The sequence below is a fragment of the Carassius carassius genome, chromosome 3 (assembly GCF_963082965.1).
Source record: "Carassius carassius chromosome 3, fCarCar2.1, whole genome shotgun sequence".
In the NCBI taxonomy this organism is placed as follows: domain Eukaryota; kingdom Metazoa; phylum Chordata; class Actinopteri; order Cypriniformes; family Cyprinidae; genus Carassius; species Carassius carassius.
Genome location: NC_081757.1, coordinates 27,248,084 through 27,318,927, shown reverse-complemented (window position 1 = coordinate 27,318,927; position 70,844 = coordinate 27,248,084). Strand labels below are relative to the sequence as shown.

General features: G+C 37.5%; 6 protein-coding genes across 7 annotated transcripts in view; 5 read left to right on the top strand and 1 right to left on the bottom strand.

The window, feature by feature from the left end:
- got2b (glutamic-oxaloacetic transaminase 2b, mitochondrial) overlaps positions 1-1,206 on the top strand; it is a 5,676-nt gene extending 4,470 nt beyond the window's left edge. The window contains exons 8-10 of the mRNA XM_059535216.1: positions 264-429; positions 508-658; positions 766-1,206. Of these exons, the coding sequence (XP_059391199.1) occupies positions 264-429; positions 508-658; positions 766-888 (440 nt within the window). The 3' untranslated portion in view covers positions 889-1,206. The remainder of the gene's footprint in view (positions 1-263; positions 430-507; positions 659-765) is intronic.
- Positions 1,207-2,389: 1,183 nt separating this feature from the next.
- slc38a7 (solute carrier family 38 member 7) lies at positions 2,390-8,328 on the top strand. The gene is made up of 12 exons (XM_059535206.1): positions 2,390-2,560; positions 3,548-3,977; positions 4,106-4,159; positions 4,554-4,698; positions 4,776-4,920; positions 5,072-5,170; positions 5,261-5,318; positions 5,572-5,686; positions 5,795-5,942; positions 6,037-6,236; positions 6,335-6,386; positions 6,867-8,328. The coding sequence occupies exons 2-12, from the start codon at positions 3,714-3,716 to the stop codon at positions 6,982-6,984; spliced, it is 1,398 nt and encodes a 465-aa protein (XP_059391189.1). The 5' UTR covers positions 2,390-2,560; positions 3,548-3,713; the 3' UTR covers positions 6,985-8,328.
- Positions 8,329-10,012: 1,684 nt separating this feature from the next.
- LOC132114797 (lysosomal protective protein-like) lies at positions 10,013-13,195 on the top strand. Its single transcript, XM_059523129.1, has 11 exons — positions 10,013-10,285; positions 10,773-10,884; positions 11,100-11,237; positions 11,320-11,481; positions 11,629-11,720; positions 11,812-11,896; positions 11,982-12,122; positions 12,214-12,350; positions 12,443-12,605; positions 12,698-12,787; positions 12,988-13,195. The coding sequence occupies exons 1-11, from the start codon at positions 10,032-10,034 to the stop codon at positions 13,069-13,071; spliced, it is 1,458 nt and encodes a 485-aa protein (XP_059379112.1). The 5' UTR covers positions 10,013-10,031; the 3' UTR covers positions 13,072-13,195.
- Positions 13,196-19,226: 6,031 nt separating this feature from the next.
- Positions 19,227-21,885, top strand: LOC132124250 (transmembrane protein 208). Its single transcript, XM_059535194.1, has 6 exons — positions 19,227-19,436; positions 19,565-19,660; positions 19,744-19,803; positions 20,440-20,576; positions 20,679-20,763; positions 20,858-21,885. Exons 1-6 carry the CDS (start codon positions 19,431-19,433, stop codon positions 20,999-21,001), a joined length of 528 nt encoding a protein of 175 aa, XP_059391177.1. The 5' UTR covers positions 19,227-19,430; the 3' UTR covers positions 21,002-21,885.
- A 491-nt stretch (positions 21,886-22,376) lies between these two features.
- katnb1 (katanin p80 (WD repeat containing) subunit B 1) lies at positions 22,377-38,324 on the top strand. 2 transcript variants are annotated; one of them, XM_059535175.1, is made up of 20 exons: positions 22,377-22,562; positions 23,158-23,203; positions 23,892-24,006; positions 24,094-24,224; positions 24,298-24,415; positions 24,956-25,056; positions 25,191-25,232; positions 25,549-25,632; positions 25,720-25,835; positions 25,983-26,054; positions 26,137-26,287; positions 26,554-26,738; positions 27,317-27,468; positions 27,596-27,714; positions 27,792-28,010; positions 34,988-35,137; positions 35,339-35,415; positions 35,499-35,573; positions 37,511-37,627; positions 37,909-38,324. In XM_059535175.1, the coding sequence occupies exons 3-20, from the start codon at positions 23,967-23,969 to the stop codon at positions 38,042-38,044; spliced, it is 2,085 nt and encodes a 694-aa protein (XP_059391158.1). In that variant the 5' UTR covers positions 22,377-22,562; positions 23,158-23,203; positions 23,892-23,966; the 3' UTR covers positions 38,045-38,324. The 2 variants fall into 2 exon arrangements, with proteins under 2 accessions (XP_059391158.1, XP_059391166.1); XM_059535183.1 differs by lacking the exon at positions 23,158-23,203.
- Positions 38,325-39,329: 1,005 nt separating this feature from the next.
- On the bottom strand, positions 39,330-62,421 carry slco3a1b (solute carrier organic anion transporter family member 3A1b). Its single transcript, XM_059535162.1, has 10 exons — positions 61,958-62,421; positions 58,608-59,067; positions 51,617-51,715; positions 51,205-51,465; positions 49,856-50,020; positions 49,539-49,737; positions 49,175-49,310; positions 43,006-43,178; positions 42,826-42,890; positions 39,330-41,698 (listed from the first exon to the last, which is right to left on the bottom strand). The coding sequence occupies exons 1-10, from the start codon at positions 62,093-62,095 to the stop codon at positions 41,322-41,324; spliced, it is 2,073 nt and encodes a 690-aa protein (XP_059391145.1). The 5' UTR covers positions 62,096-62,421; the 3' UTR covers positions 39,330-41,321.
- Positions 62,422-70,844: the final 8,423 nt, after the last annotated feature.

Below are 70,844 nucleotides of genomic sequence, written 5' to 3'. Positions count from 1 at the left end.
AGATGTTTTGCAAGAAATCAGCAAATTTTTTGGCAATTTAAAACAACTTTTCTTTTGTATTGTATTTTAAAATAAATGTTATGTCTGTCAAAGAAAAAGTTTGCTTTGAATAGAAAGATATTTTGTAACATAGTAAATCACATTTGATCAGTGTAGTCCTCGCCAACTAATTGTAAAAAAGCAAAAAACATATTGACCTCAAACTCTTTGACTCTCTAATGGTTTCAGACACCACAATAGTCCTACGACTGTGTTTGTTGTAGGTGAGCGTGTTGGAGGGTTCACCGTGGTGTGTGCTGATGCTGAGGAGGCCAAGAGGGTGGAGTCTCAGCTGAAGATCCTGATTCGCCCCATTTACTCCAATCCACCCATGAATGGAGCACGCATCGCCTCCACGATCCTCAGCACACCAGAGCTGCGTGCTACATGGTGACACTTGCTTGAATTCTCCTTAATAAACTGCTTTTATAAGTTCATGCCTTTTTTGACATGCGTGTATTTCTGTAGGCTGGAGGAGGTGAAGGGAATGGCCGACCGTATCATTAAAATGAGAGAAATGCTGGTGACTAATCTGAAGAAGGAGGGCTCTACTCACAACTGGCAGCACGTGATTGACCAAATCGGCATGTTCTGCTTCACTGGACTCAAACCTGAGCAGGTACAACCTTCTGCTTACTCAAAAAATTTGAATATTTAAGCATATGTAGAATTAAATGTTGTAAATTGGTACAAGCTCTAATAGTAGGAGGTGCTGTTGTGTTTCAGGTGGAGCGTCTGACAAAGGAGTTTTCTGTTTACATGACTAAAGACGGCCGTATCAGCGTTGCCGGTGTGACCTCTGGAAATGTGGGATACCTTGCACATGCCATTCATCGGGTCACTAAGTAGATCAAACTTCTGTTGAGACGGGAGATTGGTCTGCTGGTCCTGTTTCTGTTAGTCCGCCCCACTGTTCCTCTTTGGACTCAGATCTCGGCTTCACTTCATTTGGCTGTTTTGCTAGGTCAACATGAATCCTGAACATGTTATCAGGGTGTCTAACGGTAACCTTAAGTCATTTCACAGGATATTGTGTGACTAAATCACTTCTGTGACTAATAAGCACATTTGAGAAATGTTTTCATCCTGTTAAAATTCTGTCTGAACTTTATTTATTGTGTGAGTGAAGTGAAATGAACAATAATAAAGGCTATTGTGTCCATTTACTGCCATTTTGTTATTGTCATTATAAAAAAAACACACACACTGAAAATGAATGTAGCTTTTGTACACTTGTACTAAAAGCTGTCAAAGTGTGTGATCAGATCAAGGATTATAACAGCAATATTTGTAGTCTGTTGTAATGTAGACACCTTTTTGTGTTTTATGTATAATAGCTGCTGGCTCTTTGATTTCAAACTAAATTAAGTTTTAAGAATTAATGTAAAAGATTCTGCATGGTTTAGGTTTCTAATCAAATTCATATTTTGCAAGCTAACTGATAAGACTGCATTTCCCCTAAATTAAATTAAGAAATGTATTTGATTTTCTTCTTCAATAATTTAGGTGACGGATGAATGGACAACATGTATTCAACACTACAATTTATGTGAATAAAAATAACCAAAGAGTATTTCCTTGTAGTTCAGCAGGGCTGTAGAACACTGTTGTGTCTTGGGTGTCAATTTAAAGTGGATGAAATTGGATTGCTTTATTACTTGTAGTAAATAAATTATTTATTTTACAACAAAAAAGGATCAATCTATTCAAATTAAATAGATTTTTGTATTTGCATTGTTAAAAACAATACAGAGCTGTTGTATATAGTCTGTTTCTAGGGGTATACACGGAACAATCATCTAATATATATTATAAGAATGCAAAAATATTATATACAGTTTGATACAAAGGAATAATGGGTATCCATTGAAACTTATAAAAGAAAACTTTACCTAGAAAATTAAATAAATCTATCTACGTGTATCATAAAATATTTTACTGTCCAAAAGAGAAGCACATACAAAGAAGTTTAGTGGGTTTTTGTTTTTGGTGGTCTGCAGTGCTAAATGCTCCAAATGAAGCGGCGATCAAACAGATCGATGTATGGATGAACATGAACTAAAGCTTAAAAATATATTTACTTCTTTAAGAGAGTTTATTTCTTTATCTCAAGAGAAAATAGCTGATTAAGAGAATTTAGATTTTCTCTCTCTCTCTCTCTCTCTCTCTCTCCTCTGGTCCACAGTACACTCCAATACAGTAGTGGCGATAATGCATTTTAACGTTGGTTCAACCCACCCACCATATAACAGAAGAAGAAAAAGAAAATCTGTGCATGGCATCAAAGTATCGCGAGAGCGAAGACGCCGGCCCCCTGTGCGCTCGCATCGCTCTCGCGGTACTTGGATGCCATGCACAGATCGAACACACCTATAGCTGCTGCTGCTGTGTAAGCGAAACATACCTCACAGATCTCAGCGGAGGCGGCAGCAGCCACGTCTTCTTTTCTGTTCCTCGCTGAAAAACATCACATCGATGCTCTTCAGTACAGTGCAAGATCAGTGAAGAACATACCCATGAGGTGAGACATCTGCTCGATCACATCTTGTTCGTACCGGGGGAGTTTATTAGCTAAACAAATGCAGTGTTGCTATGTGAGTCATGTGATTGCTCGGGTTTGTCATGGCATTTGTTTACCCTCCTAGAGCAGTGAATATTGAGCATATTATAGTTATGAATTAAGTCGGTGTTGCCTAATTGTGTTTGAACATGAATGTCAGTTGCCTATACTTGGCTTGATGTCTTGATTGAATCTTGAGTTATTCATTGTTAGGATAATCCCATTACATTGTGGAAATGTCACTGTTTTAATAGTGACATAAACCTCATCTTCTGCCACTATCTTCTGTGCGTCCTTGGACATTTACGATTGAGATTACAAGAACTCGAGCTGCTCTAAAAATAAGGTTCAGACAATGCTGCATTTTTATTTCTCCTGTGGACAGCATATTTCATTTCCTCATAACTTGTCTGAAATTTCTGCTTACTGATCAGCTGAGAAATATAAGCGTGTCCCGTGACTTACAGACGTGTCCGACAGTGCAAACCACTCTGGTTGTCTTTTTATGATGCTGATCAGGCGTTTTAGTCCATTCGTGAAAACATCGTTCACACAGTCGCAAATACACTGGTTATAATAGTTTCGAAAGAAATTAATACTTTTAATCAACAAGGATGAATTAAATCGAAAGTGACAGTAAAGACATTGTAGTTCAAATGAAAACTGTCCTTTTGAACTTAAAATAATATATAATGGTTTCCATAATAAATCACCAAATCAGCATATTAGAATAATTTCTGAAAGATCATGTGACTCTGAAGACTTGTAAAATATATTAAAATAGAAAGGAGTTATTTTAAATTGTATTAATATTTCTGTTTGATCAGCTGAGTAATGCAGTCATGCCTTGTGAATTCAAATGTATCCTATGTCACTTTATGATGCCGATGAAGTCTGTCAGTTTGTGAAAACTACCATGTGATATTTTCTCTTTCTCTTTTTTCACAGGTGATCACTAAACACCACTCTGTGGATGTGTGTTAGTCCAGGTGTGTGTTTGCACATTTGCCCCCTCATTGGTAGCATCTCTGACTGACAGAACAAGTGTGTTTGCCTCTGTTTTTGCTCTATGTTGTCCTTGTTTATCTGAGAGTGTTTCTGAAAAGCAAGCGTCATGTCGAGGGCAGACAGGGCGATTAACAGTGAATCGGGTGACTGGGGCTACAGTGAGGACGCTGGTGAAAGAGCATGGCTCCTGCAGAGCCCCAGTGTGGACTCCGTCCCACCACCCAATCAAACTGACAACAGAAGGGGAGGGACTTCATTACTTGGGGCTGTGTTTATTGTGGTGAATGCTGCTCTGGGAGCCGGACTTCTCAATTTTCCTGCTGCTTTCAACATGGCTGGAGGCGTCACAGCAGGAGTGACCCTGCAGATGGTGAGATGCACTAACAAACTATTGTAAACAAAACCATACAGTGTTCACTTGAAGAAGAGGTGTCTGTTCTTTGAAGTTAAATGTTGTGAAATTCCAAATGAGCCTTATGCAACTTTAACCTTTCACAGAGTATGATGGTCTTCATCATCACTGGGCTGGTGATCTTGGCTTATTGTTCTCAGGTAAGCCAATATCTGTGTCTGAGATCAAGAGAATGTTTTAACAGGATAATAATGAAAAAAAAAAACAGATATTTTATATAGTAATAATATTTCACAATATATATATATTTTTTTATTGTATTATTGATTGAATAAATGCAGCTTAGTAAGCATAGGAGACTTTGTTTTAAAAACGTAAAAAAAAACTGACCCCACATTTTTGAGCGGTAGTGTATTTCTGTTCTTTAAAGAGGGACAATGTATTAAATCTCTATTTACAGAAATCTTGAGATGAATCATCATGTAAGTTTCAGTTTTTGTATTGACCGCCCAAGCTGAATATCAACTTTGACACTAGTGGACCTCAGAATTATAAAGGCTGAAATCCACTGCTTTACACTCCACATTTTTTCAGGTGAGCAATGAAACAACGTATCAGGAGGTGATCCGTGCAGTGTGTGGAAAGGCTCTGGGTGTCGTGTGTGAGCTGGCCATTGCGGTTTACACCTTTGGCACCTGCATAGCCTTCCTTATTATTATTGGCGATCAGTTAGACAAGCGTAAGTATGTTCACACACATATATATGTCAAAATAGTCTAATGAGAGTAGTCTAATTTCCGGTCGTTCTTCCTACAGTGATTGGCGCTATAAATAATGAGTCAGAGAAAATGATTAGTTCACACTGGTACACTGATCGCAAGTTCACCATCACTTTGACCTCAGTGCTGATCATACTTCCTCTGTCTATACCCAAAGAGATTGGCTTCCAGAAGTATGCCAGGTAGAAACGTCTTGTTTTTTCCACATTGTTTAACAGTGCAGTTTTATGTCACCGTTGTGATTAGTGCAAGTGTTTTTGCTTAAATTGCACTTTTGATTATCCAAGATGTTTCTGAGTATTTGCTGGTTAAATCATACTGATTTATCTGTAGCACCCTGAGTGTTGTTGGCACCTGGTATGTGACAATCATAATCATCGTCAAATACATCTGGCCCGACAAAGACGTTTCTCCAGGAGTCATCCCAGTCAGGTCAGAAGTACATCTGAAATAGTTATTTGAGTTACACATTACAGAAGAAACTGTGATCACTACTGTAATGTGATATTTGTTATCTTTCAGCCCTGCATCCTGGACTGACGTGTTCAATGCCATGCCCACAATCTGCTTCGGTTTCCAGGTGTGTGAACTTTTAATTTTCAAAATCTTTGGATTGGTGAGTTTTTTTTTTTTTTTATGTTTTCAAAAAGTCTCTTATGCTCACCAAGGCTGCATTTATTTATTTGTCATTTGATTCATTTGATGCATCCTTGTTGTATGAAAGTATTCATAAAGGTAGCATATGTTTCTTAGCCAAGGACATGTCTGAATTCACTACTTTTGAAATCTAGCGAGATCTAACTCGATCATTCTCCTCACCTTCGTTTTCCCAGTGTCATGTCAGCAGCGTTCCTGTTTTCAACAGCATGAAGAAGCCAGAAATCCGGCCTTGGTGGGCAGTTGTTACAGTCAGCGTGATCATCTGCCTCTTTGTGTATACAGGCACAGGTGTGCATATTTTGAATTTGCCGAAATAGTCGAATGATAAAGCAGGCAGCAGCACTCATGCCAATATGAACTGGTTGTGTAATGTTTGGGCTTGTTGTTTCTCCACAGGTGTCTGTGGCTTCCTGTCTTTTGGCTCAAGCGTAAGCCAGGATGTGTTGATGTCATATCCATCTGATGACATTGCGGTGGCCATTGCTCGAGCCTTCATCATCATCTGTGTTGTTACCTCATATCCAATCCTGCACTTCTGTGGAAGGTAACAGGCTTTATGGTCTATAGGTGTGTGTCTATGAAAGATGCATATTTAGTGTAAAATCTAAAGAAAGTACATGTATTTGTTTGTGCTTTAGGGCAGTGCTGGAAGGTTTGTGGTTGCGTTTTAAAGGAGAGGAGGTGGAGACGGATGTGGCCAGGGAACGGAGACGGAGAATACTGCAGACACTCGTCTGGTTTTGTCTCACATTAATTCTCGCTCTCTTCATTCCTGATATCGGACGAGTGATTTCACTAATTGGTGGTTTGGCTGCATGCTTCATTTTTGTTTTTCCAGGTATTACAGTTAAATTGTTCTTAGATACATTATGCTTATATCACCTCATTGTTTTTACAAACAGTGACTGCATTTATTCTTCTCATGTTTGTCTGTAGGGTTGTGCTTGATTCAGGCAAAACTTTCAGAGCGTGATGTCAGATCAGCCAGGTAAACTCATTCATTACTTATTAATGGCAGAGTTCACCCAAAAATAATCATTAATGAATCACCCTCATGTCATTTTGAACCCATAAGATACATTTGTTCATGTCTAAAATGCAAAGGAAGAAACTGTAGAAAAAGGGAATCCACTTCTATAAAGCAACTCTTCTGAAGAGACACCATCTATTTTATGATAAACAGATTTAATTTAGGATTATAAACATCTACACGTTGAACATATACAAATATTGAACAATGTATATACATATAGCACATCAAAACCGAAGACCGAAATCTCTCAAAAATATCTTCATTTGTGTTTCGAAGATAACAGAAAGTCTTCTGGTTTTGGAATGATTTGAAAGTGATGTAAATGATGACTACATTCTCCTTTTTGGGTGAACTATCTTTACAAACAATATTCAGCAATGTGTAAAGAGTTGTGCATTCAAAGATAAAACTGATAACCTATTTATTTCTCTGTAGTTGGAAGGCAATGGTGGCCTATGGGGTTGTTATGGTTACGATTGGTGCGTTCATCTTTGGCCAGACGACCACTAATGCCATCTACCAAGATATCATGAATTATCCCAGCAGCCCGTAGACGAGTTGGTGTGACCTCATGAATATTGGGCTATGAACCAATAGAGACATTAAAAACAAGGGAATGAAGCCTGTCCAAATCACGTCTACCACTGACCTCTATCAAGTCTTCAGGAGACTGTTTGAAATCTTCTCGTCTTGTAAAGCGCACCTCTTGATGTAGTGGATCATCCACCTGCATGCAGCATCACGCTCTCTGCTCTGGCTGTTTGTGAATGGAGGACCCCTGTGAAGGACACTATACTTCACTATTTACTGAATGGATATGGACATTGTGTTAGATCTTCCAAATATAGCCGCTTTCTTTCGAAATCTAATTTTGGTTTTTGTCCATTCTCTTTTTTTAATTTTTATATATTTTTTTAAGAAACTGATTTTATGAAGGCCTTATATACTTGACATTGCAAATGTGGCCAGTGTTCATAATGTTTACCCTTAGAATCTTATTACAAACTTTTTTCTTGATGACTTGCACTGACAAACATGTAATTCTACAGTTCCATAAGATCTGAGAATACTAATGGTGTGTGTGTGTGCTGGTATATATGGTTTATGGGGACACAAATGTGTATAATGACATGGGTACTACAACATAATCATGGTTTATGAGGACATTTACTGTGTCCCCATAAAACATTAGGTTTAAAAAACATACAAAATGGTGTTTTATGATTTTTAAAATTGCTAGTTGTTTTCTATAATGGGTAGGTTTAAGTGTAGGGCGATAGAAAATACAGTTTGTACAATCCAAAAACCATTATGCCTCTGGAGAGTCCCTGTAAACCACAAATACAAGTGTGTGTGTGTGTTTACCACTTTAGATCAGAAGTTACACAAAGGGACAGTTATTTAAGTTGTATTTCAGACAATACTTGATGAATGGTTTTTATTTTGATGTAATGGATTGTTGTTTAAGCCACATCTTCTGAATGTGCTTTTATGAAATTGTTGCTTAAGCCAAGGGTGCAGTTATCTCTGATTTTGTTTCACTGGTACTCGAGGAAGTATAATTAAGACTAGATGGTTAACTGAAAGCTCAATGATATTTTTGTGTTTATTTTATTTTAAGGGAGAAATTCTGCTACTGAAGTTGGTGAATGAGAATTTCTAGGTTCCATGAAACCATTCTCCAAACAGTTTTATTGTGCAAGTCACAATTATGTTGTGCTGGTGACCCCTTTTGTACCACATGCTCCAATTCAAAATAATGCCTACACATGAAAATTCCTCATGGATTTAATCATTAACACTAGATGCATGTTTGCTTTTGCACAATCATGTATTATTGTATGTTTTGCTGTTTCAGTGCAATCACTAAAGGGATGTTCCATGAGAAATCAGCAAACTGCTTTTCTGCTTCATTGTGAACCTTTTTTGTTTTGCTACTGCAAGATGCAGTTCAACTCTCATGCATGCAACTTAAAAAGTACAAAAAATATTTAAATACACAGAAAAAGAACATGGATGGACACATAATGAAGGATAAGTTTAAAGTAGTAACATTTATTCCACCTAAAGACTCATGCATGCATGTTTCACTTTATTCACTTAACTGATGACTTTATTATGAACAGAATTCATCCAGCTACCATGCTGTAAACATTTCCAAGTCTGAAAGATTTTTTTTTGGTGTAAGTATCCTAACCAATCATGCTTGGTCAGTTTGGATGTCTGAATTATAAATATTGTTCATCTAGTAGTTTAAACATTGCTGTTAACAAAAATTGTACTGCACTTAATTAATATATATTATATTAATATATTAATTTATTATATATATTAATAAATATATATATTTATATTTAACATTTATTTACATTTATTCATTTAGCAGACGCTTTTATCCAAAGCGACTTACAGATGAAGACAGTGGAAGCAATCAAAAACAACAAAAAGAGCAATGATATATAAGCGCAATAACAAGTCTCAGTTAGGTTAACACAGTACACGTAGCATGGGATTTTAAATAATATAATAAATAAAAAGAAAACAGAATAAAAAAAGAAAAAAGAATAGAGCAAGCTAGTTAGAGGTCTTTGCACATACACACACACATACATATACAATTGCATAATGAATGAAAAGAAAATAGAATATAAAAAGATTAGAAAGGTAGTTAGATTTTTTTAAAGAATAGAATTAGTGTTAAAGTTAGAGGGTTAAATAAAGATGGAAGAGATGTGTTTTAAGCCGATTCTTGAAGATGGCTAAGGACTCAGCTGCTCGGATTGAGTTGGGGAGTTCATTCCACCAGATATATATATATATATATATATATATATATATATATATATATACCATATATATATATATACCATATGTGTGTGTGTGTGTATATATATATATATATATATATATATATGTGTGTGTGTGTGTGTATATATATATATATATATGTGTGTGTGTGTGTGTGTGTGTGTATATATATATATATATGTGTGTGTGTGTATATATATATATATATATACGTTATATATATATATATGACGACACACACACATTTATATATATATATATATATATATATATAACAATTCTGTGTTTTTCTGTCAATATGGGGTGCTGTGTGTACATAAATGAGGAAAAAAAATTAACTTAAATGATTTTAGCAAATGGCAGCAATATAACAAAGTGTGAAAAATTTGTGTGTGTCATTGTGTGTGTGTGTATATATATATATATATATATATATATTCAGGTTTTATTAAATTAAGCCATCATGTGTACTGATACCTGTCCTCTTCCTTTGCATGTTTTGGATAAATGCAGTAACATATATGCAGTTATTTTAAAAAACAATTATATATTATAGGCCTACATTTGCATAAAATTGCTCTTCTGTATTTTTCTACCTAGCTGATCCAGCACAGTCATTGGAATGAATGTCATTTGCTATGATATTTCTTAATCTGATTATAATTAATCATCTGATGCAACAGCAGAACAAGAAGGGGACAGTAATGTACTCACGGATACAGCCTGAGAGATGAGTCTGTTAAATGGGTGGAGTCTAGTTTGTCTGCATCACATCACGACTTTTAAAGTCATATGACAGAAAGGGAAACGCAAACCGCAGGCTTGCAGGAGTCTTCAAGCCTTGTGTACAGGTCCATGTCCATCAGGCTGTGTGAAATGTTTTCTCTCCGCGTCTTCTTCTGTTTTCTGTCCGTGTCTGTGTATGTCGCGAGCGGCGTGTATGATCCAGATGAGGTGCTGGATCTGCCGGGCATGTCTTTCAAACCCAATTACCGCCAGTGGTCCGGATATCTAAAGGCCAGTTCTGGCAAGTTTTTGCATTATTGGTGAGTTTTTTAGTCTTCTGTCACAACGTTATTAGCATGAGAATATGCAGCATGTTTTGTTTTTGAGGACGTTACTTTTAAGGCGAATAGCGTTTCCGCATTCATGACGACAGAAAAACTAACACGTTCGAAATGCAACATGCGATATTTAATCTTTGTTTAAAAGTTATTTACATATTTTTTTTTATTATGTTCTTTATTTTGGCGATGTAATAGTATTTGAGGTACTGTGATGACACTGTGGCGTATGTTACAATATTCATATACTCTTGTATGGTTCCTGTCTAGAAAAGCGTTGTATTACATTTTGTTCATGTATAATTGTTGAACTGTATACACTGTGTGTGTGTATTTTGTTTTTGGTTATTGTTAAATAGTCCTTCCTCTCAGTTGAATGAATGTACTATATTTTGAGTCTCTTCAGTAACACACTAGAATTGTTTTGTATATTCATTCATGCATTAAAGAGAGTGTGTATATGTTGCAGGTTTGTGACGTCTCAGAGGGACCCTCTCAAGGATCCGGTCGTGCTGTGGCTGAATGGAGGGCCAGGCTGCAGCTCTTTGGATGGGTTTCTATCAGAGAATGGCCCCTTTCATGTATGTTAAAAGTTGTCTTTAAAAAAACAAAACAAAGACTAACAAGTATTTACAATGCATTGCTGGTTTCATCTTAAAGAGCCAAAAGCAAAAGAGATTAGACCGTGAAAAACATCCATGTAATTTCAGTTACTGAAGTTCTAAATTGCTTTTCTGTACAACACAAAAACCATAAATATCTCAATAAACATTGGGTTTGATCTGTGTGTCCTTAGGTCAATGATAATGGAGCCACACTTTATGAGAACGAATTCAGCTGGAATAAAATCGCCAATGTTCTTTATCTTGAGTCTCCTGCTGGAGTGGGTTATTCCTATTCAGATGACCAAAAATATCAAACCGATGATGATGAGGTGGGTGTCTACACATTCATAGACCTTCATAGCCTATAAAACAGACTTTAGTTTTAAATCCCTAATGTGTATTTTTCTTTAGGTGGCAAATAACAACTACCTGGCATTGGAAAGTTTTTTCATCAAGTTCCCCAATTTCACCCAGAATGAGTTTTTCATTTTTGGTGAGAGTTATGGAGGCATCTACGCACCAACACTCAGTCTGAGAGTTGCCACTGGAGGTCAGCTGAAGGTGAACTTTAAGGTATAGGTTTATGCTTATTTAATTTTTTTAAATGTAGTGTATAAAATGTAACTTATGTTGTGTACTTGTTTTCTAATATTTGAAGATCTGTTATATCTATTATGTTTTTTTATTTTTATTGGATTGTTTCTTTGGTTTCTTTTGCAGGGCTTTGCTGTGGGAAATGGCATTAGTAGCTTTGCACTTAATGACCAATCACTAGTCTACTTTGGCAACTATCATGGCCTGTTTGGAGAACAGTAAGCTCATATTTATTGCAATACTGAGAATTAATATTTTGATAGGTTTTATTTATTTATTTATTTATTTTAAACACTGTTTTGTTTGTAGGCTGTGGAAGGATCTGAATGACAACTGCTGTCAAAATGGAGTCTGTAATTTCTACAACAATTCTAAAGAGTCCTGCTCTGATATGGTAACGTGAATGCATCCACACATGCTTGTAACATTATACAGCTTTGTTATTATTTAAGGTGACTTCAGTCTTCTGTCTATTGCAGGTATCGCATGCATTTCATATAGTCTATAACTCTGGGTTGAATACATATGCGCTGTATCTTGACTGTGCTGGTGGCGTCACATCTCAGAGAGCCATGATGCATCTTTTCAGAAACTTCAGGAAGCATTGGGAAGCTAATAAGGTGAGTCTTGTTCGATTTAATCATGCAGCCTTCCAATCCACTATGATCAACTTGATAGAACAAAGGGGAAAATATCGTTTCGTTTGTTCAGTCAGAAGGAAGTTCTCCAAATGTTCAGGGAGTGCCTCCATGCATCAACAGTACTGCTCAGATGAACTGGCTTAATCGAGGAGATGTGAGGAAGGCGCTGCACATTCCTGATGTACTACCACCATGGGACATCTGCAGGTAAGCAGACGCCTGTCCTCACTTACAGTTTCAGTGTGTGTGTGTGCATGAACACATGTGCAGCTCTTCCTGAGTTCTTCCTTTTTATGCAGCGATACTGTGGGAAGACAGTATCACATCATTTACGAAACTGTGAAGGATGTCTATGAGAAGCTGCTGGCTTTGGGACTGAGAGCTTTGGTCTATAATGGAGATACAGATATGGCTTGTAACTTCCTCGGGGACCAGTGGTTTGTTGAGCAGCTTGGACAGAAGGTAAAATATACTGCATGATCTGTGAGATGTGATGTTCTGCTGATTTTATAGCACCTTCTAAGTTTAATGTTGGGTTTTTCCTCTTCTTCAAGGCGAGCACACAGTACCAACCCTGGATTTATGATAAGCAGATTGCTGGATTCTACCAGCAATTTGGCAACATCACTTTCCTCACTGTCAAGGTAAGTTTTAGGCATCTTGCTCTTTTCCAAGGTGTAGTAATACTTTTTCTTAGTTACAGCTTCCATAAGATCTATTGATGTGCGGCTGCTGTTTGTGTCTAATAGAGATTCAGATGACTGGCTCTGATCAGTTACAAATTCAGGCTAAATGGTGAAAGCTTACATGTATTAAAGCATGACATGCAACTCTGCTCTTGCAGGGTGCAGGTCACATGGTTCCTCAGTGGGCACCTGGTCCATCTCTCCAGATGCTACAGAGTTTCCTATCCAATAAGCCTTATTGAACTTCCTCCAGTCTTAAATCACCAAATCTACATTTTTTAGAAGTTGTCTGGAATGGATTTGTGTGTGATTTTAGAGAAACTGTTGAAATGTGGACATGAAGTTGCAAATTAATTTTCTCAGGGACTTTTGGGTGTTTGCGTATGTATGTTTGTTTGTTTTTATGCTTTTTATTGTGTTCATTGTTTGAAACTTTTTTAAATATTTTTTTTTAACACTATGGGTTGTTTTCATAGTCATGTTGATTATAACAAAATCACATAATCCCAATTATAGATGCACTTTTTAAAACCGTATTAGTGGATATCACATGGTTTTGAAATGCTTGTGTCCTTAAATCATGGGTTACTGTTATATGATCTGTTAATTGAAAAAGAGGTGAGATTTATTATTATTATTATTTCTTTTTTTTATAAGTACTGAGGACAAATATTTATATTCTTCATTTTCTTCCTACCCTTGATACACTCAACACTGCAACAAAGTTATACTATTTTTAATTATCTTAATCTATGGTTATAAATGGTTTACAATCCTATCTGATTGTCAAATCTTTTATTAAGGACTATATGGATGAGAATGTAACACTCCATTTGATCTAAGATAGTCCCTTCAGGTATGTGGATATTCAACCCAAGAAAACTCAAACTTTAAAGTTATTCATATGGAATCAGTATAAAACAAGAAATAAAAGGCTGTTTTTAGAGTAATTTGTCTGTCTATATCTGCATTCAATAAACTTATGATTTGACCAACAGTATGGCCACTGTTTAAACCACAAGTATTGAAATGAGAACCGAAAATAAACAGTTTTTAGTCATTTCCCTGTTATGTGTAAACCCTAGATAAGGATAAGGACATGCATACAGTAACGTGTGGTGGGTTATTAATAAAGAGGAAACAGATTACAGATATAAAAGATGATGCGGGGGGACCCAATAGAGAACAGTTCAATGGCAGTAACATGTTATGAGTTTAAATGTACAGTAGGTGGCGGTATAAGGCACTTTGACGAGGTCGTGTCTACCAGAGGAAGAAGAAAAGGCGTAAAGTCAGAGTTCATTCGAGCCAACAGACACACGTGCATGACTGGTGAAGGAAGAGGATGATTATCAGGTGACGGAAACGTTATTGTCAGTTTTAGTCAAAGAGTCACTTTGCGGTGCATCTTTTTACTTCTCTCTACTGATTGTATCGAGTGTATAAAACTGTTATTTTAGTTATTGCGTCGAACTGCACCGTGTTTAAGTTTCCGTGTCTGTGTGACTCTGGGAGCTACGCTGCGGTGCAACAGTATCTCTCTTTCTCTATTGTTTGGGCTTTATCTTACTGCTGGTTCTGCCCTTGTGAAAAGAGAAACAAATTCTCGCCTGTTCTTAATATGAGCTTGATATATAAGCTTCTTTGTTATTCGATAATGTCACTCATGATGTTTCTTTGTTTAACAGCAGCTGGAAGAACACGTGCGTGTAAAAGAAGAGGAATCGTGCCCATGGATGTTTTGCATTGAAGAGATTGTTGCTCATTTATTGATATTTTTACAGTATTTCACGTGAATTCATACCCAGTACATTCAGTTCCTATGTAGTAAAAATATGCATACTCTGTTTTAATGCTGAGCTTTCTAGCAGTTTGCCATATTGTAAAATGTAATTGTATAAAAATGGTTTAAAAAAACTAAAAAAATATTACAACACTGTGATTACACAATAGTTTTGCTGAACAGTTGTATGTAAAATGCAATAAAACATAAATGTTGTGATCAAAGTTTCACCATGAACATGTAAGAGATTTGGGCTAGTTGGCACAAGAGCTACAGCATCCTACATTTCCTTGCAGTGATTTTGTAATTGATGTAGCTGTTGAGTAAATAAACAAAAAGAACTCGATGAGTTTAACATTTAGTACAGATTTATTTTTTTATAATTGTCTGCATGTTTTCACTTGTGCATTTTAGGTTGTCATTTTATACTAAATTTACTTGCATATTTAATAATTGTGCGTGTCATATTTGTTTCAATTTTGCTGAAGTTAGCAGATATCATTGTCATAATTTACCCTGCGTGATGTATAGTGTGAAAAACCACTATTGGAGCGTATTGTCACTGAAAGGTGACATATGTTCAGTAAACAGATTTACAAGTCTGCCCAGGTGTGTGTAGTTGTACAGTCAGATGGTAAGGTTTCACTGACTGTGTCCCACCATTTATATAAGTTTGAAGTCCGTTTTTCCTGCATCCTCCGGCCAGACCAGACGGAATCACCTCAGCACTGACCAGAATGAAGAAGAGCTCCATGTGAGCTAGATTTTCTCCTAAACACACACGAGACACTAGAAAAACAAAGTAAATGTACATTAAACAAACATACTGTTTTTATGTATTGTAGTCATACTTGTATACAGGGTTTCCGTGGGGTCTTAAAAAGTCTTACATGTACCAAATTTAAGGCCTTAAATTGTGCAATTAATTCTTGATTATAATTTCAAGAGGTCTCAAATTTTGGGACCGAAAGATCAGAATTGCGATATAGCTGAATGTGACGATTAAACTTAAAAAAGGGTATAGCGTTATGATTTAATTACACGAAAAAGCTGCACGTTCAAAGTCTGATGCTGCTACTTTGTGTTCTGCCTTTACTACTGAGGAAACTTTTTTTTTTTTTACCAAACGCTCCATCTGCTGACAGAGAATAAATGAACATTTTCAATAAAACTTGTTTTGTTTTAGAGTTCAGACCAATGCAGAAATCGACCCAAACACGCAGAGCTTTAAATCTGAACTGGTGGATCGATAACAAGACAACGCATTATACAAATTTAAACATAGTTGTGTCCAATATGTATGGTCTGCGATATTATAGAGTATATATATAGAGTGTCGTTTTTTTCTCCAAAAGTAAGCATGATTACAAATGTGATATTAATTTTATACAACAGTGAACAATAAACAAGTATTAAATATTAAGAGACTTACGTTTTAGACACAATATTTCATGTTTTTGCTCTATTTCTCCAACAAAAATCATTTTAAACACAGCCACAGCGCTGTTTTGCGACTCTGAGCAACATGACTCTGTTTTGTTCTTGAGTGAATCATTCATTTAAATGATTCGGTTCAGTCACAATAACTTACTTATTAACATTGACCTACTGCCGCCTACTGGCGGTTTTAATTTCACATTTAAAGGGTTAGTTCACCCAAAAATTAGATTATTTTAAAGATTGACTCAAAATAATCATCTGTTCACGAATCCGATCTTGTACTTTTATTAAAGAGCCAAAGATGATCTATTATTGAACATCTCGAATGAATAAAGACTTCAAGTTCATCTGTAAAGCACATAAAGCTATCGTTTGAGTTTATAGACTTCTATTTCATGCATGATTCGTATGGATCTGTTAACTGAATGCAAAGTGTGAGTTCTAGGAGAATGTTTGAGTCGTGATGAGCATGTATTGCTCACTAGGAGTTGTTAAATGAACAGCTGCTGCACGCAGGTTTTTTGTTTGTTTGTTTGTTTCAACGGAGGATCAGTTGCCCTATTGGTTAAAATCCCCAAACTGTTTACTTAAATATTAAATTAATAAATGACATCAAAACTTGGGCGGATGCTATGTGGTGGGCTGCTGTGGGCCAGAAAGTCCAGGGCCACTTTTTGGTCCAATTCCGCCCCTGCTCACCCTCAAGTCGTTCCAAACCCGTAAGACCTCCATTTATCTTGGAAACACAGTTTAAGATATTTTATATTTAGTCCGAGAGCTTTCTGTCCCTCCATTAAAGCTGTTTGAACGGTATACTGTCCATGTCCAGAAAGGTATGAAAAACATAATCAAAGTAGGTCATGTGACATCAGAGGGTCAATTAGAATTTGTTGAAGCATCGAAAATACATTTTGATCCAAAAATGACGACTTTATTAAGCATTGTCTTCTCTTCCGGGTCTGTTGTGAGTGCGTTCACGATGCTGCTGACCTATTTATAGGTCATTCTGAGGTCACTCAGCCCCCCCACATACTCCAAATTCACCCCAAATAGACTTGTTTATTTGTGCCTCATTTGTGCTGGTTTGTGTCTGTAAAAGATTTCTTTGTGCTGCTTTGGATTTTAAAATACTAGACATAGGTGATGACGTCACTCAGTCCCCCACATACTTCAAATTCACCCAAAACGGGTTCAATCGTTTGTGCTTCGTTTGTGCTGGTTTGTGCCGGTAAAAACATTTGTTTGTGCTGCTTAGGTTTTTAAGATATAAAATAATGTTTAGTGGTCATTTTCTGCTGTCACTCAGCACCCCACATGCTCCAAATTTACCCCAAATTGTCTTGCTTGTTTGTGCTTTGTTTGTGCAGGTTAAAGTTTCATCGCCTATAATTCAATGTCTAATATTTTAAAAACCGAAGCAGCACAAATTTTTACCAGCACAAACGTGGCAAAAACAAATGAGTCTATTTGGGGAATTTGGAGTATGTGGGGGGGCTGAGTGACCTCAGAATGACCTATACATATTATTTTGATATCTTAAAAACCAAAGCTGCACAAACAAATTCTTTTTTTCTAACTGACCCTCTGATGTCACATGGACTACTTTGATAATGTTTTTATTAACTTTCTGGACATGGACAGTATACCGTACACACATTTTCAATGGAGGGACAGAAAGCTCTCTAAATCTAAATCTAAAATATCTTAAACTGTGTTCCTAAGATGAACGGAGGTCTCACGGGTTTGGAACAACATGAGGGTGAGTTATTAATGACATAATTTTAATATTTGGGTGAACTAACCCTTTAAGGTACCTCTTAGTTTTTTTTTAATAATTTCAAACATTAGTTTTCAATGTTTTATGTTTAAAATATTAAAAAATTATTTATGCATTTGTAATTGCAGGTTAAAGTATTTAATGTCCCTAAGTCCCTACACCTACCCTGGTGTAATATGTGAATTTAAACAGCTCAGGGACTTCCACCACTGGCACTAAGATATATGAGAGCCGCGGTTTTATCATTTAAAGACCTCATCACACTGAAGAACATACCGGCAGAGAAAGGCATGAATGCATCAAGCTTCACAGATTCCCCCTTATCTTTAATGAACTTTTGAGGGTTGAATTCATTGGGGAACTTCCACTGACTTTCCTCTCTGAGAGCAGACACAGGATGATAATTGTCGCCTGTAAGAGCAAATGTTTTTAACAAAATTAACAATCCTCCCTTGCTGTTTAGGGGTTACAATAATAATTTGGTAATGGATTGATTAGTTAATATTATAGTTAAGAGGAGTAATGTCACTGACAAGCTGACCCTCATGAATCACTGCTTGAACATAAGGCATGGCATTTCTGTCATCAAATGTGACATGTTCACGATCATGAAGGACTTCATCAATCTCCCGCTGACATTGTTCTGAAAATGTATTTAAACAGACACAAGCACACATTGAAAGACTGAATGCTATGAGCAATTCACAAAACTAAAATATGAACAGTAAGCATTTCATTAATTATCCCATTCTAGAACCTAAACTGTATTTATCAAAGAATAATCCATGACCCCATAATTCATAATCCATAAAAAACCAAACACACGCAATTGACTTTCCTGGTAGGGATGTAGAGATAAAACAGAGGTTTTCTATTCTTGAATTAGATTTTTTTTCTAACATATTTTGTTAAGGTCATTAACATGTCTATATTTAAACATTGATATATGCAAACATCTAAGGAATTCTCGTTTGTTAATTATAAAAGTTTTAAAACACCTCAAAAGCCATCTTCTTTAGATCTCTGGTAAATGACCTCGATCGGAACAATTATGCAATATATAGTGATAATGACAAACAAGTGTTTGTGTGTTTTAGGAGAAACAATTTTTTTTCCACCCCGATGGGCCTTTAGTACTGTTGTACCCTAAAATAATTTTGGTATCTGTTAAGCTGTTTTAGAGGAAAACTAAAAATCCATTTAAAGTCTAACGTTAATTGTGTAAAATGCATAGACTCGGTTGATTTGAGATCTTGTTGCGTTTGTATTTTTGCTCTCAATAATCTAAACGTTGAATACTGTACAGGCAAGTTTATACAAAATTATTTTTTAATTGGTCGCTGTTCTCCGGTTCGTACATTAAATTAGCACGAGGTGGCGTCAAACCCATTTTTTTCTTTTGACATTAGTGACGCATTTTCCAAGCGCCGGAAACGTGCTCGCGAGCGCTGATGTGTGATTTTGCTTAGGCGTAATTTGCTATTTGTTTGATTTTGAAGATTATTGTTTAAAATATAATCAGATCGGTTAATTTTTTTGATGCCTAAAGAGAAAGGCGTTATCAGGTGAAATAGTCGCACGAAAAGGAGAACTCCGGGGAGATGGCGGTACGAGACAATATTGTTTAATAATAACTGTGTGTCTTTAAATGTATTCATGTGATAACTGTGTATTATATCTAGTGAGATTTCCTGCGTGTCAGTGCTGTCCTGTTAAGTAATATGTCTTTCTTTAGCCGAAAGGAAAAGTTGGAACCAAAGGCAAGAAACAAATCCACGACGAGAACCAGGATACTCTGAAGTTCTACAGCAGAATCATCCTGGGAGCAAACGTGAGGCATACATCTGAGATCCAGGGCGCCTTTATAAACGTGTTTCATTTTTTGAATTGATTTAATTGTTGTGTTCTTTTCAGGCTATTTATGTAGCAGTCAATTTCTTGCTCTTTTACAACTCGTCTACATTTTGGACATGGGTGAGTCAGTGTATGATGTAAATAAAAGCATCATAATTAAGCATTTGTATGTTTTGTGCTTTTGCATTCAGTGGTGTGTGTGAGCAAATCTTACAGATGTTGCATTCATATCTGCTCGTGGCAAATAGACCTGGGGTTTTCAATCTTTTAGATGTCATGGACCCCCATAATTATCTGTATGTGAGGGGCACCCGTTATAAAATGTAGAAGGCAGCTGTATTTTGTATTTATAAAGACCTAATTTATACTGCAAAAAAAAATGTATACTTAGTTTTTATTGTTACACTATACATTTTTTCCTACTCAATATAATAAAGTAATGCAATGTGTATAATTAATTTAAATGTGTTAATTTTCATCTTGATTTTGTATATTTATGCTGTTTTTGTTTATATATATATATATATATATATATATACATACACACTTTTAATGGCCCTTGTACCACTCCTTTCAAGAAATCACAGTTTGTAAAACCTTTAGAAGACATTAATGTCCATATGTCCACATCTAGGACTTTGCTTAATATTAATGTAGAACACTGTATATGGGTTTTTGGTAAAATATGAGATGATAAACTTTTTCCATTCTTTTGGTAAATATTATTCACCTCTCTCGTTGTCTCCTTTGTACCAGTTCTTTCTGCTGTTCGCAGTGGCGATCTACATTGGCAGCTACAGATCTATGTCAGCGATGGCCAAACCTGCGTTTGGTGAAGACGGTAACTTGCTGGATGGAGGAATTGACCTTAATATGGAACAGGGCCTGGCAGAGTGAGTTGGATGTTTAATCTGTACATTTTTATATGCTGTATATTTCCAGACAATGATTAATGCTCTTCGTGACCTAATGACTTTTCTTATATGAACATGCAGACACCTGAAGGATGTGATTCTTCTTACTGCTATTGTTCAGGTCCTCAGCACTCTTTCATCTTACTTCTGGTACTTCTGGCTCTTGGTGAGACTGCATAATTGCACTGATTGTGATATCTTTTAGGTTTCACAATTGTTCTTTCACTGAAACCGTATTATTTTCTTTCTCTTCACACCAGGCACCTGCAAGGGCTTTGCACTTATTGTGGGTGAACTTCCTGGGCCCATATTTTTCTGCTGAATCACAGGCAGCCCCTGAAGAGAACGAGAAGAATGACAAGAAACAGAGGCGACAGGAAAGACGACAGATGAAGAGATTCTAGACTTGTCTGTGCTTAATTTTTACATGTATTATACAATTACAAAGAACATGCAATCTAAATTATTCTGAGATATTTGACATGACAGGTTAGTCCAGACAGTAGATGGGCAGTGTAAAGTGTATTTGACTTTCTCTTATGTGTCATCAGCTGCTCCGTCCTTTTTAGCCCTTTGGTTCCTCTCTCTCACTTTGTCTATCTTAAAATCTCTAGCTCAGGTATGCCTCTGAGTGGGGCTCCCAAATATTTTTTTTTATTTTTGCATAAAGTGAGTTAAACTCACACAATATGCCTTTGCTTACTATGGTGAGCTTTCATATCATTAGTTTCAGTTGCTTATACATACTTTTCAACAGGTGCAGCTACATGACCCATTGACCTCAACCGTTTAGACCCGAGTCTGTATGAGCTTCACCAACCACATGACATTTCAAAGCACTTGAGTTCAGCTTTTAGATAAATTTCCTCTTCGGCCTTTCAGAAAATATTGCTGTGATTGTTCAGTATGGGGGAAATCATGTACTGATTCTGAATCAAAGATAAAAATCTTTGAGGTGTGGTATTACGGTGAACCTATAGATGCAGCCTTGATTGAACGCAAAGTAGAAAAAGATAAAAAAATAATTGACCTTGAGGGGCAATAAAGGACTGTCTGGTTACTTATTTCTAACTGTTCAAATGGAACTGTACTGCTTTATGAAAGTTGCATGGGTTAGTATCAAGAATAACTTGCATGACCTCACACTATTGACTGGCCCAAAATCAATTTAACATTTCAATGGATCTTGATCTTGGGTCTTGATATCCTAGTTAAAAAAAATAAATAAAAGTTGCTTCAGCTGAAATTTATGGAGACCCAGTGATTATAAATAAACTTGTTATGAAATTATGTATTGATACACATTTTCTTTTAAATTGATATAATAATTTCTCATTTCCTGGTTCATTCAGACCACCACAACCACAACAATACATGCTTTGGATGTCAAACACACCTCATTCAACTCACAAACTTTTTAGTAGTGTATTTAAAAACATTAGATATTATATCATACAAGAAATATATTAATTACTATTGAGAATTTGTCAATAAGATATTTTCTGTTATGATAGCCCCGGGTGCTGCACAATTTGGATGTTTTCCTTGTCTGACCTACAGATTGGATTCTCTGCTAAATTACTTAATAAATCGTGTTAAATGAAGGTTGCTGCTGCAAAACCAGGATCGAGAACCACTGTATTAATGTGGACACAGTTCCACTGCGCATGCGCACTCTGACCTTTTCTCGTCTTAAACTAATCTTTTTCTCATTAGTGCTGATCTGATCTGTCTCGGCAGACTGCAGCCACGAGAGTCATCAGCACAAGGAAGGTAAGGAGAACTTTTGCTAAGTACTGCTAGTTAGCAACCAATCAGAAACAACACAGCAGCTAAATTTAAGTGTGTAAAGTGGGTTGATGTTTGTCGGTTGAGTGTGTTATCGTCAACTTTCATCTAAGTTAATAAATACTCGCCAACGGTTTCTGGACTTTAGCAGTATCACAGAACAGATGAGACAATCAGGTAAATGCATGAAATTTGTTTGCAGTTCAGAGATGAGTTCGTTAGCCACGTTGCTAAGCTAACTTTAAGTTATAAAAAAAGTTCGAGTATCTAACCTGTTATTATATGTTCATTAGAATAGCTTGTTAGTAATGTTAAAAAGAGCTAATGATCGAAAGTAGATTGATCGCTCACAAATTGTTAATTTTCAAATACAACTGCTAACGTTACCTTAGCTGTGATACAGACTCGCGTGCCAAACTGACTTCAGCTGGATAAGCGTCGATTATACATTATCTCTTTCACCAGTTTCGGATTGTATTTAAGTGGTATAATATGTGCGTGTGGGTAAATGTTTTGTTAGACCTATAAGGTTAGGTTTTAGCCACCCGTGAAAGATCATAGTTTGAAACTGCGATACCTGGCTGCCCTTTGTCCATAAACTCCTTGCATTTGACCGCTGTGTCATTATAAACATTATTTTACATCGAATGACTGCTTTAATTGGTGTTATTAGCTCTAAAAAACAATATGCATTTACTATTGGGGTAAGTAACACGACCCCCCTACCTGGGACCTCTTGCTGATAATGTTTGTCTTTTTTTTTTCCATTTAGTAACCAAGGACAAAGCAGAAACCCATGAAAGAGATTCGTCTGAAATGTAAGTTTGTTCTGTGACTTGCGCACATAGACAAGAATAAACCAATGTTTAGTTGCCGATGTTATAATTCAATTATAGCAAAATAAAATAAGAATTGTACATCTGATTCCCGAAACTGAGTAACCTAATTCATTACAATAAGTATTAAATAAAATTAAAAGCGCTAGTAACGACATGATACTCAAGTCTTACCCCAAAGGTCTAATGTAAATCTTTTCACTCCAAAAATAAAAACGCTTTACTCGGCATAAAAAAAAAAAAAAACATTAGTGTTTACGCATAGGCACAAAAACGTTGATGTTCAACATAATACAATGTCCCAGATCACTATTTTCCAGATACACAAACTCTACCAGTTAACCTTAAAGACATTTCGACAAAGTAAAGTATATGTTGATTTTCAGATGAAATTAACTTAAGAATTTTCAAGTCAGTTAATTTTTTTTCTCTTAGATTTTGCCCCTTGCACATTGTTCTCTATAGGCAAAGGCAACTGGACGTAATACAACTATAATCTAAGATTTAAGATGTATTAATGCATTGAATAATTGAAAAATGTGATCTATCCAAAAGCGATTGAAAAGAGACACATTTTGGTGAAGTGGTGTGCCCTGAGTGATTGTTATGCACAGCATATTTATTACTCTGCTGTTTGTCTGTCTTTAAATAAAATCTTTAATTTTAACAGATGGACAGAGAAGATAAAGTAATACCGTCGCGTCCCTGACATAGGGGTCGGTGACTCCATCACACGATCATCACGATGGCTCTCACCAGCACCACTATAACATCATGGAAGCTGCGTGAGTACACAGGTTTTAAAGAGTCAGGATCTTCATTTGAAGTTGTGGGAAATGTGACTGGCTTTTTTTGTCATATGTGTTGTTCAGAGGAGATTGTGGCTCACTCCAGCAATGTGTCTTCACTGGTGTTGGGGAAATCATCTGGTCGCCTGCTGGCCACCGGCGGCGAGGACTGCAGAGTCAATATCTGGGCTGTCAGCAAACCAAACTGCATTATGGTAAAACCCTCTCTGTTATTTGTTTATTTGAGAGAATCCCAGTTATTTGATGCAGTGTATGTCTGTTGTGTAGAGTCTGACGGGCCACACCAGCCCTGTGGAGTGCATCCAGTTCAACAGCTCTGAAGAGCGTGTGGTGGCCGGTTCTCAGTCCGGCTCTCTCCGGCTTTGGGATTTGGAGGCTGCTAAAAGTATGTGGTTTGTGCTGCAGATTTTGCACTTTTGTTAGCATTAAAATCTACAATAAGATACAGGGCGGTTCTCTTTAAACCAGTAAAGAAAATATGGCGCATAGGTTGATCTCAAAAAATCAGGAGAAAGAAATTACGGTCTGACTTTTTATTGGGTGTGTACTTGTTAAAAATTGTTAGGAAAGACACTTCGAAATTAAAAGTGTGTCTGTAAAATATTGTAATCATCCTAAATATAGACTAAGTATATCATTATTATTATTTTTTTTAATAAACTGAATTGATGTTCCGCACCCTGATTGGGTTCAGTTTGCTGTAGAGATGTAGAAAAATAGATGTAGTTAAATAGCATTCCTCTTGCTTTTCTGGGATGATTAAATGAACCTGTTTGGTGGAAGAGATCCTGTAGTTATCCTTCCACTCTGATCCCTGAGGACACACAGGGGCCATCTGACCAGAAACACTTCTTGAGCAGATTGTTCAGAGGATGTTTATCTATAGCTGAATTGTCTTTTTTCTTATTTTTTATTTTTTATAAAGTTCTGCGCACCTTGATGGGGCACAAAGCCAGTATCTGCAGTCTGGACTTTCACCCCATGGGAGAATACCTGGCGTCTGGCTCTGTGGATAGCAATATTAAGGTTTGTTAAATGCATTTGCCTTGAAACTTGTATAGAAAGAATTTGTTTCTTTCTCATTTACTGATATGTATGTTGAAATGTTGTTGTGTGTATTTCTTGAAAGATTCATTTTCATGTCATTATTTCCGGTCTAGTTGTGGGATGTGAGAAGGAAAGGATGTGTATTCAGATATAAAGTAAGTACAAGACTGATGTTGTGTGTGTGTGTCTGTACAATCAGAAGCCAGGCTAATCACCCTTAACACTCGGTTGTGTCTGAACACATGATTAAACTGTGGATTAGTGAGGCGCTCTCCATCTATCTTACTCTACTGTTTTGCACAATGGTCTGTTTTATTTGTTTTGTTTAAAAGGCATTAAACATAAAGCATCTTCATAAGTCCTAATAAAGCACTTTAGTTTGGACTTTTGGACTATCTCTTATCTGATACACCTCTTAATGAATGTGGTGATGGCCTTGTTTATGTGGTTAATATGACTCTCTCTTGGCAGGGTCACACTCAGGCTGTGCACTGTCTAGCCTTCAGTCCTGATGGGAAGTGGCTTGCTTCAGCCAGTGATGACAGCACAGTAAAGGTGAGAGCTGTGCTGTTATCTTGCCTGGATGAATGATGAGGGATTGTTTTTTTTTTAATGTGTATGCATATTCTGTTCCCCATTTAGCTGTGGGATCTGATAGCAGGGAAGATGATCACTGAATTCACATCACACACCTCAGCAGTCAATGTTGTGCAGTTCCACCCCAATGAGTACCTGCTCGCCTCTGGGAGTGCAGATCGGTACTAAGTGTTTTTGTGTGTGTCTGTGTGAGGTTGTGTTTGTCCATCTATAAATAATGCGGCTTAAATTTAAATGTGTTCAGTGCTGCTTTTGCCTTTGTTTGTTATCTCTGGCACCTTATTTGTGTGTTTCGATATTTGCTGCAGGACTGTTAAGCTGTGGGACCTGGAGAAATTCATCATGATTGGCTCATCAGAGGGCGAGACGGGAGTTGTGAGGTGGTGATCTGTTTTCCAGTCTGGATATGTCAGTCTCTGTTTGACCCCTAGTTGAATATTCTGCTCTTTTCCCTTTTTGCAGGAGTATATTGTTTAATCCTGATGGTAGCTGCTTGTACAGCGGCTCTGAGAACACACTACGAGTGTATGGCTGGGAGCCTGACCGCTGCTTTGATGTAGTGCATGTAGGCTGGGGCAAAGTATCTGACCTGGCCATCAGCAACAACCAAATGGTTTGTACTTTTCTACATAATCTGTCTTTTTCATTTTACATCTAGACATGAGTGGGAGCTGTACTATTTTGTGAACTTGCGTGCCACTTGCTTTCTGGGATGATTAAAAGAACCTGTTTTGGTGGGAGAGGTCCTGTGGTGACCATTTCCACTCTGATCTCTGAAGACGTGTACAGGGGCCATCTGACCAGAAACGCTTTGAGAAACTCTTTTGGAGGAAAGCTTTAAAAGGCATTTTTAACAGTTTCTATTTGTCTCTTGAATAGATTGCAGTGTCCTGCAGTCAAAATAATGTGAGCTGGTACATTGTTGATCTCAGTCGAGTGAAGAAGTCAGGATCTGTGATCCAAGGGCTGATTGAGGACAAGCCGATCCCAGCTCCCACCTCTGCAATGGGAACAACACTAAGGCGGAATTATGAGCGACCCACTACATCCTGCACCGGACAGCAGTGAGATTTTATTTATTTTTTTTTATTTTTTTTTTGTCTTCATCTAATGATGCATGACACATCTGCTCATGTAGACCTTGGAATGTCATTTCTGGAAAATAAAGTTGGCATGGTCTTTTTATGCTCCCTGTAGCTTAAACGGGGTGAGGTGTTAACCACTCCAAATGTTCAAAGGGTTCCCAGGGAGTGCATGAACCTAGAAAATGTTTATCTTAAATGCATTTTCTTTAATATATAAATAAAAGCTTAAATCTAAATGTGCTTTTTTATTATTATTATTCAAAGATGCATTCGATTAATCGGGGACAGGAAAGGCTTTTACATTACAAAAAATGTATATATTTCACAAATGCTGTTCTTTTGAACGCTATTAAAAAGAATCTTGGAAACGCAAAAAAAAAACCCATTACAAGTACATGTCTTTTGTGAGCATAAGAGACTTTATTTTAAAATGGTTTAAAAATCTTACCAAACTGAAACTTGAATAGTATCTCCATCTTCACTTATAACTATGCAAAAAATAAAAAGTGTTTATTTTCAAATGCATTTAAGGATGCTGATCTTCTGTGCTTGTGTAGGATGAAGCAGAGTTCAGAGGCCGATCGCCGGAGTCCAGAAGGAGAGCGGAGAAGTCCCAGCAGTGAGGATGAGAAAGAAGACAAAGAGAGCAGTGCAGAAATCACCAACCCAGAAGATTATAAAGAGATCTTTCAGCCGCGCAGTGTCATCTGTGAGTTTTAGATGCACAAAATACAATAGGTTAGGCAATGTTCACACATGCTGCTTCACATGTGCCATGGTATATAATCTAGTTCTCTTTTGTTTCTGGGTCATTTCTGTTTTTCTTTTCCATGCAGCACGTACTCCACCCAAAACAACAGAACCCTTCCCAGCTCCCCTAGAGCACTCTTTCTCAGAGAGTGTGCTAGAGAATCCTGGCCCGGCAGTTAAGATTGTAACTCCAGTAATAGACCGGGTAGGTTTTCCATTTCTTAAACGTCTCTTGATAAATTCATAAGTGTAGGTTGTTATTTATGATGACTGTATTTTCAGGCAGGACAGTTGAAAGGTCCCATTACCTCCTCTACTCCAGTACAAAGAGTTGAACCAACAGTGATTGCTGCTGCTCCCCGTCCAGTAGCTGTGGTGACCACATCAGTGACCTCTCCCTCTCATCCTGTGGTTACGACCACCAAACCTAAACCTTCTACAGGAATCATTCTCTCGACACGTAACGAGCCAATTGGCCTCAAAGCAGGGGACTTCCTTTCTGTGAGTTCAATGGATGTTTAATGTTACTGTCTAGCACTATTGTTCCCTTAAGATGATTCACTTTTGTATTCTGCTGCGTTCATGTCGTGTCTGAATTGCTATAATTATTATATAGAGATTCTTGGAGCTGCTGGAGCTGTTCACATCCTTTTTGATAATTTTTTGTGGTAATGTTCATAACCTTAAATTAATCCATGTGTGGATTTTTTTTGATAAAGATGGCAAAATATTTCATCACTCAATTTGTCACATAAAAAAATACTAAAGAACAAAGTGTGCTAGGTAATATTGTGCGTGTTTGTTATTATAGCCAGAGTCAGCTGTCACCAGTCCAGGGTGCTATTAATTTGTGCGGAGGAACCTTTTCGTAGTTCCTAGTTTCCGCTTTTTGGCATGTTCGCAACACAGGAACTAGGAATGTATTTAGTTCTAGCAACTCTATTTGGAGGAACCAAATTAACTCCTTCAGAGTAGGGTTTAAAACCATTCTATAGACCAATTTTAGGTTTGTAAACATTCAGGATATGCGTGCATCATGGTTGCAGAAAACCCGGGAGCGAATAGCCTTATTGAATAGTGAATTACACGGAGACAGTATAAAATTGTTAGGTTTAAAAAGATTGCCGATTTATATTGATGTCATTTTCAAAATGTCCATTGCATATTAGAAGAGCTTGTCACTCAGCGATAAGCACTGTTATTCAATGAAAATGATGTTGGATAGTGGGATAGTCTTACAGATCCAAAACGGGGATGATGGGTTTTTTTTGTGTGCGGAGACTATCTAGTGACAGAAAATGACGGTTTTCAACTGGAATAAAAGAATAATAATAGAAAAAGTGAATTTCATTTTATATTTCAAGATTCTGACTTTACTCTTACAGTTCCGAGATTAAATCTCACAATTCTAATAAGGAGAAACAGCTCGTCTTTCTCTCTCTTCCAATCAGCTCTTCTGGTTTTTTTTTCCTCAGAATTGACAGATTAAACTATTTGAGTTAAGTCAAGTGATAAAGTGTGAATTTGGATATATAAACTTGCATTCGCGAGGAAAAAAAGTCAGAATTGTGAGATAAAATAAGTAAATGTTATGTAAAAATGTTAATAGTAAGGTTTGTAGGGCTAATACAATACGTCATTGAACAGAAATGTGAATATTATGTAGACCTATTGTTTAAATCAAATGTATGCTTTAAAAGTGGAGTAATCATAGCAGTTTTCATCCAATATGTCCATTTAAACATCAGCGTTTCGCTTCAAATGGCGTCTTTGACGAAAGTATTCTATAAGAACTATTTGCATTCCGATCTTGACATCAAAAGGCACAAATAGATATATTTTTTTCTTGTTCCATGGATTTACAAGTGTAAAAATATTAACTCCACGAACATGTAAAACGGCAGTAACTGCTTTTACCTGTTTCCATTTTGTTTTCTCAGGATTGATATATTTGTCATGGGAGATTTAGTCAGATTTTCATGTTCTTCCAGTCACACACATTGGGTAAATTCTCCATTATCACAAAACCCACATCACAACTAAAGCAGCTCCTGTCACTGCGTTCTCCATTCACTGTTATTGATGTTTGTGAATGCCGTGAGTAAAGATGTCGTTGTCGACCGCTTCAGAGTTCCTGCTGCAGGTGCGAATGCAATCAGGAAAATGGCCCGAGGAAGAAATTGGTTCTCTATTGGCGCTTTTCCACTGTGTGGTACGACAATGCTCGGTACACCTCAGTACGATTTGCGTTTCCACTGCAGTTTAGTCTCGCTTTAAGGGTGAGCGGGATTATTCACATGTCGTTACGGTTGTGCTGCCTCTACTCCTGCGACTACTAAAATAAATATTTTTCATTCGGTGTTGCCCCATCAAGCTCTCGCTGGATCCGCTCCTCTGGTATCTATGAGAGGAACGTCTGTACTTCAACAGACAACGAAACATCAGAAAACTTTTTCAAAACAGTTGCGTTCAATCCTTCACTGGCTGTGCTGATTTAAATCTAATGTTAGCGGTTCTTTTGTGTTTGTCGCAAGTTCAGTGAAGCAGGTGATGATTCTCTCCGTCCAATCCATGATCAGCAGAGTTTACCCGTCACGTTTTGGTAACGGTATGGTTCACTTGGAACCTCTGAAGCATGAGGTACTGTACCCAGTTGAAAACCCCCCAAAAGTGAACCATACCGAGCCATACCATGCAGTGGAAAAGCGCCATAGGAACCACCATGCTGGCTAGTTTCAGATCTAAGTTCCTAGAACTATTTGCGAAACAGTGTGAAAGCACCTTTATTTAACCCTAAAGAGTCCATGTTAGTACCTTAAGGGGTCATAATGCTTAAAATGCTCGTGATCACGAGTGTACGCTGGCGCGTTTGGCAGCCGCTGCTCACCTGGCCTGTTGTTTGTTTGCTCTACCTGAAGTTGAAGCTGAAATGAAGCTGATTATGTTTTTCACTGCTCGTCCTATCGGATTATAACGTGCATGGACGTTGCTCCCGACTGAATAGTTAATCTCTCGAAGATACTGTTCTCACTCACCTACAATCTTGGCAAACCCGGGCGTACTTTTTTCGCCCAGCCCAACTCGAGCCATCGACTGCCCCGACGAGCAGATCTTCCCTTGGCGTGTGCGTGTGTAAGTTTCCCCTTCCTCACTGCTGTACGCTATGGTTTTTCTGTTTGGGCAATTGGCTACTGATGTTTTCAATCTGGCTGTGAGTCCCGGGGTGCCCGAGGTTCATGTGGAGTATAAATGCGTCCGTTTCCGACTCTCACCATTCTATGGATACTGTGGATTGTTACTTCCACCTGTGACTTTTTTTTTTTTTTTTTTTTTTTATATGTCGCAGCAGAATATGCCTATGTCTCTAACATACTCTATGAAAGAACTCCGTGACTTTATGTCGCCATCTCTTCGTCTGCCTGCTAAGGTGTACAAGCTGTGCACCGCCCTGGGCATTTCTCGCCCGCGACGTTATGTGCATCGAGGAAGCCACCGCATTTTCCTTACCAATCCCGGGAACTCTGATGGTACCATCCCCACAGTTGTCTCTATGCGGCCCGCTGGCTCCTCGCCTAGGCATCGCTCTGCTGGAAGTATTGACTATCGGAAACTTATCCTGCTTTCGTCGCCTGTTTGCAAACTTCCAGTGACTCAGATTCCTGTGCTCTTGGCTTCTCGTTCCATCTCAGCCAAAACCGTCCTTTCCCGTGGTGGAGTGGAGCCACCACGTGGAGTCGGCGTGTCTCCGTTCACTTTGCTTTAATGGACATTTCTCTACTAATTCAACAACTCGATCTTTGCCAGTTAAATTTGCTCTCATAAATGCCCGTTCTGTAGCTAATAAGACATTCATTCTAAATGACATTATCACATCACATGAGTTGGACATGTTATTTGTGACTGAAACTTGGCTTCGTACTGGTGATTTATCCCCTTTCACCGAATTATGTCCTCCTCAGTGGGGTTTCCTTAATTCCCCAAGGATCTCTGGCCGTGGTGGTGGCCTAGCTACAGTTTTTAAAAATATATTAAAATGCAAAATCCTTCCTGTAAAAAACTACCCCTCTTTTGAAGTTCAGCTGTTTATACTTGCAAATTGTCTGCAAACACCCCTGTTATGTGCACTGGTCTACAGATCACCTAAAGCTACTGGCTGCTTCATACATGATTTCTCTGACCTTCTGTCTGCCTTGGCCATTCAGTCTGACAAGATGCTGATTCTTGGTGATTTTAATATTCATGTCTGTTGCCCAACTAAGCCGATGGTGAATGAATTTTTAGCGTTACTCCACTCTTTTAACCTTAATCAATTTGTGGCTCTACTCATATCAAGGGACACACATTGGACCTTGTTCTGTCATCAGGGATATCAGTCGACAAACTTGATATCACTAATGTTGCTATCTCCGATCACTTTCTGATTGAATTTGAATTTTCTAGCTACAGTCCTCCCTCTGTCCCTCCCCTTTCTTACATTTTAGCTCGTTCATTTAACTCCGCAACAGCTTCTTTTCTCAAATTCTTTTAAGTTTGCTCTCCCTCCCTCCGTTTCTGCTGACTTGCCATCATGCACTAATATTGATGAGCTTGTCTCTAGTTTTAACCTGTCTTGTACTAATACATTGGATCAGATAGCCCCTGTAAAATTAGAACGAGTTAAGTCAAACACTTTAACACCTTGGGTGGATAGTTCCATACAAGTTTTCCGTCAAGCCTGTAGACAGGCTGAAAGGAAATGGAAAAAAGATAAGCTTCAGGTCTCTTATGACATATTTCTGCAACATCTGAAAGCATATCAAGTCACTGTTAAAAAGGCAAAAGCTAATTATTTCAGTGAAATTATTAACTCACAGGCTAATAGACCCAAAGTTCTTTTTAAAGCTATCGATTCATTCTTAAATCCGGCTAATACAGTTGATACATCATTAACTTGTGATGAGTTTTCTGATTATTTTATCCGAAAAATTGACCTTATCAGATCTAGCATCACAACCCAGGGTTGCATCTCAGTTACATCTTGCAGTCCTACCAGCTTTCTCCAGCATTTCACTCCTCTGTCTTCCCCTGAGTTGTCTGAGATAGTTTCTCATCTTAAGCCTTCTTGCTGCCCTTCTGATATTATTCCCTCTCATCTCTTTAAAGAGGTCTTTGATGTCCTTTCTCCAATAGTGTTAGCTATAGTAAACTGTTCCTTATACACTGGTGTTGTTCCATCTGGTTTTAAGCATGCAGTAGTACAACCGCTATTGAAAAAAAACAATCTTGACCCTAATGATCCTGGAAATTTCAGACCTATTTCTAAATTATCATTTATTTCAAAAATCCTGGAAAAAGCTGTTTTCAAGCAGATCTCCTCTTTCTTGACTAATTTTAACATATTGGATAAATTCCAATCTGGTTTCAGAGCTCTACACAGCACAGAATCCGCACTACTTAAAGTGTATAATGACATTCTTCTTACCATTGACTCTGGATCAAGTGCATTACTTATCCTCCTTGACCTTAGCGCTGCCTTCGACACTATTGATCATGGTATTCTTATTGATCGCCTGGAAAATAGTGTCGGACTACAGGGCCCTGTCTTACACTGGTTTAAATCATACCTGACAGAGAGAACATTCTCTGTTAAACTGGGTGATAAATCATCCCCTCCAGTGGATATTAAATATGGTGTCCCTCAAGGATCAGTTCTTGGTCCCCTGTTATTCTCCCTATACATGCTGCCCCTTGGCTCCATTCTTGAAAAGCACAAATTAAGATACCATTGCTATGCCGATGATACATTATTGTATTTACCCATTTCCCCTGGTTGTACTTCAGATATCGAAACAATTTTTAGCTGCTTGGAAGACATTAAATCATGGATGGCAGAAAATTTCCTCCAGTTGAATACCAAGAAAACAGAGATGATTTTATTTGGATCCCCCACCACTTCAAAACACTGGAGTAATGCCCTTGGCCCTTGGTCATCTAACTTGCAGAATATGGTCAGAAATCTAGGTGTCATTTTTGATAGTTCTCTTAATTTTAATAAACAAGTTAGCTCTGTTGTTAAAGGTAGTTTTTTCAGCTTAGAACAGTAGCTAAGCTGAAGCACTTTTTATCCAAGAAAGATCTTGAAACCGTAATTCATGCTTTTGTTTCCTCACGCTTAGACTACTGTAATTCTCTGTACACAGGTCTAACCAAACATAATTTAAATAGACTTCAGTTAGTCCAGAATGCTGCTGCAAGACTCCTCACAGGCACCAAAAAGTGTGAGCACATCACCCCAGTTTTGGCTGAGCTCCACTGGTTACCAGTGAAATTCAGAATCGATTTTAAAATCTTACTTTTTCGTTTTTAAAGCTCTACAAGGTCAAGCCCCTTTGTATATTTCTGAGCTTTTGTCTACTTACTCTGCCGCCCGACCACTCGGGTCTACAACCCAACAGCTACTTGCTATCCCCAAGACACGTCTTAAAACCAGAGGGGACAGAGCTTTTTCTGTAATAGCTCCTAAACTCTGGAACTCCCTCCCACTTCATATTAAGTCCTGTAATACAATTGCCAGTTTTAAGACAAATCTGAAAACATACTTTTACTCTCTTGCTTTTAATTCTCTTTAAAACAATTTTTTTTTTTTTTTGATATGTTATGTTCTATAGCCTTATATTTATGTTTATGTTTTATTCAATTATTTAAGTGTATTCAAGGAGTCTTGTACTCATTTTTATGTATTGTCAAGGCATATTGTTTCTGCCTTCCCTGTTTTAACCTGTAAAGCACTTTGGGTCAACTGTTGTTCGGTTAAATGTGCTATACAAATAAAATGACTTGACTTGACTTTCGCACCGCTTTAGTTCCAGAACTAAATGTACAGCACAGCGATGTAATTTTGTGTGCAGCGTTGACAGAAGAATAACGTTAACAACAGGAGGGTGGAGGACGCTGTGATCAGAGCAGTTTTTATTGTTGTGTTTCACAATAATGGATATAGAATGTCGACATATACGTAAAGCAATTGAAAGAACGGAAGGAGGACTAAGAATCTCCAACAACAACTGGCAGTGCTACATTTGCTACAAGTGCCTGCACTTCAGCGTCCGTCCATCTATCGCTGTTCATCATACTTTTGAAATAAGTTGACACAGTTTACACAGCATTTTAAATCATGGCGGGTAAGGGGGTTTTTGAATATGTCTGACCAATCACTGTCTACTTGCGTCACGGTTTCGTACCAGTTGTGCTGGTTAGACCCTGCTCTGGAGTAGGAGCTAATTTGGTTCTCAAAAGGTCTGGTACTAAAATCGCAACCAGTTCCGGGGGTTCGAAAACTCCCAAAATTGGGTAGTTCCACAATTAGTTCTGGTACTATGAAAAGGTTTCCGCGGTGAGAAAGGCCCTATCGGTTCCTTTTAAAAGGGTACTGTACTGACCGCTTGTGTACCAGTATGTAAAATGCTGAGTGATTCTGAATTATGTGTCTGTTTTAACAGCATGCACGAAACGCCAAAGCCGGCATGATGGGAGATGATGAGGCATTAGCACAGATCCGAAAAGGCCATGACACCATGTGCGTAATGCTGACCAGTCGATATAAAAACCTGGACACTGTACGCTCCGTTTGGGCCAGTGGTGATGTCAAGGTAAGTGCAACCACACTCAAGCTGATGAGCTTTGATAAATTGTGGGACAGACAGATCGTAATGAGATATCTGTTACTGGCTGATGGATACATTTACTGCTACACATCGAAAATGTATTTCTAATGTAATCTAGTAATGGGCTTTTATTGAAATCAGCAGTACACTAAAAGCAGTGTTTACATTTCCCTTCATGTTTCCCAGACTTCACTGGATTCAGCTGTATCTATGAATGATCTTTCTATTGTGGTGGATGTCCTTAACATAATCAACCTCAAACCGTAAGCGTCCACACACATCGCTCGCTACTTCTGTCCCACCATCATTTTAGCAGAAGTTATAACGAGAAGTTATTCTCTTTCAGATCACTGTGGAAATTGGACCTCTGCACGTCCATCTTGCCACAGATTGAGGAATTGCTGCAGAGTAAATATGAAAGGTGCCTTATTAATGGTTATGACCTGTCTATGTCTATAGTAATTCTAGTTTCTCAAGTAGGGCTGGGTGATAAAATAATAACATTAATGAATTTACTAACGGCACCAATAAGGATGTTCATTTTAACCGGTTAACTGACCGTTAAGAATTTTGACTGATTACTACAGTTTAAAATAATTTATTTGTCAGTAATTTATAAAAATATTTAAAAAGGTTTGCTGCTTTGTTAAAATAGGCTACGCTACGCATATAACATTTTTAGTTTGTTAGAGAGAAAAAAACCATACGTTGTGTAGCCTATTAATAATAATTAAAGTAGCAAAGCTTAACTTTGTTCACGCGTGCGGTGCCAGCACAACTTCTCCTTTTAGTCATAAAGATAATCAGAGTTGTTTATAATAAACGGTTTGCCTTTATTTGTGCACATTCACAATAAAAACAAATCTTTGTGTGTAAAATAAGCCTTAAGAAAAATAGGATGCTGCTTTCTGCCGTCTGTTTTCTTTCGCGCAACACAAAAATGAACCGAAACTCATTTAATTCATTTTCGTAATTAATTATTCAAGTAAAAAAATATTTCTCGTATAGGTCTATTTAGTTGCTATATATAGACTATCTTTTTTTTTGTTTTTTTTTCTCTTGTAGCAGCACTGCAGGTGCGTGATGTGATATGAAGACCATGTGAATCCTCATGTTCTGTTGTTTGTTGCTTTTTGCGCATTTAAAATTAATTTCCGGGAAACAAATGTTAGTATTTTTAACGGGTCACAGACACGTATCCTTTCTAATTTAATTCAATTAAAATAATCTTGTCATTTAATAGTTAATAATTGGTTAACGAGCGTGGGTTAGAAAAAATAACCGAAATAAACATCCCTATGCACCATGCTTTTGTGGCAGAAATGAGGGATATTCTTATTGAATATTATCATTATTGATTGACAAGTATTAAAGGAGTAATGCAATGTAATCACAGTATTTTTTTAATTAAGCCATTGCATTTGTGCATTTTAATTTTGCATTTGTGCATTTACTCAAGCTGCTACTACTGCTGTTAACTCAAGCTACTGTCAAAATTAATATTAATAAAATTAATATTAATATTGCAGCCTGGATTACAAACTGTGCTGAAACATGAGTGTCATCAAAGTCAGGCAACACAAACCTGTTTCATGATTTGAAACTGTCACTCATTAGAACATTTCAGAAACTAAGAATTTTTATTATTATTATTATTATTATTATTTATTATTATTATTATTATTATTATTATTCAGGAAAAATAACTGGAAAAGGAGTTTAAAAACAACCAACAAAACAAGTGTTTGTCATGTTTTGACCATAAAGAGTAAAAACAATAACAATCTGGTGTCTACAGCTTTCACTTTGGAGCAAAAATCTGCCTTTAAACTTGAAAGAAAAGATTTAAAATTTATTGTGATAATTATCGACTGATATGAAAAATGATCAGGATTTAATTTTTCTGGTATATTTGCCAGCCCTACTCTTGAAGGGTGTTTTGATGGAATTGTGATGCTTTAACACCTTTAGGACCATAGGTTTTTATGTCTATAAATTGTATTTATGTACACATTTATAATTCTACATTAATTTGCTATAGGTTTACTAAACCATTTTTAAGCTACTTTCTACTATTAAAGATAAAATTGTTCCATGGGTAAATTATTGGGTGTATTTTATTTAAATGTATGCTTCATGCTAAGATCAGAATCAGGTGAGTGTTATGTGTCAGGAGCTCTTGACTGGCTGTTAATCTCCTGTATGGTGAGCTTTTCAGAGGAGTTGCTTTAGAATCTACTTTGATTGCATTGGCGACTGTACATTTATGGAAATTTATGGTGCAAGGTTTTGAGATGGCCATTTATCAGTCATGTACAAACGTAGCGATCTAGTAACATTCTCCCTGTCCTTCTACAGTTATGTACAGACTGGTTGCATGTCTTTAAAACTGATTCTGAAGCGTTTCTGGCCATTAATCTCAGACACGTTGACTGCTCCTCCATCAGTTGGAGTGGACATTACTCGAGAGGAGAGGTTAGTACCTAACAAACACCCATGCTGTGCGTGTTTTTTATTTTGTTTTTTTTTGTTAAATAGCCTGAGTCTTTGTTAGCTTACATTGCTTGAATACAGCACAGAACAGTGGCCGTTTATTTAAATGAGAACTTAAACCATGCATCAAAGTTTTATTCAGCGTTTAACGTGTGCTGGCTGATCTACTGATGACCCTCAGTAGATGCATATACAGCTTTTTTTTTTGTTGTTTCATGGGACACGAATAGGTTTTTATGAGATTGTTATCCTGTGTTTTTCAGGCTTCAGAAATGTAAAGCATGCTATAAGCAGCTGAAGAACCTCAGTAATGTAGTGAAGAACCGGGCAGAGCAGGTTGGTCGTCATGGCAGCACTTTCAAAGAGCTACAACTACTTATGGCCCCAATGGACTACTGACACTCACACTCACTCACTCACTCACTCAGTCACACACTCAATCTCCAAACACGAAGCTCAGTCAAAGTACTGAGCTTCATAACTGAACTTGAATGGACTTTTCACTCCGCACTTAAATGAATGTTCACACACAAGCACACTTTGAAATGAACTATTTATGTAGGCTTCAGGTGTTTATTTTCCTAGTGGCTAAATTTAGATTCCTTTGTTTTCATTTCTTTGAAATGCACTACTTGTTTTTTTGTAAACACTTGTCAGAAATAAAGGAGACCTTTCAAATGCAAGGAATTCCTAAAAATATTTAGTAGTTTCGTGATCTTTTTTTTGTTTGGTATGCTTGAACTGAGTTCTATGGTAAATCTTTGAACAAAAAAACTAAACAAAAAAAAAACGCAATCACTTATAACTGCAAAAACAACACTGTGTAAATGTGTGGTCAAATTTCATGGGTGAAATCCAGTCTTTTAAATAGGAATCCATGTGATCAACAGTTTTGTGAGGACAGAAGTTCAAGCTCCTTTTCAAGTTTCCCACTTTGTCCAACTGAGAATTGCTTGATCTGAAACGGACTTCTGTGCAAGTGGTGCTTCGTGTATTACTGAACTATTAAAATATTTTGTGTTTGCATGAACACTGCATTTAACCTAACATATTTCTACATGCAAGCCCACAACGTATTAGCAAGAACACAATGAAAAAGTAATGAATAACTGCAAGGTGTTCTGTATTGGTGCCTGTTTAAAGCAATTGTAAAAACCAAGTAAAGCCTTTTAGATTTTCAGCAAAGAAAACCGATTTAAATCAAACGTAAATATATTTGTGTGTATTTTTAGAGTCATAATTGGCGGATTACAGAATGGATTTAAAACTAATATTTCAAGGTTAATGTTTTCAATCCAGTATGAGCTATATAATTATAGTATGCATAAATGAGAGCAACCTACAAATGCTGCACTTATTCAACACATTTGTGTGGTATGTGATATTAGCAAAAAAAAAATCTATGACAATGACTTTGGGGTTTTAAAAAAGAATGCAGAAACAGTCCTGTTTGCCTTCAGATAGAAAACAAGTGCAAGATACATCTAGACATGTTGTGAAGCAGCATATTACATAATCTGAAGACAGCCTTCCGAAAGCTCAAAGGTGCTTGTAAATAATTCAGTTTCATATTCATTTGCTATAATCCTGTTCTGTGATACATGCATTATGTGCAGAGACCTTTGCTTGGTCAACAGAGTATTTCATAATAACAGCATTTCATAATAAAAATGCAGAGACAATGTTTTAGTGCAGATAGATGTTCATGTAATTATTTTTTAATTTGTACACCTTTTATGGTCATTACACATAAGCCTCATAATACAGACATGGGTAGAAAAATATACCACAACATTCCTCTGGAAGCATAACCTAATCTCCATATGCATTTTACAATAATATATGTTTTTTCCAAAGTTAAGTCTTGTAACATCACCTATAAAAGCCTAAAGCATCGCTATGTTCTACATTCTGGAGAGAATAGACTTAAATGTCACTATGTACAAGGTTGCTTAAGATATCACATATGTCTACATACAATACAATAAAGCATCTCGCGCTAATATACAGTTCCAGCATTATGAAAAACCTCTCGGAGAGAACTCAGAACACTTAAATGGCATCACTTTGGCACTTTTACGGCAATTAATTATCTATAGAGAGGAATGATTACATAAACAATGACATCATTCTTATATCATCCCATTTGTATTGACCTTAGCCTCAACATTCAAGCAATCAAGCGTTTCGGTGTATATTGCAGTGCATTAAAATAATGTGCTGGGGAAGCCATTTACATTTGGGTTTGGGGTTTGCCCTATGTGGGTCTCTTAAGTGTACTTGCATCCAGTAAACCATCCTTGAAAAGCAGCAGGAAAAACAAATCATTTTTTTCTATAAAAAGCATTTAGCTTTATTACATTACCATAGACCTACCACCTCCCTGTCCTTTTTTTTTTCTTTCTTTTTTTTAATTTATTTCTTTTTTTTTAATTTGTCTTTTTTTTTATAAAAAGCATAGAAAATAATTCATGAGTATATTAAACAAATTCTTAGGTCCAATGTCATACAAAAATGTTTGAAATAAGTCATTTTTTTTAGTTTTGTTTATTTTATGTAACTCGGATTGACGTTTTGGTAGTTAATAAATAATTTTTGTTTATTTACTTGCTTCGTATATTGCAACATTAATGAAAACGAAGTTTTACAACGTACTGTTGTAAAACTTTGTTAATCCTAGCATTTGGTCTTCCGAACGAATTTCCTTGAACATATTGATGACAGATTGGAAGAAAAAAGTACATAAGGTGCCGTAATACTATTATAAAACACCACTTAAGAAGATGCTGGAGTAATAGAAGGGTAATGTCTACCTTCACCAAAACAATTGATCTCTTAAGATTCCCATGCGCCTGATCTGATGCATCGACATGCAATACCTCCATGCACTGAAATAAATCCATCCTTCCATCCTTCAATGTCCTCTGCTTGATAACAACAACTATTGATGAATGCTGCATGTTGCTTGAGTTTAAATCTCTGCAGGTGACAAATAACGAAGCATCACAAAACTAATGAACCTTTTGTCTATTCAAGCTATACGTTTTTTTTTTTTTTTTTTACAGACATGGGCCTAAAATGTACACTATTATGTCTTTAGGTTGATTAATAGGTTACATGAAGTGTGAACTCTGCACTTGTATCTATGTTTTTAATAGTTTAATGCCTGTACAGAGGAGATATCAAGTAATAACATCAAGCTTTCTAAGACCCTCCATAAAAATAGACCAATAAAATTTCCATAGCCTCACAATATTCGAGTAAATGTATTAGCTAATATCTCATAGAATTTATATGCTAATATTCTTTACATTTCTTAAAAAAATACTAAAAAGACCATTCAAAATGAAACCTAAAAAGGTGCTTGTATATGTAAGCTGGGGCTAGTTTTGACTTAAGGAAGATTAATTGTTCAGTTTTGGAACTGGAACCTAGCACATCCCCTAATGGATGCGTTTCATCTCCACATATCATACAAGTCCTGACTACAGTAACAGTCGAATTCATTTGGCTCTGTTTAGTCAAAACACCCTGGATATGTTAAAGAGTGCCTATTTTTCCCAGGCAGCGGAAATGGGCAGAAATCTGAGTATATATGGACTTTCTTTTGAATAGAAGTGATATGAGACTAAATGATCATGTGCATATAGGCCGGCTGGCACTCTTTGGGGTGGGACTATATGGCTGACTCCATGTTCTCGCTCCAGGCGTGTTCATCGAGGTTGTAAATGAATTTGGTGCGGCTGGAAGGTTTCTGTGCAATGTCCTTGCCCAGATTGTCCAGGGTGAGGTTGGAGGTGAACAGCTGGCTTGGGGTCAGGTAGTCCTCACTGTTCTTTATGTACCTGGAGTAGTTCTGACGCAGACACTGCCAGGTGACGGCATAGAGGATGAAGGCGCTGGATTTGAGAACGATAGCGATGCTGACGTAAAGGTAACGGTAGGTTATGTTGTCGTAAAGCATGCAGGCCCCTTTAATGCCACACATGGAGCTCCAAAGTAGGCAGGTGGAGTCAATCCCCATGCCAAAGATCAGAGGTGGAGGAATGAAACCTGGAACATGGAAAGCATGGCTGACTTATTAAAAACAAGTACAGTATACTTATTTAATACTTATTGGACAAATTTGTCACCATTCAAGATTTTTTAGTTTCCAAGTAATTTTATTTAGCAAGAACGCATCAAAAGTAACCCTCAAGACATTGTTAATGTCACAAAAGATTTCGGTTTCAAATAAATGCTGTTCTTTGAACTTTCTATTCGAAGAATCCTTATGAAATGTATCAGTTTCCACTAAAATATTAAGCACTGATGTTTTCCAACAATGAAAATAATTGTTTTTCTTGAGCACCAAATCTTATTAGAATGGTTTCTGAAGTATCATGTGACACTGAAGACTAGAGTAATGGCTGCTGAAAATTCCGCTTATATTAAAAATATATTAAAAGAAAAGTTAACTATTAATTGCCAGTGATCAAATCAGATTTGTGTATCCAGACATAACCAGACTATCTGCATGGGTTGCTTTGGTAATATAGGTGTACCCACGTATGTGACAAGGCTTTCAAACGGGATGGGAAAAAATGGAGGTGCTTTATCTTGCTCTCCAAATAAGCAACCTGTTTTCATTGTGGTGCAGAACTTCTTTGTCGCACAAGAAAACTTGTGTTCAATGATGTAGTCACTATATGAATCCTCCTCTGCATTTCTGTCCCTGATTTTGACATTATCATTGTATGTTGCGTTAAGTGACACAAAAGACCATTTGAAATCTGATTTGAGCAGCCAGAGCATCTAGACTGAGATGCATCTGTAAAAACCTGTCTGGAATCGCATTTCAAACCTCCAAATGTGATTTGATTCAGATTCGAAAAATCACATCATGTTGTTGTTGTTGTTTTTTTATGCAGTCCAAACTTGGATAAAATATGGATATGCAAAAAAGCTTCTTTTTTTTCTGGCAGTCTAGAGCAAATCTTCTAGATCAATCTAAATAAATGTTCTTTCAAAATCATTAAAGAATCTTACAGACTCAAAAATTTTAATTGGTAGTGTGTATTGTGTATGTGTACTGTAACCAAACTTTAATATAAAGATGCAAGCTTGAAATAATTGTAAACAAATTGTAAAATTATCATGCAGAGACACTGTAGGTGTTACTTGTTATGCAAATATCTTACCCAGCAGTCGGAGCAACAGGAAGAGAACTCCAAGAGCATATGACTTCAGCTCTGGGCTCACAGTTCTACAGACAACAACAACTGATGCTTTAGTACATTATAGTTCATGTGCAGATGACAATTTGACCGATTAAGACTCATTAAAAAAAAAAAAAATTCAAAGGATATCAGCAGCATTACCTGATCAGGATCATTACGGATGGAGTCTGGGCCATGGCTCCGATCATGCTGCATGCGCACACAACTGCTAAGAAGGTGAGGAAGGCCTGCTGACAGCCTGGGTTGGAGCACTTCCCCGGCATGGCTGTACCAGGTCCGTCACCATGGGCAATGCACTTACAGCCTGTCAGATTCTGAGAAAGAGAGGAAGGAGAGCAGATCTGGTGCATATTTCATGATGGATCTTAAGCGCTGCTCTGGGGATTTCCAGGCGACCATCAAGAGAAAAAACAACCAAAGATTTGGAAGCCCGTTTCCACCACTGAATAAAAAAATTCTGACCTATTTCATAGAATTGTGTTATATTAACTCACAACTGTGAGATATAAACACAATTGCAAGAAATATAGAACTGATGGATAAAAACTCAATTCTGATACCATTTTCTATGGTGGCCCAGTAGTGCACAACACGAAGCATAGGACTACTTTCATTGTTTTTGTGGCTTGTTTCCATTGTGTTGTGCCAATTTCGTTATGTTGCGACTTGTTTCCGTTGTGTTGCAATTTGTTTCCGTTGTGATGTAGCTTGTTTCTAATCTATTCTTATGTGCCAATTTCATTATGTAGTGACTAGGGGTGGTTATCACCAGAGGCCTCACGATACAATATTATCACGATACTTGTATCACAATACAATATTCTTGTGATTTAAAATATATTGCGATATATTGTAATTTATTACCTTTTTCCTTTATCTTCAAATTATGTACCCAAATGGAAACTTTGGCAACATCTGTTTTAACTAGTGGTGGGCCGTTGTCGGCGTTAACGTGCTGCGTTAATGTGAGATATCGCCGTTAATCTATTCTCAAAGTTGGGTTGAGAGCTGGGTCTATACTAAGCAAGCTATGATGACTTTCACCTTGATATTTTAGCGCGGATGTATACCAAGCCGAATCTGTAGGGGGCGAGAACAAGTCTTTAAACCTACTGTGAAATTACCACATCAAACGTGATGAGAGAGTATCACAAACGTATCACGGACAGCGACACTGAACAGAGCTCTCTTCTGCGAAGTTCTCCTCGAAGTCCCTCCTGCACCTGAACGAACAAAAACAAATCGCAGTTTGAATAAACAAAAAGGTGTAAAAGAGCCCAATTCAGCACCGCGGTGTTCTGGTGTTCAGGGCTCACGCAGAGAAATAACTGAATAACGTTGTTAACTGACTAGCTGCGCAAATCCACGTTCATTATCAGCGTTTATTTGTGCAGCTAGTCAGTTAACAACGGCTCCGTGAAGTAACAGCTGCTCTATGTGAAATCACACACCTGATGGAATTTACCGCTGATTAGATAACCGGCTTTACTGACGAGATGCGCATTAATTATCGGACGATATTTATCGCGCACCCCTACTCTGCAGTTGTTTTTGTGTTTTTGTTAGTTTGTCCTTTGTTGTTTGTCTTTAGTTATATTCCTGCAATCAGTTTCACCAGGGATGAACTGCTGAACATTCAGCAGAACACACCACAAGATCTTTTACCGGATTTAAATTATTCAGACATTTTACTGAGCGTTGTTATCGGAGGAGCGACGGCACTGATCAAACGCTTCAGGACGCGCAAACGGGGAAAGTGAGCGGGAGCGCTCGTCAGACTCAGGAAGCGCGGATTTCGAAACGCCGTTGCCTAGCATCCATCTGGCAAATCACCGCTCTCTACCCAACAAAACGGACAAACTCCTTCTGCTCTCTCGGACAAATAAGGATTTCTCACACTCTGCTGCTCTGTGTTTCACGGAAACCTGGCTGAATGACCCCATACCGGACAGCGCGCTCCATCTGCTGGGCTTTCAGCTGTTTAGAGCGGATCGCGACGCAGAATCAACGGGGAAATCGCGCAGCAGCGGGACATGCTTTTACATCAATGAACGGTGGTGTACAGATGTAACTGTGTTAAAGAAGATGTTCTGTCCTTATCTAGAAATGCTGTTCGTCAACTGCAAGCCGTTCTATTCAACGCGGGAGTTTCACTCGTTCATTTTGGTGAGTGTCTACATTCCTCCACAAGCGCACGTGAGCACAGCTTTACAGAAACTCACTGATCAGATCACGGAGACAGAACAACAACACCCGGACTCTGTTTTAATCATTCTTGGGGACTTTAATAAAGCCAATCTCTCCCGTGAACTGCCAAAATACAGACCCACAAGAGACAGTAATATATTGGATCACTGTTACACCACAATAAAGGATGCATATCACTCTGTTCCACGAGCAGCTTTGGGACGTTCTGATCACTGCCTGATTCATCTTATACCGACCTACAGGCAGAAACTAAAATCAGCTAAAGCTGTATTAAGGACTGTAAAAAGATGGACTAATGAAGCAGAGCAGGATTTACAATATTGTTTTGACCTCACTGATTGGATTGTTTTTGAAGCTGCAGCCACCGATCTGGACGAGCTCACAGAGACTGTAACATCTTATATCAGTTTCTGTGAGGATATGTGTATTCCTACCAGGACTCATTTAACTTGCAACAATGACAAACCGTGGTTCACTGCAAAACTCAGACAGCTACGTCAGGCCAAAGAAGACGCTTACAGGAAGGGGGAAAATGTCTTGTATAAACCTCCTCCTGCCCAAACTAACTCAGCCCACCGTGCCCACCTCCGTCTGTCAGTGGATCAACAGCTTCCTGACAGACAGGCAGCAGCTAGTGAGGCTGGGCAAACTCACATCCAGCACCCGTACAAACAGCACCGGAGCTCCCCAGGGCTGCGTTCTATCCCCACTGCTCTTCTCCCTGTACACTAACGATTGCTCGACTAAGGACCCCTCTGTCAAGCTCCTGAAGTTTGCAGATGACACCGACTCATCGGCCTCATTCAGGACGGTGACGAGTCTGCTTACAGACAGGAGGTTAAAAAGCTGGCTGTCTGGTGCACTCTCAAAAACCTGGAGCTTAACACGCTCAAAACAGTGGAGATGATCATGGACTTCAGGAGAAACCCCCCTGCTCTCCCCCCACTCACCATCATGAACAGCACTGTGACTGCAGTATAGTCATTCAGGTTCCTGGGCACCACTATCGCTCAGGACCTGAAGTGGGACATTCACATTGACTCCATTGTGAAAAAGGCCCAGCAGAGGTTGTACTTCCTTCGCCAGCTGAGGAAGTTTATCCTGCCACAGGAGCTGCTGAAACAGTTCTACTTCACCATCATTGAATCCATCCTCTGCACTTCAGTAACTGTCTGGTTCAGCTCAGCTTCTAAATCTGACCTCAGAAGACTACAAAGGGTAGTCCGAACTGCTGAGCGAATCATCGGTACAACCCTCCCTTATATTCAAGAACTGTACTTATCCAGAGTGAGCAAAAGGGCCAGTAAAATCACTCTGGACCCCTCACATCCAGCACAGACCCTCTTTGAACTGTTGCCATCTGGTCGACGCTACAGAGCACTGAGCACCAGAACAACAAGACACAGGAACAGTTTCTTCCCTCAAGCAATCCATCTAATGAACAATCGATAACGACTGTGGAACACACTACACTACACTATTTATATTTATATACAAATATACTTTTTTATCTAACACACATACTTAGTGTACACTTAAATTTTGCACATAATATAACTGTACATACATAACTGCTTTTTGTAATATACCTGCCATACAATTGTCAATTTGTATATTGTCATTCCTTACCTACTTATTTGTATTTTTTGTATTTTATTCTTTTATTATGTGTTTTTTGTTCTGTCACTGTCATTCTGTTGTACTACGGAGCTTCTAACACGAAAACAAATTCCTTGTATGTGTAAACATACCTGGCAATAAAGCTCATTCTGATTCTGATTCTGTATGCACTGCTGTGCTACTACAGGTATTGTGAACAACAGAACTTGAACTTGTACAAAAAAAAGTTGTGCAGACCCTTCAGCAATTACTGTTAAATTTTAAGCAAATAAAACATAGTCTTACATTTAAATGTGGACGAGGCTTTCCTGATAACTTTCCGCAATAGTGCCATCTTTATTTTACTAACTTACTGCATACAGAAGGTGACCCAGCTGACCCCATGAAAAAATCTCAACAGCACCATCTAGTGGGCTCTAAAGAAATGTATTTTATTATTCTACCAAATAGTATAATAAAAGACCGATGCTTGTCATCCGTGTATCAATACAGTATTGCCGCGGACAATAACACAATACTATACTGTACCGATTTTGCCCATCCCTAGTTGCGACTTGTTGCCATTGTTGTGACTTGTTTCCATTGTGTTGTGCAAATTTTGTTGTGTTGTGACTTGTTACCGTTGTTGCAACTTTTTTCCGATGTGTTGCAATTTGTTTCCGTTGTTTTTCAACTTGTTTCCTTTGTGTTGCAATTTGTTTCTGTTGTGTTGCAACTTATTTCCATTGTGTTGCAACTTGTTTTCTTTGTGTCATGACAATTTCATTATGTTGCCATTTGTTAATGTTGAGTTGTGGCTTGTTTCAATTGTGTTGCGACTTGTTTCTGTTGTGTTGCGACTATTTTTTATTGTGTTGTGCAAATTTCGTTTTGTTTCCCTGTATTCAACTCAAATTGTGAAACTCGTGTATTAAATAAATCCAATGCACACAGACTGAAGTAGTTTAAGTCTTTGGTTCTTTTTATTGTGATGATTTAGGTTCACATTTAACAGAAACCCACCAAATCACAATCTCAACAAATTAGAATACTTCATAGCACCAATTTAAAAAACATGTTTAGTGAAGTGTTGGCCTTCTGGAAAGTTTGTTCATTTACTGTACATGTACTCAATACTTGGTAGGGGCTCCTTTTGCTTTAATTACTGCCTGAATTAGGCGTGGCATGAAGGTGATCAGTTTGTGGCACTGCTGAGGTGGTATGGAAGCCCAGGTTTCTTTGACAGTGGCCTTCAGCTCATCTGCATTTTTGGTCTCTCCAAAGCTGGTCAGCAGAAGGAAGCATGAAGTGCTCCAAAATTTCTTGGTAAGCAGGTGCAGTGACTTTGGTTTCCAAAGAACACAATGGACCAACACCAGCAGATGACATTGCACCACAAATCATCACAGACTGTGGAAACTTAACACTGGACTTCAAGCAACTTGGGCTATGAGCTTCTCCACCCTTCCTCCAGACTCTAGGACCTTGGTTTCCATACAAAATGTACAAAATACAAAACTTGCTCTCATTGGAAAAGTGGACTTTGGACCACTGCGCAACAGTCCTGTTCTTCTTCTCCTTAGCCCAGGTAAGACGCCTCAGGAGTGGCTTAACAAGAGGAATACGACAATTGTAGCCAAATTCCTTGACACATCTGTATGCTTTGACCCCAGCCTCAGTGCATTCCTTGAGAAGTTCACTCAAATTCTTGAATCGATTTTGCATGACAATCCTCATAAAGCTGCAGTTCTCTCGGTTGGTTGTGCATCTTTTTCTTCAACACTTTTTCCTTCCACTCAACTTTCTGTTAATATGCTTGGATACAGCACTCTGTGAACAGCCATCTTCTTTGACAATGAATGTTTGTGGCTCCTTGTGAAGGGTGTCAATGATTGTCTTCTGGACAACTGTCAGATCAGCAGTCTTCTCCATTATTGTGTAGCCTAGTGAACCAAACTGAGAGAACATTTTGAAGGCTCAGGAAACCTTTGCATGTTTTTTTGAATTGATTAGCTGATTGGCATGTCACCATATTCTAATTTGTTGAGATCGTGAATTGGTGGGTTTTTGTTAAATGTGAGCCAATATCATCGCAATTAAAAGAACCAAAGACTTAAATTACTTCAATCTGTGTGCATTGAATTTATTTAATACCAGTTTCACAATTTGAGTTGAATTGCTAAAAACAAAATGAACTTATTCACGACATTCTAATTTAATGAGAAGCACCTGTAAAGTCTCAAACGTGTTATAAAGTCAGAATTGTGCGATATAAACTTGGGGTTCTGAGAAAAATGGCTGAATTGTGAGTTAAAAAGTTGCAGTTACCTTTTTTAATTTTTATTCAGTGGTGGAAACAGGATTTATAGGGAACTTGTTTATCTAAAAGTGGAAAAAAATGAGCATGCTCCTAAGAGTTCTTATTTCAATGTCCCCTGGAGGCAGGTGAATGTCTGAGTTTATTGATCTGTATGAATATGAATGGATGTGGGAGGAGACTCACGGTTTTAGTGCAGCCAGCCAAGCAGGCAGAGAGGTAGGTAACACCGTTGGAGCCACAGACGGGGCTTAGAGAAGACGTGTAACAATTACAGCCTGACAGACATGTGGCCTCTGTCCGCTCCCATGAACCTAGACTCCTTAATAGAGAGAATGAATAAGGGATGAAAGAAGGACCACATGTTCCCTTTCAAACTCATAGTTTAATGAGTCTGATCCTCTGTAAAATTAATGCTCTAATTCAGCTTACTGCTTATGTGATGTGAACACTAAAGTGTTTATACTCTGAGTGTCTGTATTTATTGCCAATTGTTGTGGATCATTAAAAATTTGTGTGAGGCTTTTATGGTGAAGCGCGCTCTACTCACTCGTTGCCATAGGCAACAGTAACCCCAGCGACCGGGCCCGTATCACAGCCAAGAAAAAGGAAGGAGACGTAGCAGGCTGTAGAGATGATATTGACTAGCATAGCCAGACGAATAGCCCCTAATGCAGACAGATTCATCTTCTTCACCAGGAGGCCACCCAGGAAAATGCCCAGACAAGCACAGGGGATTGCTGTCATACCTGAAAACACACAGATTTGATAGGCAGCTTTCAGTTACTTGCAGGGATTTCATATGAAACAGCATTTTATAAGTTGGATGTTTTTGTGCAGCTTTAAAAATATTCCGTTTTTGTCTACCAAGGAGCTGATTAGCAGAGGACGTTGAGAGGTTGAACTGCTGCTCAAGATATTTCCCTAGGAAGGCAGCAAATCCAGCCACCACAGCGATTTCCATACAGGCAGCGAGAATGACACAGGTGAAAACCGGGTTGGACAGCAGATGCTTAGTCACCTTAGGGATAACTGGGAAGAAATTAGACTCGTTTAAATTTTGTATGAAAAAAGGATATGCAAATTTGATGCTCCTCTTTTGAGGGGTCCTTTTATTAAAATATAACAAGAGCTGTTTATTTTTTTTAAATTTTTAAAGATCAGTTTGAACTGTGTAAGAAAATATTAAGCATAATACAATAAAGACAACACTTTCCAAAAGTCAGTGTGAACCGGAAGTTGCAAATGACTTTTCTCCAGTGATGTATTTCTGAGAGAAACAGAATACTAAATGAGGAAAAAAGTGGCCGTGGCTTTATTTTCCAACTAGCACCTGATTGGATCTAGAAAAGTAGGTGATCGTTATGTCGAATCTGTCTTGATTAAGCAAACACACAGGCAGCCTGTCTACTGTCAGTTGGAGGGGCGTGGTTACGGATGCTAAGCAGACACCCAAATCGTCAAACCTACGTCATCAGGGAAGGTCCTCCAATGCAGAGGGGAGGGGCATTTTCAGATTTTCATTAAAGATTACGAAGCCAAACATTTTTTTTGTGTGGATTGACTTTCATGGATGAATTGTTCACCACAAAACGATCAATTTAGGCAAACAAAGAAAATATGGTCAATTTTGATTTCAGGTGGACTTGAATGACTGGCCTTGTAGTATTATAAAGAACCTTGTAAAAATGTACTTAAGTTTTGAATTTTATAAACCATTTTATATTTTACATAAAAATATTTTATTTGAAATGTATTTATAAAGATAAAAAAAATGTATCTTCAATTAACTGTGATAAAACAATAGGAATTAAAATGAATGTGTTTTGCATTAAACATATTAAAGTCTTTAAAATGCTCTGTTTGACACATTTTTATGTAAATGTTACATTATAATACAATATTTAACTGTCTACAGCATCCCCACAAATGTACAAAGGACAAGCAGTTTGGAGAATTGATTTATAGATAGATCGATAGAAGGATTTTATTTATTCTCTCTAGGAGGGTCCCCAAACCCCTGTTTAAAAGTCCCTTTTACAATCTATTTACAGCATTTGGAGAGATGAGTCTTGTTCTAAAACTACTATAAATAATGAACTGACAGCAATGACATATCAAACAAAATGATTACTTATTTTATGTATGATTGCCTATAAAGCCTTATGCATGACCTGTGTGTGTTTAGACTCATTTTGTCTTGTCCTCTCTCTCACCCTTCAGGTGCTGACAGCAGGTAAGGCCAGTGTTGATCTCTGGGTCATCTGAGGCTTTAACTCCTTCATACTCCTGCACCAGCTCAGCAGGCAGCATGGCCTGTTCACTCTCGCCCCCCGGGCCCTCCCCAGGCTCGTTCAGCGACTGTGGGAACCCAAACATGAAAAGCGAGGAGAGGAAGAGGAAAAGGCCACAGATGATAAAGCCGCCCCACCAGGCACCGATCCAGCGCGGATCGTCAGGAGTGATGTCCAGCGTGCCTGTTAGGAGCGAACAGAGATCTGATGAGATATTTACTGAGACACCGTGTTTCATTACATGTATTGATTTAACAGCCTGCCTTTATCTAAAACCACTTACAAAAAAAATAACAAAAGTCATTTTGTGTCCATTGTTGATGCCGGCACTTACTTGTGTCAATGAAGACTGCATCAACATAAACTTTGGTGCACAGAGAGCCAAGAATAAAACCACAGGCTGGTCCAAACACCAGTGTAGAGAATAAGATACCTGTAATGCAATACCAAAGACTAGAGTTAAATAAGTTATTTAAGAAAAGTGTATTCATACATGCTGCCTTGGCTAAACTGTTGTCTTTCACTTAAATGAAATTCATTCAAAAACCCTTGACTCAAACCCTTCAGTTATTAACAAGGCATTTACACTAATAATCTAGCTGCTTATGTACAGTAAATAGCCTCTGTTTAGGGCAGTATTTTAGAGTTTATTATTAGAACTATTACAGAAGGAAAAATATTCAAATATCATATTCTGTTCGGAAAGAGAACCTAAAGTAGCCCAAAGGAAAAGAACCATTTCATTTAGTTATTTTGTGCATTTTAAATATTCTCTGGGTGAAAAAGTTAATTTACATAATCTACATCATCACTGCAATAACCGGCACCTGATGCGTTTATGGAAAAGCTGATAATACACACATTTCTCTGTTGATTATCATATCTTGTGGGAGTACTAAAAGAGTAGAGGCCAACAAATAGATTGTGCATGTGTTGGTACAGGTTGTACCATCAGATGTTCTACCCTTCGGCGAGTAATTATCTGTCCAGACACAGAAGCAGCACAGCATATTCATTAACAGAGAACATTGAAGTACATAAAAAGCCATATACTTCTATAAATTAATGTGAGAGATAATGAGACACAGGTGATGGGATAATCTTGTTTCATCCTGAAGGGGATTATTTTGCGATAATGGCCAACTGTTCATTCTCTTATGCATTACATGCCTACTTACCAAATAAAAACACTACCATTCAAAAGTCTAGGCTTGGTAATGTCTTTGAAAAAATATCTTATGCTCACCATTTGCATTTGCACCATGTGCTGCAGCTGCACTCATCTGAACAAAACTACAATAAAATCAGTTAATTTTTAAATAACCACTATATATTTTTTGTTATAATATATATTTATATGGAATTTTTTCCTGAGATGGCTAAACAGAATTTTCGTTCTAAAATTCTGATTTGGTGCTCAAGAAACATTCTTACAATGTCAATGTTAAAAAAAGCTGTGCTATTAATATTTCTGTGGAAACTGTACTACATATTTTTTTAGGATTCTTTAAAATAACAATTATTTAAAATATAAATCTTTTGTAAGATCATAAATGTCTTTAATGTCCCTTTTGATCAATTTAATGCATAATCCGTAGTAAAAAAAGTAATACATTTAATACATAAGTAATACATAAAGACATTTATTTCACACCAAGCATAGTTAATGAGAATTAAACTTAATTTGGCGTACTTGTGCACAATGCACATTTCTTAATATTAAGTCTAAAATGTGTTTTATTGTAATTATTTATGAGGATTGTATGATCTTTGAATAATATTGGTCTTTAAATGCAAAATATTTAAAGTGTACCTGAAGTATTACTTGCAATAGTTCCACTTTAGCACAAACAAATATACGTAGTTCATCTCGGCAAAGGAGAAGTGCTCACTAACACAGATTTAGAAAGATTTGTGAGCAATATTTGAGATAAATATGCCTTTTGTGTACATAGAAAAAGTCTTAGATCTTTGAGTTCAGCTTATGAAAAATGGGGGCAAAAACTGAAAAAATGATGCATACAGCAGTATGGCATACAACAATCGGTTTAGACAAACACTGCAACTGTTTCACTGTAATGTTATCACTAAGATCCTTTGAGACCATTTTGACTTCATTTAATAACAGAAGCAAAAGGTTGCCAGTTGTGTTTGTATGAACAGGAATAAATTGAGTCAACCACGCCCACCTAAAATGGCTCATTCTAACACGCCCCCACATGTCTACATCATGATGTGGGAAGATTTGCATAACCTCTCCCAAATGTTCACGTAAAAAAATAAGCCGTAACTTTTATTCTTGCTGTTGCCACTGGTACCATGCAGTGGAGATGCTGTTTCGTTGTGGAAGCTACTTTGTTTGGCCTTCCAAAAGAGCTAGAAATCAGTGGATAAGCTGTATTTACAAACAATGTTCTAGAACAGTTCAAACCAAATATTCAGATGTGTGCAGCACATTTTGCTTCTGACTCACAGTCTGTAAGTGTTTTTATATTTAAATGATTTGCCACTGATGATTCAAACACAAGTTTTGAGGAGTGTAGAGTAACTGTTGAAGTTTGTTGTTTGTCGTTTTTGCTGATCACAAATGCAGACATGGTTTTATGTTTACGCAGCGCGATATGGAATGCAACACATAAAAAGACAGTATAAGTCATTATAATCAGTAATTATGTCCCCACTGGATGCAACTAATGCCGCATTATAATGGGTTTTATTGTTTTTGTCAATAAATCAGTAAATCACAATGCACTGGATAGCTGGCCAATTAGCATACACCTCGCTTTTCAGAACGATGAGCTTTGTAAAATTGGACACGTTTCAGAAAGGCTGGGCAAAGAGGAGAAACAATAATGTACAGTATGTGGAAAAAAAAAGTTTTTTTTTTTAACCTTAAATCACATAAACACATTGCATTACACCAAATAACACAAAATAATGTTCTTTTTTGCAACGTCATATGACCCCTTTAATGCACATTCACACCATAAACGATAACTATTAGTGTCCACACCAACACACATTAATGTTTTGTTAATCATAAGTTGTCATTTTCCTGCTATAATTGCTTGAGCTCTTTAAATAGTATTCTGATCGGCTGTTATTAAAAAATGAAAATTCATTCTCTGCCAGCAGGTGGTACTTTTCGCCAGGAATATAGCCATTTCCCCAGTAACTGCAATAAACAAGGCAGCCAGCACATGATTTTGAAACTTGCAGCGCTCATATTTAATCAATTAAACCATAGACTTTTGAAGTGTAAGCTATATCTCAGTTTACATGTGTATTTTGTTTGTTTTTTACTGGAGCACCACCTTTTTGAGTCTTTTCCTCCCATTTCTACCAGTGATCCTTGTTTCCTTCCCACTGTACTTTCTGCGCAGATATCAATAGCATCACTAGGCTGTAGGTTGGCAAGTTGAGGGGACAAATGGGTTGCATTTTGTATGTGTCGATCATGTGAGAAAGATGCATTTCATACAAGGTCTGGCAACTGGACAACCTTGGAATATGTTGACATGATTATTGATATAATGAGATCTGGGCCAAAGAGAAGCCCAGTATAGAAGAAACATAATTTCTATGTTTGGGCCATACAAATTATGGGAGTTTTACCAGAGGCGAATGTAGCAAACATAAAAACAAACAGTGGGATTTTTTATAGAAAGATTTTAAATAATGGAAGAAATACAGGAAAATATTTAAACAGGTTGATAGCGAGATAGAATGGTCAAATACTGGAGAATCCCGGGGAAAAACGGGAGTTTTGAAAGGTATGTTCCAACGATATAGTTTTTGTGTCACTATTGTGTAGTTGTGGTGTGGACTTTACTATGCTCATTGAATTATGCTGCATTAACATGACAACGACGTAGTCATAAACTGAAATGTTTTTCCCTTTCATTTTTTAAAAGTTTCACGTATACACGACAACGTTATCAAAATGATTCGCATTCACACATATCTGCAAAAAGGACCAAAAATGCTGTATTATGAATGCCAGGCCAGTAGTTGGTGCTGTGACCTTGTTGTAAACAGTACCTGTAGGGAAGTGATGATTATATGTCGTATATGATGCGTCTCTGCTGTTGGTTGTAATATTGGTCAAGTAAATCCACACTTTGCTGAAGAAGTGTTAGCAAACTCTTGAGCAGCAACAACAGTACTATATACTCTGCCATTTATTGTATATGTTTGTTCACACTTGCCTTTAAAATCAACAAGTACTGTGCATGTCTACATATCTAGCACGTACTATGCATGTGCATGACTTCACCATTTTCAAAGATTCCTGTTTTGGGTGTTTACACGGAAACGCTAATGGTGGTGTTTTCAAATATTTGCACTTTGAAACCCTTTTTCAAAAATATGTATTTTCAGTCCACAATATGCAATTTGTGAATGATTGATGATGATGTGAATGATTATTAAAACTATATAGTTACCAATACAGTCATCATCGTTGGTGTAAACAGGTCTTTACAATGGAAAGAATGAACCTGCTGAAAGTTAAGAAGGGAGAAAGGCATGTAACATGACCTTTAATTGTATATTTACTCTGATCTTTAAAAACCGTTTTAGTTTTATCCATTAGCCTGGATGAAAATGTATTAAGCATCTTGCAATGTTACCCCTCACAAGAGAATGTAATCCTAGATCAGTTCTCTTACTCTGGTATTCAGTATAAATACAGATCCTGGATAATTCACTTAAAACAGATGGGCCTTTCTTCTTGTGCCTTTGCAAATGACACCAAATGCATTTCACTTCACCAGAGCCTCTGTAATCAAACAGCTAAATAACTTGATTCCACCATGCCCACCAAAGTCTGTCTCCAAAGAGGATATTCATGTTTATGCTAGTTTATATTTTGCTTAAATAAGAGATACGTCAAGTTTAAAGGCTAAAAAGGATTAAAAGGAAGGGAGAAAGAAGCTTGCATGGGTTGCACAGACATTAATGCTCAAAGACAGACAAGTCAGCTCAATGCAAAGACATCAGAAACACTGCAGAAAAAGAAGACATGCTGTAAATGCTGTAAAAAAAACACACATGCAAACCCACAGACATTCTCAACTATCTTCTGGGCCTCTTAACACTACTCAACTATAACAGTCATACATTGATCAATTTCCATGCTAGGGTTTCATTTCAGGAGATTTTTAAAACAGATTAAAATCTGGGGTTAATCTGTTCCTTATTTATATCAAATGTATGGAGAATCATTGTAGTCATGCGAAAGAAAGAGAGTGAGAATAACAGAAAGAGAGGGAGAGTGAGCTGCCTGAGGGATGACAGAGCAGCCAGCACACATTAGCTTCATAGCAGAAGTAACAGGCACCGAAGGCCATCATTGCTTCTTGTTTACTCCTTAACATCATGGCAACAGGAGATTAAGACAGTGGCGCACTACACTAAACCAATGGGTTTAAGCTTGGTACTTGCAAATGTCCCAAGTGAGTTTACTGCAAACCTATACTATAGCTATTCCAGCCATATACAATATCTATGCTGTTTGTATATCTTCATGGCTTTCTGCCAGAGAGTCCTGCAAGATGCAGGATGCAAGGATACAACCTTTTGTGGCTTATAAACCATTAATAATAGTAAGTGCTTTAATTGCTGCAATGGCAGGATATTGACGGTACTGCTACATGATATACCCTAAAACAACAACAGTACTTTTGTAGTGTTTCTTTTAGTGCCTGACCAGCACATTTACAGATGCTTTCGCAGGGGTTCAAGTAGTATTTAAAATACAGCTTCTTAAAACATATTGAGAGAGATATCCAAAAAGTCTTTCTCAGGCTACTGTGGTTACAAACACAAACTCTAGGTCCAACCTATTACACTTCTAGTTCAGTGTTTCCTATTGTTTAGTGTACATGCTGGTGATTGCCATGGCACTTGGTTCAAATACAAAAGGAGAGCTAAAACAGTATTAAAACAGTATTAAAACAGATTAAGGCAAAAAAGTCTGTTCAGAATTATTAATCTGTAACATTTTACAATAATGTTCTGTATATTAGGTATTATGAACCAACAGTGTACAATACTTTTATTTTTTGATAAAACTTTACATTTTTTAACAATAGCTATCATGAACTAATATGAACTAATAACTAACTTATTATTATTATTAATATTTCATATTATTATAATTATTATTGCAATAATTATAATTCATAGTTTTAATTATTTTAATAAAGGTTTTATATAATAGTTTAATAAAATCACTTTCAAAATCCAAGTACCCCTGGTCACCAAGTACCCATAGATCTACTAATAATTCTGGTCCTTATTAAGGTAAGAGAACAAAATTAAGTGGAAAAGTGAAAGTCGTGACATTTGCCAAATATGGTAGCCCATACTCGGAATTGGTGTTCTGCATTTAACCCATCCAAGTGCACACACACAGCAGTGAGAAGTGAACACACCCTGAACACACACCTGGAGCAGTGGGCAGCTATAGATCCAGCACCCGGGGAGCAACTGGGGGTTCAGTGCCTTGCTCAAGGGCACTTCAGCCATGAGTATTGAGGGTGGAAGAGAACGCTGTTCATTCACTCCCTCCCACCTACAACTCCTGCCAGCACCGAGACTCAAACGGGCGACCTTCTGGTAACTAGTCCAGCTCTCTAACCATTAGGCCACAGCTGCCCCAAAGTGTATTATGCATGAATGTTTCCCTAATGTAGCCCTAATGAAAAATCAATTTACTAAAATGTATTTGAAATATATTTCATGCTAAGTATACTACAAATACATTTACATATTAATGTACTTAATAAAAACACCCTGCCCTTTTAGTACTAAACTCGCCTGCTAGTCTGCTAAATTGGAACAACTAATTTAAATACACTTTAATTGTGCACAAGTAGTGCTGAAGTCCAACTAAAGATATACTGAAGTATATCTGATTGTACTTAAGTGGAACTACTGCAAGTATCCTTTATGTAAACTTGCATTTAAAGGCTGATATTATTCAATATCATACAATCCTCATTAATAGGGACATTAAAACACATTTTAGGCTTAATATTAAGAAATGTGCATTGTGCACAAGTAGTACTCCAGATAGTTTAATTATCATTTTATATAAGTAAGTCTTGAGCTATATGTCAGTAAATATGTTAATATATTTTCACTATAGTATAAAATAAATTTATTACTTTTTTTTCACTAGGAAGTACCTAGCAGTAAAATAAATGTGCTACTGGCTAGGTTTGTCATCTACAATTATGATGATATCAGGGCACTTTAGCCTTACTGATAGGGCTGAGGTAGTGTACATAACACAGGAAGGTTGTGCAAATAACTCTCACCAATATAAAGGGAAGAGTCTTCTCGTCTGACGTGATCATCGATGTAAGACACTCCCAGAGGTTGCAGGGGTGTCGCTCCAACCCCCAGAAGCATTTGAGCTCCAATAAGCAGCAGGTACATCATGTTGGTATTGGTTCTATTCCCACAGATGTAACCAGGATCAGAGAGCCCTGCTCGACTGGTATTGGAGCACACATTCTTTCCCTGTCCCACAGGTCGTGACTCTCCAGACTGATATTCATACTGGTGGGTCAAGAACTCAGGCAGCGCTGAGAGTAACGCTCCCAGCGCCATCACGATGCCCCCACAACCAATCAGCCGCGGCCGATGGGCCCTGGCCCCAAAGTAGCTTACGAATAGGATGAGGGCAAGGTTGCCAATCTCAAAACTGCTGGCGATCACACCCACATCAGCACTCTGCAAGTTGAAACGTCGCTCTAGCGTGGTGAGGACACTGACCTAAAATATAAAGAAACAAACTCTGTTACAAAGCTGTATGCACATTAGAACTGACACCAAATCAATAGTTGTCTGTTTATTTAAAAAAAAATCAATATTCACAACTAACAATAATTTATTGTTATTATTATTATTATATATATATAAATTTAATAATTTAATTCATGGCTTATGGCTCTCAACATAGATTGGTGAGATTTTGTTGAGAACATAGATGCTTTATTGAAGGTATAAATCAAATATAAACATCCATATGAGTGTTGTCAAACTGTTAAAATGACTATGAAAAAAAATGCTAATCAATGATATCAATACACTCCCAATCCTACATGACAGTTTGCGAGAAAGGCGGCGGTTTTGTATGGCGTCGAGCTGCGAATGCAGACACGATGGCTGGATTGCATTTACATTAATGTTACATTGAGATCCGATCACAATGCGTCCTCCTCGACTACCTCTGGACCAGTACATGCTGATCGGATAACATTCATATCAGAAGCACGTTTACACTTGTCTTTTTAATATGTATGTGGACAACATCCGGATACAGGTCCATGTTAATGCCAAGTGTAAACGCAGCCTATTACTGACGTTAACACACAGAGAAAATGTGTAACAGACGCCCGCAGAAACAAACTGGTTAAATAATGTTTTAAGATAGTTAAAGGGGTTAGTTCACCCAATAATCAAAATTATGTCATTAATCACTCACCCTCATGTCGTTCCAAACCTGTAAGACCTCCGTTTATCTTCGGAACAGAGTTTAAGATATTTTAGATTTAGTCCGAGAGCTCTCAGTCCCTTCATTGAAGCTGTGTGTACGGTATACTGTCCATGTCCAGAAAGGTAAGAAAAACATCATCAAAGTAGTCCATGTGACATCAGAGGGTCAGTTAGAATTTTTTGAAGCATCGAAAATACATTTTGGTCCAAAAATAGCAAAACTACGACTTTATTCAGCATTGTCTTCTCTTCTGTGTCTGTTGTGAGCGAGTTCAAAACTCTGCATTGTAGTTATATCCGGTTCGCGAACGAATCATTCCATGTAACCAGATCTTTTTGAACCAGTTCACCAAATCGAACTGAATCGTTTGAAACGGTTCACGTCTCCAATACGCATTAATCCACAAATGACTTAAGCTGTTAACTTTTTTTAATGTGGCTGACACTCCCTCTGAGTTCAAAAAAAACCAATATCCTGGAGTAATTCATGTACTCAAACAGTACACTGACTGAACTGCTGTGAAGAGAGAACTGAAGATGAACACCGAGCCGGAAGACCGGAAGAGAAGACAATGCTGAATAAAGTCATAGTTTTTGCTATTTTTGGACCAAAATGTATTTTTGATGCTTCAAAAAATTCTAACTGACCCTCTGATGTCACATGGACTACTTTGATGATGTTTTTCTTACCTTTCTGGACATGGACAGTATACCGTACACACAGCTTCAATGAAGGGACTGAGAGCTCTCAGACTAAATCTAAAATATCTTAAACTCTGTTCCGAAGATAAACGGAGGTCTTACAGGTTTGGAACGACATGAGGGTGAGTCATTAATTACATAATTTTGATTATTGGGTGAACTAACCCTTTAACATTAAACGTCAGCAAAACATTTTTTACAATAGTGCTCTCATTATAACGTTATGTAGCCTATACGACAGTAGGTATTAATGTTCTGCATTTCTATTTTGAACAGGTGACCAGAAGTGACGCATTTCATAGCAGGTTTTAAATCAATGGGATTTAACTCATCATTTATTTTAGATAGAATACGCTTAGTTATTTATAAAACATAATGTTAATATAACGACTTGAAGGCTATCTGGAAAAAAAGACCTGAATGCTCATGAACGTGATGAATGAACTCCTATTGTGGACGCGTTGGTGCCATTTCTTCCCTAGTTATGTTTTCTTTTTTCTTTTTTTATATATAGTTAGAATACTAGAAAACTAGAATATATAGCCTAATGGTAGCTAGGCTACTTGAATAATTATATATATTAAAAAAAAATTCAGACCCCCAATAAAATGGAATTGGAATCAGACCCCCAATAAAATGTAATAGCAATCCTTTTTCTGTTCTGTTTTATTTATTTATTTATTTTAATCAGAGATGGTGCATATAAATTTAAACATGACTGTAAATGCATTAGTTAGCAAAAGTCTATTTTCCATCAGCCCTACCGGATTTCAACCAAAAAACAAGGAGTCACCCTAATAACAAAATATAAAATTAAAATGAAAAAATTATTAAAACTGTTATAAACATGCAAAAAGGTAAGAAATAATTAAAATACTTATTTACTTTTCCAGAGTAATATTGTCCCTATATAGTGACCAGTCACAGGACCTAGCCCTAGACACTAATTGGAAAGTTAATGGAGAAATTGAAAAAAGTACTTGTCAGATTACTTCTACGTGTAGTAATTAGAAAATTAGTAGTACTATACAGTAACAGTAAAATAAAATTTGTTAAGGAATATATGCAAAAAAGGCTTGCCATATCTCATTGCTCTGACATATCTGATATCATTCTGACATATTTCTGTAAGTGGCTCAAAGATAAAATAAGGTAATCGTTCGTTGAGATTATCTTATTTTGTCATGGAACCACTGATGGCACATAATGCAGAAAAAAGAGAGAGATGTGTTTGACCACTGGGCCATTCACTGGTCTGATGATCATTTTTCATTATAGCGCCTCTAAATCATAAGGAAATAAAGCAGTAGCGATACACACACACGCAAGAAGCCCTCTACCTCACGATGCTGTTTATTTCTATCGCTTTAGGGAAAATATAAGCGATGCGCACCGGACACCATTCAATGTCATCCACATACATACGTACGCAGTATGAGCTGCGTGTGTCAATGGCTCGACTCACCAGATAGGCTCCTACAGTGCCCTGTGCCAACATTAAGGCACATTCTGATATGAGGAATATTTTGATGTTGGAGAAGCATGATGTCTTCTTCTGGCACTCGTCTGGCTCAGTGTCTGGCGTGCTTCCTTCCGTGTACATCCTCTGATGCGGACTGCTGCAAGCAGAAAGACAGGCTCAGACAGAAGGTGACCATTTAGGACGAGTGCAGACGGATCCTCAACGAGACGTGCGCGGCTCCATTAACATCGCCTCCGGTTCCGGTCCGCCTTCGAATTAAATCGTATGAAATTAATCTTGAACGTCCTTAGTACTGTCACCTAAAAAACTGCGCACTCACGTATGATCTGATAATCTGAATGGTCCCAAGGAACCGACGGAAGACCACGGCAGCCTATTAATAACCATGAACATCACCGACACGGAAACTGCGATTCGGTGTTACGTGAGAGGGTTACAGTGAGTCTTCCGTGTCTTCATCCACACCAAAGCCTGCACCAAATGATGACCTCGCTCTCCTTTCCCCTTCTACTGTCTCTCTTTATTTCCTCCTCCTCCCACAAACACAGCTATTAGATAGATAGATAGATAGATAGATAGATAGATAGATAGATAGATAGATAGATAGATAGATAGATAGATAGATAGATAGATAGATAGATAGATAGATAGATAGATAGATAGATAGATAGATAGATAGACACATTGGCAGATTATATTAAAGGCTTAATTCACCCAAAAATGAAAATTAGCCTATAAATTACTCACCTTGAAGTCATGCTAGGTGTGTATGACTTTCCTTCTTTCATACGAATCCAGTCAGGGCTATTTTAAAAACTGTCTTTGATCTTTCAAGCCGTTTGATGCCACTCAGCGGGTGTTGCACTCCATCGGACCATGAGAAATTTAATAAAAAGCACATCCATAATAAAAAAAAAGTGTCTCACGCGGCTCCGGGGGGTGAACAAAGGCCTTCTGTAGAAAATCGATGAGTTTTTGTAACAAAAATATCCATATTCAAAATGTAATAATCCCTTTAATCTAGTTTGCGCTCACTGTTGTAAAACAGAAGCAGTTCCAGGGGAATGACGATATGAGGTCAGTGTTGCGTTTTTAACAGGAAGCAAAGTTTCCTTACTTTAGCAAAGGAAAACCAGTCTCCTCTTGGCTTATTGAAATCCTCTGACATTCTTCTTTACCAATCCTCGTTTTGTACTTCTAATTAGTGACCCTTGTTTTGTTTTGTTTCTGTTTTTCTCCGTTCTGAGCAGGGCATGCGCAAAGCTGACCTCATAATCCCCCCCCCAGAGCCATGTGAGACTTTTTTTTTTAAATGGATGAGCTTTTTATTAAACTTCTCATGGACCGATGGTGTGCAACACCCGTTGAGTGGCATCGAATGGCTTGAAAGATCAAAGACAGTTTTTAAAATAACTTCAACTGAATTAATGTGAAAGAAGAAAGTCATATACACATAGGATTACTTCAGGGTGAGTAATTTATGGCTTAATTAAATTTTTTGGCTGAACTAACCCTTTAATAACTTTATCATAATAAAGTTATTATATTAAAATATATTATAATAAAAGGGTTCTATCAAGAGTAAAAAAAAACAGCTTTAGTTTTTAAAATTAGTGCAGTTTCTGTAATGTCAAACTGATTATTTCCAGACTAGAAATAACCCTCAGTATGTGTCCCCTGAGAGCAATGTGCCAAACTTGGGATGTATGAGCTTCTGACCAAATGATCACACAGGCCTATATTAAAGGTAGCCTACAGTTCACCCTGATATACATCATCTAGCAGCATTCACTTGATGTTGTTTCAAAACCATATTACTTTATACCATGTGACAGGAAATGTCAGGCAGAATGACAATTTTAGTCAATCACTTTCAGTGTAAGGCAGAAAAAAATGTGCAAAACCTGAGCTATATGATATCAGGGCTTTTATTTTTGAGTGAACTTCCCCTTTAATTTTACCATGTGTAATAATGTGTTATAACTGCAAATAAAGTTCTTCCTAAATATTTTTGTCTTCCAGTACAAATATATAAGCATTTTTAAAGCAATATATATTTAGCCAGAGACAGGCAACGCAGGCAATTGCCTTGGGCCCCCATTTTGAGGGAGCCCCCGACAGCTGACCATTGGAACAATAGGAAATGTAATTATTTCTATAACATGGAGCAATACACCTGCATCCCCCCTACGGGGCCCCCTCTCGTGTTACGCTGGATGTGCTTGCTTTTTCCTAGGCCACTGTTTTTTGGCACAGCCAGAAGCGGAAAAAAGCAAGACGAGGAAAAGAGGAAACATGACATTGTCTTAAGGATAATTATATAACAAACAAATGTTTTAATTGTTAATTCCAGCTTATTTTTGTTTAATTATTTGCAAGATGAATTACTGGTAATAGTCCAATTACTTATAGGATTACTGGGAAACAGGTAAGCTAGGGCTAGTGTGAGTGCTGAGTGGAGGGCAGTGGCGATGGCATCATCGGTCGAGCAGTTCAATCGATATGCAAACTGGAAGGGGTCCAGGGAGGGGGGAGGGGAGACTTGATATCGTGCATGTCTAGTAATTCAAAGCACTTAATGAGAATAGGATTAAATGCAACTGGACGGTAGTCATTGAACCAGGATGGAGACGGCTTCTTCGTGACTAGAATGATGGTGGTAGCTTTGAAGCATGTGGGGACAACAGCCTAACTTAGTGAGATGTTGAAAAGACATCAGTCAGTTCCACTGCACAGTCTCTCAGTACATGCCCATGTAAGGATCCGGAGCTTTCTGTGCGGTGATCCTTCTGAGGGATCTCCTCACACTGTCCAGAGACAGCGTCATCACCTGGTCGCCAGGATGAGGTGGAATCTTCTGTGCTTGTATGCTCCTGTCTGAGTGGTATAAATACAGTCCAGAGTGTTGTTTCCCTATGTTAGAAAGTCTATGTGTTGGTGTATTTTTGGGAACACGCAACTCATGACTTTATGTGCGCTTAAAGACAGGTAGACGCGATTAAGACAAACAAAAACACTGTGACTCACAAAACAAGGAAAAACACAGTTCTGACAGGAGAGGGAGAAGCTTCTGCGTGTGGACGCACTGCCATCTTACTGTATATTTAATCTGAAAAGATGCAGACAAAACCTTGGGAACATACCCTGCTTTGGAGCTGACTCCAAGTACTCAAAAGGAGCTTCCATTAAGCCCTCCAGGATGACTGATAAGTCCCAAGAAGGAAATCCAAGGGGGTGTGCTATCAGATAATTTACATACAAAGGTCTTTGGATATACAAAATTTTCTGTAGCTAAGGTTCGTACCATTTTTAAGCTGACAATCCGTTACTGTTAATATGAAGATTGTATTGAATCTTAAAGGTTGTATTGTACAGTATTGAATCTTCTGCCATAAAGATGAAGATTGATATTTTGTTAAAGAACAAGCACTTTGTTTTAAAAAATAAACAATTCATGTTCGGGCTTTACGATTAATTGAAATTAAATTCCAAAAAGGATAAATCGCAAATAGGCAGAAGCTGCAATTGTCTTGCATATCTTTCAGTGAAGCACGGTTCTGTGATCAGCAGTAAATCTCTGTCCGAAGGCCAGAGGGCACTCTCACACTGAAACTCCAAATACGCCTCACAGAAGAAACCCAGGAAATGCCTATAGTGGTTGCTAAATAAACAGAAGATTTAACTGCTTTCATTAATTCAACATGACTCATAAACACACGACTTCGACAATATATGGTTTATCTGAGTTCGTCTTATTATAATGTTTATTAAAATAAAGAACACTCACCGGCCACTTTATTAGGTACACCTGTTCAATTGCTTGGTAACACAAATTGCTAATCAGCAAAAAACGTGGCAGCAACTCAATGCATTTAGGCATCTAGGTGTGGTGAAGACGACTTGCTGTAATTCAAACTGAGCATCAGAATGGGGAAGAAAGGGGATTTAAGTGACTTTGAACATGGAATGGTTGTTGGTGCCAGATGGGCTGGTCTGAGTATTTCAAAAACTGCTGATCTACTGGGATTTTCACGCATAACCATCTCTAGGGTTTACAGAAAAATGTCAGAAAAAGAGAAAATATCCAGTGAGCAGCAGTTGTGTGGACGAAAATGCCTTGTTGATGTCAGAGGTCAGAGGAGAATAGGCAGACTGGTTAGAGATGATAGAAAGGCAAAAGTAACTCAAATAACCACTCAACCAAGGTATGCAGAATACCATCTCTGAACGCACAACACGTTGGACCCTGAAGCAGATGGGCTACAGCAGCAGAAGACCACACCAGGAGCCGCTCCTGTCAGCTAAGAACAGGAAATGGAGGAAACAATTTGCACAGGCTCACAAAAATATGACAATAGAAGATTGGAAAAATGTTGCCTGGTCTGATGAGTCTCGATTTCTGCTGCTACATTCAGATGGTAAGGTCAGAATTTGGAGTAAAGAAAATGAAAGCATGGATCCATCCTGCCTTGTCTCAACGTTTCAGGCTGGTGATGGTGGTGTAATGGTGTGTGGGATATTTTCTTGGCACAATTTGGGCACCTTAGTACCAGGTCAAGTGGAGCTTTATTGTCATTCCGCTACATGTGTGGACATTAGGGGTGGCACGGTACAACCTTTTCACGGTTCGGTTTGTTTCACGGTTTTAGAGTCATGGTTTTCGGTACAGTTCGGTATGTGCTATGTTTATGGAATAACTATACTTTCTAATAAAAAAAAGAAGAAGAATATTATATCCAACTACAAGCAACAGCACAAATAAATACAATATAGTAAAGATACAAACAATAAACAGTGATTTTCAGTTTTTTTTTTTTAGGCAGATCTAGCATTAGTTTTTAGGTACAGAAATTTAATAAAGTAATCAAATGTAAAACAGCATTGCATATTGGACTGTATAAATTAAAGATTATTCTTTATTAAAGTTACAACAATTTCTTTGTTTTTGCTGTTCGATTAATATAAAGACTGTCACTTTAAAAGAATGCACTGATACAGTGGCCTACGTTCAGCCGGCTATGTCTGCTGCAGTAGGATACTTATCAAAACGGACATTTTGACATCATTTTTGTGTGAATTTGTCCATTTAAACACAATACTTCAGAGAGATCTTAGGGTGAGCGCATGCACAATTCTTCTCACTGCGCGCGAGCTCGCGTCCTCTGGCTCTTAAATGTGACAAAGCTTAAATGAGTTTAGTTTAAATACATATTAAAGTGTGCTGTTCAGGTCTCATCTGTGTGCGCGCGCGCTATCAGCACCCGGATGATGACGGAATAAATGACTGCTCATAATCATAAGGCATTCACAATGATCAAGAGTGAATGGTTTTTCCAGGGTTTTATTTTTATTTTATTTTTTCTCATTGCTATTGTTGTAATGTCTGGGAATCCAGAATGCGCATCCATCAACAGAAACATATATTAGTTGAACCCAGTTTGTTTTAAGTGTTATTTATAGCAAACCATATTACAGATGCTTTGTCAGATTTAAGTTGAACCGCGGTCCTAGCGTAGCGCGTGCCGAACCGTGTGTGTTGAACCGAACGGTTCGGGTTTTTTTCAGCGAACCGTGCCACCCCTAGTGGACATACAGTGGAACGAAATGTCGAATCTCATAGGACCACGGTGCTACATAAATACAGACAAACAACAATAAAGTAAAACAGTATAAACCTATACACAACTAACCTACTGACAGATTTAGACTATAAATATAATATATATAAATGTCTATATATAAACTAAAAAACACAAACCGTACAAATGCTTCACATACTGAGTATCGATTAAATACCACAGCCTACCTGAGTATTGGTGCTGACTATGTCCATTCCTTTATGACTACAGTGAACTCATCTTCTGATGGCTGCTTCCAGCAGGATAATGCACCATGTCACAAAGCTCAAATCATCTCAGACTGGTTTCTTGAACATGACAATGAGTTCACTTTACTCAAATAGCCTCCACAGTCCCCAGATCTCAATCCAGTAGAGTAGCTTTGGGATGTGGTGATACGGGAGATTCGCATCATGGATGTGCAGCTGACAAATCTGCAGCAACTGCATGATGCCATCATGTTGATATGGACCAGAATCTCTGAGGGATGTTTCCAACACCTTGTTGAATCTATGCCACGAAGAAATAAGGCAGTTCTTGAAGGCAAAAGAGGGTCCAACCCGGTACTAGTAAGGTGTTCCTAATAAAGTGGCCAGTGAATGTATATAATAATATAATGCTAATCAACATAGCCTTTATCTATGGAAGTCCTAAGAGGCCATGGATTATTCATGTGTAATTGTGTGTGTGTGTGTGTGTGTGTGTGTGTGTGTGTGTGTCTGTGTGCATGTGTGTGTGTGTGTGTGTGCATATAAGGTAGCTAAGATATATTAACAAAACATATTTTAGAAGGGCCTCATCTATTAATTTTGCCTGGGGCCCCCACTTCATCTTGGTTCGCCTCTGAGTCTAATAGACATGCAGATGACATAAGATAGTCTTGTTTTTTGTTGTTATTTTTGCTTAAAATAATATCTGCCAATGTGGTCGATTTTTCTGACAGCTATACTGTATTATATCTTTACTAGTTTTTTCATCATAGTTTGATACATTTTTCAGAAAACAAGATATTACATCTTCAGTCATGTTGCATTTCAATTAAATGTATTTTGATTTAACAATATTGTGATTATACTTGAAAACAAGATAAAATGAAAACATCTTGCATTGTATATCATGTTTGATATATACATTTATATACATTCTAAATTAACTGATTTTAAATAAAAATGTAATTTAACTTTACTGAATCAACCTGAATAAATGAGGTTACACCAACAAAACTAAATTAAGATCAGGTAGAAATAGCTCTTTAACTTAATTACAGGACAGTACTTTTTTAATGTGTGGTTTTGTAATTAATGTTCTTAGTTGTTCTTACTATCTATAAACATTTGTAATGACTAAAATACTCCATATGCAAACAGAAGTAATCTTTTTAGTCACTTAGATAAAAGACAATAATATAGACTGCATCAAACAGCAGTCATTTACTGTGGCTATATTCACAGCAAGTGATTGTTGGTAATCACTGGTTTTGCGCCGAAGGTCTCTGTGCTTCAATACTCTGAGGCAAAGACAATTTACTGCTGCCTAGAGAATGGACTCAGCAATAGCATAACAGTATATCTCAGACTGTCTTTAGAGGCAGGGTTGATTTACACACACACACACACACACACACACACACACACACACACACACACACACACACATTATTGACTGGTTGTTGTTGTTTTTTTTTATCCACCCTACAGAGCAAGACTCACCACTCCTTGTGTTTTCCCATCTGTCTATGGCTCTGCTGGGCCTTTACAGTGATTCATATTCAGCCAAACGGCGCTGTACTCAATTATAGCATCATAGACCGCTCTCTTTTTCCTGCACTTGCATCATTCCACCATCTTCTTGTCTTTTACAATTGAATTATACAATTCAGCTAGTACGTAAATAGACTAGTTGAAATGTATCTGGCAATTCTAGTTAGTAGAACTCAGTCTTGTAAGTTCAACCAAGGCCATATAGTGAATTAAAGCATACGTTTTATTTTCTTGCTTGATGTCTTAATTTTAAATAATAACTTACACTAATATTCATTGGTTGATATGATGTAATTTATAATTAATTTGCTGTAATGGGCTAATTCACTGACTTCAGGCAGTGGATTTGAAAGTGATGCTGCAGTAATAATGTCAATAAAAAAGACAGTTTGTACTATTGTGCTTAAAGAGACTCAAGGGAACTCCAAACATCACCTTTTACACAACACCTAATTTTCTATGCACAAAATTAATCCATGGAACATTTTATAAAATGAACTAAACAAAACAAAAAAAAAAGGCAGCATGCTGGTTATGGTATACTGTTTGTTTAGTAAGAAAGCATGTTTTATACATGAGTATTGATCACTGTGATGTATTAATGTAATGGCCATACACTGGTCTTGGTCTTGTCTTCCACACTGAGCCACTGTGGTCCTGACTACAATATTCGGTAACCTTTATCCCGAGGTGTCAAATAGATGCTTCCAATAATAATTTTTTAAGCTACATGAAGAAAAATAGCTATTGACACCTAAGCACTGCTACTTTGGGCAAGTTCGCATTTACATTAAAAATATTCAATGAATATGAATATACACAGTATAAATTAAAAGAATAAAAACAGACAGCTTGGTGCATTTAGTACTGAGTTTAGAAAAGTATGGATAAATGCTCTCAGTATGGAGAATATAGTGCAAGGGGGCATCTAGTGGTCTAATGATGTAGTACACTGCACTGTGAAACCACAACAGAAGAATCAAATTACTCATCTTTATTCAGTTTCTAGAAATGTGTCATGAGATAATCTAGTTCTTGCATAGTTTACAACCTTACGTTGACATAGATTTTAATGCTGTAAGCTTTCACAGAATTTTAAAGTAAAATGATCATGAAAAATGTAATCTTTTTAACAGTATCACTTTTGGAGCTCTTATATGGATATCGGTATAACATTAATGCTGCTTTTACATTTATATTTATTTAATATGTTCAACGGCGGGGGGGGGGGGGGGGGGGTTGGTGGGGAGGAGGTCTAAATCATTGTATTGCTGAGTTGTTTAGATTGCTAATGTGAGGGTGAGCTATTTTTAAGCTTCGCACTGCTCATGCCTACAGGAGGGAAAGACAAAGAGAGGAAGAGACATGTAACTGGAATATATGCCACATCCAAGGATGCAGTCATCACTGGGCAGAGGAACCGGTGATCTCCTTACATCTCAGCCAGGGTTGAACATTACTGGTTGAGTTGCTGTTTCTGTTGTTCCAAAT

Coding starts and splice junctions, on each gene's coding strand:
- slco3a1b (XM_059535162.1), bottom strand. CDS start 62,095: ATGTACACGGAAGGAAGCACGCCAGACACTGAGCCAGACGAGTGCCAG. Junction 50,021..51,204: donor CTGCTGTCAGCACCTGAAGG/GTGAGAGAGAGG, acceptor ATTTCTTCCCAG/TTATCCCTAAGGTGACTAAG. Junction 43,179..49,174: donor TGGCTGGCTGCACTAAAACC/GTGAGTCTCCTC, acceptor TCTCTTTCTCAG/AATCTGACAGGCTGTAAGTG.
- katnb1 (XM_059535183.1), top strand. CDS start 23,967: ATGGCTCTCACCAGCACCACTATAACATCATGGAAGCTGC. Junction 24,416..24,955: donor GGATTTGGAGGCTGCTAAAA/GTATGTGGTTTG, acceptor TTTTTTATAAAG/TTCTGCGCACCTTGATGGGG. Junction 35,138..35,338: donor GGGCCAGTGGTGATGTCAAG/GTAAGTGCAACC, acceptor CATGTTTCCCAG/ACTTCACTGGATTCAGCTGT.
- slc38a7 (XM_059535206.1), top strand. CDS start 3,714: ATGTCGAGGGCAGACAGGGCGATTAACAGTGAATCGGGTGACTGGGGC. Junction 5,171..5,260: donor CCAGGAGTCATCCCAGTCAG/GTCAGAAGTACA, acceptor GTTATCTTTCAG/CCCTGCATCCTGGACTGACG. Junction 5,687..5,794: donor CTTTGTGTATACAGGCACAG/GTGTGCATATTT, acceptor GTTTCTCCACAG/GTGTCTGTGGCTTCCTGTCT.
- LOC132114797 (XM_059523129.1), top strand. CDS start 10,032: ATGACAGAAAGGGAAACGCAAACCGCAGGCTTGCAGGAGTCTTCAAGC. Junction 11,721..11,811: donor CATGGCCTGTTTGGAGAACA/GTAAGCTCATAT, acceptor TTTTGTTTGTAG/GCTGTGGAAGGATCTGAATG. Junction 12,351..12,442: donor CCACCATGGGACATCTGCAG/GTAAGCAGACGC, acceptor CTTTTTATGCAG/CGATACTGTGGGAAGACAGT.
- LOC132124250 (XM_059535194.1), top strand. Junction 19,804..20,439: donor CGTCTACATTTTGGACATGG/GTGAGTCAGTGT, acceptor CCTTTGTACCAG/TTCTTTCTGCTGTTCGCAGT. Junction 20,577..20,678: donor ATGGAACAGGGCCTGGCAGA/GTGAGTTGGATG, acceptor ATGAACATGCAG/ACACCTGAAGGATGTGATTC.